At 42.4% G+C, this 72089-nt stretch overlaps 1 long non-coding RNA gene across 1 annotated transcript; it reads left to right on the plus strand.

Annotated features, from left to right (window-relative positions):
• Positions 1 to 3495: 3495 nt before the first annotated feature.
• On the plus strand, positions 3496 to 40166 carry LOC124231771 (uncharacterized). The gene is made up of 3 exons (XR_006886678.1): positions 3496 to 3580; positions 13412 to 13535; positions 39360 to 40166. It is a non-coding gene; the product is annotated as an uncharacterized LOC124231771 (long non-coding RNA).
• Positions 40167 to 72089: the final 31923 nt, after the last annotated feature.

Here is a 72089-nt window from a genome sequence, read left to right on the forward strand (position 1 = left end):
AGAGCTCCCTCTTCTGCAGCAATGTAGCTGAGACTGACTTTGCAAACCCAAAAACCTCTCCTGGATTTCTGAGATTGACGAGAGGAGGGAGGATGCCAGGGAGGGGAGAAAGACAGTGTTCTCTTCTGCTAAATGCGGTAGAGTCTGGGACTCATTTAACTCAGATATTGAAAGGATCGTTTCATTTTATACCCCAAGCTACTTGAGTGGGAATATCATCTACAGAAGAAGAGGAAACTGAGGCCTGGAGAGGGTAGAGAGAACAAGGATGTTTCAGATTGTTGAAACTAAATGGAACCATCCTCTCAACAAATGTGATCATTTTTCTGGCATATGGTAGTAACACATAAAGTGAGAAAGAACAGCTCTCTACTGAAACAATTCTTACACAGAAAAACATGACATCTTGCAGAATACTATCTCATCATTTCCTTTGGCCAAAGGCCTTTTCATCGCCTCACCTTCTTGTCCTTCCAAGTTCTCCAAATGGATGGGCCAAGTCAGGATCAAAACTCAATAAGCCCAACACATTTCATAAACCGTCTTCAGCTAGAAAAGTCTTTGAAGTGTCTTGTGTGAGCACTGATGCTGATAGATGTGACTTGTTGGCAACAGGTCTGTTCAAAAAGGAACTCTTGGGAATTTTGCTCGTGGTTGGGATTTGATATGATTTTTTTGTCTTGCACACAAAGACCCCTGGTGGTCCAACTTTGAAAACTTCTTTAAAATTTAAATGATGGTCCATTTTCTTCTCCTCCTTTTTTTCCCAGGAAGTTTGTACCTTTCGACCACCTTCACCCATTTCCTGCCACCCCCTCCTCTGACCTCTGGCAACCACCAATCTGTTGTTCAGTTTCTATGAGCTCAATTTTTTTATATCACACATATAAGTGAGATCATACAGTATTTATTTTTCTCTGTCTGACTTATTTCAGTCAGCATAATGCCCTAAAGGTCCATCCATGTTGTCACAAATGATAGGATGTCCTTCCTTTTTACGGCTGCATAATATTCCATTATATACATTTGTGTGTGTGTGTGTGTGTATATATACACACATTTTCTTTATCCATTTGTCTGTTGATGGACACTTAGGTTGTTTCTGGGCCTCGGCTTTTGTAAATTCTGCTGCAATGAACACGGTGGTACAGATATTTCTTTGAGACAGTGATTTCATTTCCTTTGTGTGTATACCCAGAAGTGGAATTGCTGAATCATATGGTGGTTCTATTTGTAATTTTTTGAGGAGCCTCCATACTATTTTCCACAGTGGCTGTAACAATTTACATTCCCCTCACCAGTGCACAAGCGTTCCCTTTTCTGCACATCCTTGTCCGCATTTGTTATCTATCTTCTTGATGATAGTTGTCTAACAGGTGTGAGGTGAGATCTCATTTGTGGTTTTGTTTTGCATTTCCTTGATGATTAGTGATGTTGAGCACCTTTTCATGTAACTGTTGGCCAAGAAGTAAAATTTCTTTCATTTATTTAAAGTTTAAGTGATGGCCCATTTTCAATGATGAACTGGTGTCAGGAAACTTATTTTCTAGCCAATATTATATAGATATAAATAATACCACACAGAATATTTTCTTAATTCTTTAGAACCTTACAAAACAAAGCTGCTGAAGATCAGCAGAGTGGCATTTTTGAACCATCTAAGAAAGAGACTTGTAAGGAGTCGATTAAACATAAGTTTTGGTTTACTGTGCTTCGGAGGTTGACCCTAAGCTCCAACTGCAGGTTATCTCTGGGAAGTCAGCTCATGGGAGGGATCACTACTTTAATTCAAGGAAATAATCTTTTTCTAGCGAAGTGCTGTAGATTACTTAAATCAATTCACATCTCTTTTATTTTACATCCCTCACTCCACTCATCAAGCGGGTTCTTCTGTCTTAACTCAGCTAATTCGATCCCATTTAATTAACAAAATGAACTAGATGCAGCAAAGTTACAGTTTTGAAAGGAGAACTAAACAGTTCTCTCTGATTTTGTGGTTCTCCCCTGATTGTCAAGGAAGCGTCCAAGTCACTCACTTGTCTTCCTTAGTCTAGTTTTGCTGCAAATGAGAGAGTAAGAGGAAGGCTAGAAGAAGGAATCAACATAGTAGGTTTTCTCTTCCTTAGGACACACATCTCCCTTGCTCCCTCTTTTTCCCTTCCTCTCCTTCTCTTGTCTTACCCTAGGGAGAATAAGCATGCACATGGTTCGATGTTTTGGTTTTTGCATTTAACGACATGCCTTACAGGCTGTTCCACTTAGGTATGTTGAGGATCACCTCATTCTTTCTGGCAGTGGCCTGGAATTCTATTGCGTGGATGGACCGTCATTTATGAACCTGTCCTCCAAAGATGGACATTTAAGGAGTTTTCAATCTTTTGCCTTTGAAAATAGTGCTACAATGTGAACATCCTTATTCACATGCCTTTGAGCTCATACGAGGATAAATTACTGGAAATGTACATTATTGGGTCGAAGGGCATGTGAATTTTAAATTTTGGTGGATATTGCCACATTACTCTCCAAAGATTTGGCAGCAATTTGAGAGCCTAACTAGCTATGGAATGCTAACCACTGTTCCAAAGACACCTTGAGGCAAAACTTGACCAGGTGGAGCTTGTCTAGACAATAAAGAGAAAGAGAGAAACACTGGACAAGAGGCTGCAGGAGGAGGAAGGCCAGGGGAGGCTGAAGGTCTGTCTGTGAGGTAGAGGAGGGAGGGGTTTGACTTGTCCTGGAGGACCCAAGGGCTCTGAACTGACAAGTAGATGAGACATATTAAGGCTCCGTATAAAAAAATACTTTCTAAAGGTGTTTGCTGAATGTGGGACTGAGTGTCTCAAAGGAAGTGAGATTGCTGGTACTAAATGTGTTCAGGTCAAGGCTGGTTGTCTTTGGCTGTGTGTGTATGTCTGTATGTGTGTGTTGGTGGGTGTGTATGTGTTTGTGTGTGAATGTGTGCATGTGTATGTGTGTGTGTCTGTGTGTGTTTATGTGTGTGTGTGTGTGTGTGCATGCACACGTACCAGGCAGTTGTGTAAAGGGGACGTACGCATCAGATGAGAAGTTGCTGTAGATGTCTTTAAAGCCCTGTCAGTGTCTGAAACACTGATTTAATGAACAAGTCAAAGTATAGGAAATTATAATTTGGTTAAGATACACAATTTTGTTTGACTGAGTTGCCCAAATATAAATACCCCCAGGGAATACCTTGAGTGTAAGAATTATGCTGTTTGTTGATTATTTCAGTAAGCAAGTATTGAATGCCTTACTGCAAGGCAGACAGGGGATAGAGTGGACAGACAGACAAGGTCCCTACCCACATGGAGCATCCATACGGCTCAAAGGCAACACAGCATCAAGGCAAAGGATGGTAAGAAGCACATGCCTTAGCAGAGCACAGGCCACACCCTGTACAGGAGACTGGGTTAGACTGGAATCTGGAGGTTGAGTGAGAGCTCGCTCAGTACAGTGAGCTCCTTGGTGGACGTGCGCAGAGGATTTCAACCAGAGAGCTGAAAGTTCAAGGAACTGAAAGAATCTGGGTGTGGACGCTTAAAGTGTGGAGCCTAAAGGGAAGGTGAGCAAGAATGATTACAGATGAGGCTGAGAAGACAGGCTGGGGACCGAGGGTGAAGGACCTTGGGGGCTTTGTGCTAGCAGCAATGATATTTGAAGGGTTTTGAGCAAACGAGTTACAGGTTAAGGTTTGTGTTTCACAGAGCTCACCCTGGCACCTCGGCAGGGAGATGGTTTAAGGCAGGGTTTCTCAATCTCGGCCCTACTGACATTTTGGACTCAGGATTCTTTGCTGGGGGGCTGTCCTGTGCATTGTAGGATGTTTAGCAGCATCCCTGGCCTCCACCCACTAGCTGTCAGTAACACCATCCCATTCACCACTTGTGCCAACCCAAAACATCTCTGGACATTGCTAAATGGCTCCTGGTGTGTATGCCCATGTGTGAGGGATGTGAAATCACTCCTGGTTGAGAACCCCTGTGTCAGGGAACAAGATAACATGATGACCTGAACTGGATGGAAGATAATGGCAGAAATATGGGTCAGAAAGTAACAGGTAGAATTGGCAGGTCTTGGGTGTAGGTTGACTGTGGAGAGGGAGGGAGCACTGAAAGATGAAGCTCAGGTTTTGGGGTTTGGTGGGCGGTATGATTCCTGAGTTGTGGGACACAAGGGTGGTTTTCCAGAAAACAGGATAAATTCTATTTTGGAAAGTTTATGTTTAAAGTGCCTGGGGGTCTTCCATGTGGACACCCAATGGGAAGGAGTCTAGGATTCAGGTGAGTCTTGGAAAGATTCTGAGTTGGGGGATGGAATTTGAGAGCTGCTGTCCTGTGTAGCTGGCAGTTGAAATAATGCTCCTTGTGGCCCCGTTAATAACATTGTGGAATTGTGCGTGTTGCATGCCCAAGTGTTGTGGCACTTGCTAGCACTATATATAGGAATGTGTGGCCATTTCCAGATGCTCAAAGTTCCTGGGCTATTCACCAGGCCCAGCCCACCAGAAAAAGATCCACATGGCTTCCCGACTAAGGATGCTCAGCCCCTGCAAGGTTGACCTTTCCTGCTCCAGGCAGTTGAAGTGCTTCTTAAGTGATGGCTGAATGGTCGAAGCTATTACTCTAAGTGTAATTTGTAATGGCTCTCTAACGCTTTAGAGACAGCTGAGGTTCCTTGGGATGAAAGGTGACTTTTAAAAGTCAGTAATTATATTTCCAGTGAAAGTGTGTCTTTGGTACGGTGTTTAACTCACATACAGGGCACCCAAGAATTCACTCCTGGACAGGGTGTATATTAATCATGGTTTCAATGCTCAGAGAACATGTTCTCAGTAGTTAACCATCCTCTTCCCTCCTCCTTAAAATGGGGGCCTTGTAATCAAAAGAAAGACACACCCTTAACTATAGCAGGGCTGCCGTACTAAATAAAAAATTATAGTTATTATACACGAACTTCATACTGAGCAGGGTCAAGTAATAACACATCTGCTAACCTCCATTAAAGAACTGAGTTATGTTCAGCTTGTGTTTTAATTAGCCTGTGATAAACAAAGAATCAAAGGCCATTCTGCTCTGGTACTTTTTATATTTATGACTGCCTTCACCTGCGCTTAGATGCAGGTTTATGAAGTGTAAAAAAGCTAAGCGTTCTAGTCGCGCTGTCTAGACCATTTACTGTCATAGATCGGAACCAGCCAGATGTTTACAACAGCCTGCAGAGATGGTCGGCTGCTTGGTTTCCAGAAATGTTTGGGGCAAACAGTGTACCCTCCCAAAAAAGGATTGGCACCCACACTTCCAGATCGCTCAGGTTTTCCTCATAGTTTGTGAACCGCGTTGGAATAGCGGGGTTTAGAAGAAGAATTTATCTTCTGACTTGAGACCTAAGTCTTCTTGAATGGTGAGAAAGGTCACAGGATCCTGTGAAAAACCATTTACATGAGGGAGGAAGTTGAGCCAAGAAAGCTGTGCTGCCCCAGCCCAGCTTGCCAGCCTCCCAGCTGACGTAACACTGAGCCACTTGATGGGAAAGGCTCTAAGAAACTCTGCTCTAAAATCTTCCTAACTTTAATGATCTCCCAGGTATGTTCCAGCTCTATGATTCTCAAGTAAACGATTCATTTAGGTATTGTGCTTTTAAGGTTAGTTGATCCTTTCACTGGTTAGGCCTGTGAAATTGGCCTGGAATAAGCATTCCGGAGTGACCTGTTCCTTTCTGGCTCCTTGGAAAGCTCCACCATCTTCCTGTATGTTCTTGAAGGAGATTCTGTGTCATCTCCTGGGACAGGGCCTTGACGCACAAATTTAGCTCCACGTCTGTTTCGTTCCTTTCAACCACTTTTTTAAAAAGAAACCTTATATTTCGAAGTATAATATACTTGCAGAAAAATGCAAAAATACCAAAGTGAGTGTACTTTGTATCCCCACCTAGGTCAAGAAGTAGATATCAGCAGCACCCCAGAACTTCGCCTGTGGTCCCCCTCAATTACTTCCCTTCCTTTTTCTCCCAAAAGTAGCTATTCTGACTTCCAAGAGAGACTAGTTTTGCCTCTCTTTGCAGTTTGTATAGACTTAAACAGAATGCGCTCTTTTGTGTCTGACTTCTTCCACTCCACACCTGTGAGATTCATCGATGTGGCTGCATACAGCTCTAGTTCCTTTTTTTTCAATTGCTGTGTAGCATTCCTTTGTATTAATATATACCCCAATTTATGTATTCATTTTCCTGTTGATGGAAATGTGCCCAGTTTGGCCCATTATGAATAAAGAAACGGATACTTTTGCACGTGTCATTTGATGCTCGTGTGCAAGCACTTCTCTTGTACCTGTCCAGCCGACTTAGGATTTGACCTCTGACAAATCATTCAGCTTCTTAGGACCTGTTTCCTTCTCTTTGAAAGTCGTTGATGAGGTAGTCCTTGATATACTCTCTCTTTACTGTTGCCACCGCACTGTGGACTATTTTAAGTCGGCTTATCATCCATAATCTTACCATTCTTTCTCCTTGCTTCCTCTGTGTAAGCCTGTGCTCACAGTCCGCTCCCAGACATCAAGGGAGCGATGCCAAATTCTTCCTTCAGACCCGTAGTTCTCCAGCGTGGTCCCTGGATCTGCAGCATCCGCATCACCTGGGAACGTGTTAGGAATGCCCATTCTCAGGCCTTTCCCAGACCTACAGAATCAGAGACAGAGCTTGGAGCCCAGCACTCTGTGTCTTCACAAGCCCTCTGGGGAATTCTGATGCCCACTCAAGTTTGAGAACCGCTGTTTAGTCTCCTCTCCCATCCCCTTTCTCAGCTTCTACACAGTGGGAGGCACTTGACAGGAAATTTATTCATTTATTTACTATCTATTCACCCAACCATACTTGTTGGGCACCTGCTAAGTCCTGGGTGACGCGGTGCTAAGCATCGGGGATAAGAAGATGCATTAGAGATGGTCCTCGCCCTTAGGGAGCTCAAGGTCAGCAAATGGGTATAATACAGTATGACAGACACACCGAGACATGAGAAAGGGAGTGATCAACTCTCCCGAGGAGGTCAGGGAATGTTCCACCTGGGAGCTGAGTCTTGGACTCAAGTAAGTGTTGAACTAAGTGATTAAATGGCGTTCCTCCTAAGTGAGAACTAATTAATGCCGGCAAATTGCTAGCAGCCCCTTGGATGGGGAAGTGCTGTGTTATCACTTCTGAAACCCAAGTGATTGGAACATAGCAGACAGCCTTTAAATATGCACTGCATTTCTGAATAAAAAGCTAGCTTTTTCTATGCATTTTTTGGTCCTGTATTTCATTCATTCAACACGCATTTCTTGGGCACCTGCTATAGGATGGGAACTCCACTGTGTGCTGAGTTAATGAGGTGAGTGGAAATAGACCTAATGAGGGCAGCAGAAATAGATACAATTTCTACATTTCTCAAGACTAGTAGTCGAGGCCCCGAATGTGAAGTGTTTGAATGGCGGAGGTGTATAATGATGTTTACTTAGCAATGTTAGCTAGTTTCCAGCTAGCAATTTCAATGCTTCTAATTGGTCAGGAGAATCAAAATGATCACTAAAAAACACACAGGAATAGGCCTGTGTGTTTGATTTTTTTGTGTAAATAAATGGATCTATTCAGTTCTTCAGGGTGTTTTATAAGATTTAAAGGGTTTTGCTTTTTTTTGATGGCAGGGCAAAGCATAGTGACACTCACATGGATGGAAGGGGCAGCTCTGTTACTTACAGCCCAGAGCGACAGAAGGCTGCCAGGCAGGGCTGCCGGGAACTTGCACTCGGGGCCAGGGTGACAGCAAGCTGGAGCTGTTGGGGCAGTTTATGAATGGCGAGTGAGTTGGGGTTAGCTTGGTTTTGTGTGGATTAACTAATTTGAATAATCTCGTAGGCTCTGGGGTGTTGACGCTGTTGCTAGTTATCTGGACCTGTCCCTGGGGCCAGGAGGGCAGGTGCACAGTGGCCCCAGTCTGGGAAGTGGTTGGTGAGTGGACTTAATCAGCTTCTCAAGAAGGGGAATTGACTGGCCTCTATCTATCCAGGCCTGGAAACCGAGTCAAGACAGCATTTCAAGAAAAAATTATATTTACATGGGGAAGGTTTGAGAAATGAGAAAATCCTCTTTTGCCGCAGTGAAGCACTTGCGCAGCTTTGGGGCGGCTGTCCCCTTCTCTCTGACTCCAACATTTCCATCTACATAGTGGACAGTTTTTTGGTTTTCATGTGGGAGTGGATTTAAGAACTCCGCAACAGCACAGGCGAGCACGTGTTTTCAAACACATTATAGGTAGTATTTCTAGCCTGGTGACAGGGATGATATTTAGACCTCATTTAGAGCTTCAGGTTGAAGTTATCTGTGCTGGAAGATAGTCCCTAAAATAGGGGGCGCCAAACCCTCCTCACTTATGTGGTCAGAAATCAGCCAAACACATCAAGGGTGCTTGTGGTTATAAAAGGCAGCTCCTACACAGAGCCTTCAAGCCCCTTCTCGAGAATGGTTATTGATGGTGAGGAACCACTTAAACTGTCTAAAAGATTCCAATTAATGCTATTGTGGCCTGTCAAGTGGTACATTTTTTTCTGGAGGGAACCAGAATAAAATCTAGTGAGGCATAAGAAAGGAGGAACGTCAGAAGCGAGCTGCCGCTCTTTTGGAGCCCAGTTTTTACTGGAGTTGTATGCATGGGCTAAAGAAGGGGGAGCTGGTCTCTCTGAGAAGCCCCTCTTGTGAGCTCTGTCATCCGGATGCAACTTCTTCACTTGAACTCTTCCGATGCCACAAGGATCTCTGCGTCTGCTGCCCTCGTGGCGGGCTGTGCAAGTGAATGCACACAAACGAAGCTAGATTGTTGGCGAGACACTTGGGAAGAGCAGTTAGGTCCGTCGAAGCCTCCAGACAACTTTCTTCCCCAGTAAAGCTTATGCTCGGCTGGAACTGCCCCAAGATGCAGATGCAAAGTTCATTAAGAGAGACTCAACTGCATCTCTATTTAAAGCATCGTTTGTCCCAGGATACAAAGGTAGAGTGGTGGGATGTTATTCTTGGTGGATTTGCTGTCTGAAAGCTCATGCATTTCCACCTCTTTCATACAATCCTGAGGCTGTAACTCATTGTTTGTTTTTTAAAAAAATTCAAGCTTCTTCTACATTAAAAAAATACCATCACCACGGTGCTTATTTTAGCAAGTTTCTTTTTTAAAAAGATAAAAATCAATATTCTCCCTTGCACAGCTGATGTCCTGGGGGACGAACTACAGGAATCATTGTTAAATTGCTGCTAGTCTGTCTGTTTGATAGCAAAGGTCAATATTTTTCTAGAAAGAAAGCCCTCTGCTTTCCTCTTGGGAGACGAGAGAATGCAGCAGTGGTAAATTACTGGATTTTGTGCCCAAGTGATTGTCAGGCATAACTCTACTCCTTGGAAGGAAATACCACGTCTTGCTACATTTGTTTCTTCTCACTTCTCCCGCTCTGCACTTAGAAAGGGTTTCCTCTGGTTGCTTGCTTATCCCTGCAGAACTGCCCAGCAACGACTGCCTCACCCTCCAAACTCAATAATGTCGGAGGTCAGTTCCAGAGGTTGGCTCTGAAAAGTTCACATCTGAAATGCCACCATATCCGTCAGGATAGGCTGGGTTACACTGAGGTAACAAAAAACCCCCAATCTCTGTTACTGAAAACCACCAGCGTTTAATTCCTGCTCACCCTACATGTCCACTGCAGGTCAGCAGGGGCCTCTGCTCATTGGAATTATTCAAAAACCCAAGCTGAAGGAGACCCCATCCCAACATTTGCCTTGATGACCACTAAAGTGGTGGAGATGCAGCAAGGTGAGCTGTGTCTCACTTTTAAGCCTTTGCCTTAAGACACACTCATCACATCTGTTTACATTTCACTGACTAAAACAAGGCATTTGACACCTTCTGGTCAAATGGGTGCCCAGGAGGAGGAAAGTACTGGAATGTTTGTGTACAGCCTTAATGACCGTGGTGGCCATTAATCCAACATTTTGGAAAGTTGGAAAGGATCTAAGAGATCATCTTCTCCAGACTTCTTCCTAAGGGGGCATCTTTTCTTCAATTTGTTGACCCCCTTCCCCTGCTCGGCCTCTGCTGAAGCATTCCTGCTTCAGGAGGACCCTAGCACTTCCCAAGATGGCCATGCTTTGGGGCAGCCTTTGTATAGTTAAGGCCTATCAGAGCTGAGCATCTAGAGCTTGTTCTCGTCTTCCATCCTCTGGCTATGTGACCCTGACTATGTAGCTCACCTTGCTGAGTCTGTTTCCCATTCTGTAAAATGGGAATATTATTACCCTTATTTAAAGTTGAATTGAGGATTAAAGAAATAAGGTCTATAAAGCCCGTATATGTTTGGCACATAATCAAAAACAAACAAAGGCTTGTTCCCTTCCTCTTGCTCCTACATAGCTGCTGTGGATTGAATGTGAAAATGTATATAAGAGGGCTCTGCTCATTGTAGATGGTAAAAAAAGAAAGTTTTAAGTCACTATAAGGATAATTTAAAAATATACCAATATTTGTTTTTGTTTTTTTTTTAAAGATTGGCACCTGAGCTAACAACTGTTGCCAATCTTTCTTTTTTTTTTTTTCTTTTCTGCTTTATCTCCCCAAACTCCCCTGTACATAGCTGTATATCTTAGTTGTGGGTCCTTCTAGTTGTGGTATGTGGGACGCTGCCTCAATGTGACCTGACGAGCAGTGCCATGTCGGCGCCCAGGATCTGAACCCTGGGCCACCACAGCGGAGCGTGCGAACTTAATCACTCGGCCACAGGGCCGGCCTCTATACAAATATTTGAGCCGAAGTGACCATGGAAAGTCTTGGAAGTCCAGTGGCATAGATGAATATTTATAAATTGCTCAATCATATCAGATATTTACTTGTTTAAAAATAGATGGATTTGGGGGCCAGCCACATGGTCTAGTGGTTAAAGTTCTGCGTGCTCCACTTTGGCAGCCTGGGTTCATGAGTTCAGATCCTGGGCACAGACCTACACCACTTGCCAGCCGTGATGTGGCAGCAGCCCACATACAAAATAGAGGAAGATTGGCACAGATGTTAGCTTAGGGCTAATCTTCCTTAGCAAAAAAAACCCAAAAAACAAAAAAGGATGAATTTTTATTTTTCTCTTTTCTCTACTTCCAATGTGTTGCCTGGGATGCATCCTTCTCCTATCTTTTACTCTGAATTATTCTTTAAGTCTCAGTTTCTCTCCAGTGTTTACTGACAAAAATGGCCTGTATTTACCCAGATTGTAACATTTATCTCATGACATTGCTTATAACTTTAAGTACCTGGGGACTATTTTTGAATGCTATTGTGTCCACCCTTGCCTTTTGCATGAATGAATGGATAACATATACTCAGCATCTGTCACAGTCTTTAACACTTAGTAAGTTCCCAACACATGGTCATTCTTCTCCCTTCCCGTTGGGTAATCTTGGAGGGCAAATGGACCTCCAGTTCTCACTGTTTAAGCTCAATATGCTAAATGAAATTCAGAAACATGTTGCTTGCCAATGCCCTTCTTAAAATATTACCATCATTTCGGACAAATGGCTCAGAGGACATCTGGCTATTCCCTGTGAGTTATGATGATCTAGCAAAGAGTGGCTCTTTGAAGAATGGCTAAAGGCATTCAAGAACAGTGGGTAAGCAGAAACTACAGTGGGGTCAAGAGAATGCCACAAGGCAGGGGGCAAATATCTTTTTAATTTTTTAAAAATATGTAAGTTGATTTAACTCCTGCTTCCCATCAGAAATGCTTTGTTGAATGAATGCAAAATTTTACAACTTTACTAGTTAATTGGAGGACGAATTGGGAGAGCTACTCTGAATTACCACTTTGAAAAAGACAGGAGATACAAACTGAGTTCAATGAATTACCTTACAGTCTATTGTCAGCGCTGGGCGATACCTTATGGTTTCAACCCTCGCATTTTCAGACGAGAGGACTGGATTCCGGAGAAGTCACAAAAATTCAAACTTGGGAATAATGATTTAGGCATCAATTCAGATTCTCTCAATCCTTAGCGTTTCCTCTGAGGCTGGGTGAAGACCCTGGGGCCAGTTAGGAGGACACTGAAGAGTGACTTCCACAGGGCCTGACACTGGGCGAGTCAGGCTTCCTTCTACCAAGTTGTTGGATCAGGAAGCGGGGCTCCAGAAATCCTCTCTGGGAGAGATGGTAGTACTTGGGAGACAATGCCCTCCTGAGATTACCTCTAAACATGCTAGTTCATCTTTGTAATCTGCTTTAGCTCCAGACTGCCTTGTTCCATTCAGACTTAAAAACATCTTAGATCTGGGATTTTGATTAAGAGACACAAGTACAACGAATGGTCTTAACTCTTGGGCCAGTTGGTTTCAGGAGGAAGGAAAAATTCATGCTGAGTGTTCTTGTGTGAAACTGATGCCATGAAAATTGAATACGTTTGATGTAGAAATTATCACAATCTAGACTGATGTTCTCCTCGTCAGAGGGGGAGAACAAAGGTCACTCGTTTGTTCCTCTGTGGTCCATTTGCTTCTCCATCTTCCCCCATTTTTTGTAATTGCATTATGAAAGGACACCTTCTTCCCAATGGCTTCAAGTGAGAGCCTTCTCCGATTTCTCTTGCCCATCAAGTGGAAGGAATCTCTTACTCCCAGAACTCATGGGACATCTTATCAGTGTTCCCCTGTGGGAGTCTGTCGGTTTTTATTTTGCACAGTAGGTGACTGTGTCCATGCTGCCTTTCCCGTGGTAGAGTATGGACCTCTCGAGGGTGAGCCTTTGAATGATTTAGCCTTGAATCCCCCACAGTAAAGTACAGTGTATCCTCTGAGCAGTGGCTTAAAAAAAATTATTTGAAAAGCACTTAGCCATATGGTATTGTTAGGTTGCCCAAAATAAATGAGTGGGCTGCGCTGAAGCCCGTGCAAATCTCAGTACACAGCCTTCACCCCAGGGAGACTAGGGTGACACGCACATTGGAGACACTTTGAGTTCTTTCCTGGGACATCAGATCTTTCTATGGTGGTTATCATTATGATGGCTGCGGCTTAATTGAACAGCATCTGGTGCATGGTAAGGCATATATAGTAAGCGCTCGGCACACAGGTTGAGTGACTAACTTGCCAGAGAAAATGTATAGGAAACCAGTGTCTCAAGGTGAATCTGAATGAGGCACAGCAAACACAGGTTTCGTGAGGCAACATTAAAAATTGCCAGGACTACGGATTCGAACCAGTGGTATGATGGTAAGTGCTTAACAATAAGCTTTCTGTGGGTACCAAGATGCTCACTGCACGGTGTATAAGTGGTAAAGCTAGGATTCCTCACTCACTGCTTTTTCTGCTGCCCCTCTTTATGCCCGGGACTGACCTGTGCTGCCCCAGAAGGTGGAGATTGTCACAGAGCAGAGACCGCTTGGACCAAACTCTTCTTGGAACCAAAGCAACAAGTCTTCAAAGAAGACACTACACTCTTCAGCCTCGGATTGTCATCTGGGGATGTTTGGAGGTAGAATATATACAAGTTGCTCAGAGGGTCAATTAATAGTTACCAGTGGTGGTTGAGAATTAGTTAATGTTACTTTTTCTTTGAATTATACTTTTCTTCCAATTGTCCCACATTGCTCACAATATACACTCATGGGTTGTCTCTTTACAGCTCCAATACCTAATTTGATCACTGTGTTATTTAATCCTATTTGGAAAGTTTGTATTCACATCTACTATCCTACAGGAAAAATCAAATTAACCAAAAGCCTAATTAAAAGGCAACTCAAGCTTCACATAGTGGCTTCCCTCCAGAGTACGAAAAGGAATAAACACAACTTTGCAGTGTAGAAATCCGACCCACACTCCTTCACAGTCAACATCATCAGTGATAACACTCATGTTGATAGTGTGTACCCTTGACATGACATGATGGGCACGGCACTTTACCTCTGTGGTCTTCCTCCCCCCAAACATATAACTGTAGTCTAATCAGGAGGAAAACGGCAGACAAACCACAAGTCAGGAACATTCTACAAAATACCTGGCCAGTACTGTCAAAACTGTCAAGGTCATCAAAAACAAGGAAAGTCTGAGAAATTGTCACAACCATAGGAGCCTAAGGAGACACGAGGACTAAATGCAGTGCAGGATCCTGGGTGAGATCCTGGAACAGAAAATGTCCATTAGTTAGAAACTAAGAGAACTGGAATAAAGTACGGGTTTCAGTTAATATCAATGTATCAATTTGTTAATTGTGACAAATGTGCCATACATTAACACGGAAGATGTTCACAATACGAGAAACTAGGTGTGGGGTATACAGGAAATCTCTATATAGTCTGCAATTTTTCTATAAATCAAGAGTTATTCTAAATATTAAAAATCATTAAAGGTAGGCAACTCAGCCTAGAGGCTTGCTTTACTCATTTATTCATTTATTCTTGAGAATAAAATTAAAAGTTATAATTGGGGATATAAAACTACTCAAGGAATAAAGAGTTTAAAATATCTCCTCATTAGATACTATTGACAATCCAGGGGAAGAGATGCAAACATGGAGAAAGCAGGAAAATGAAGAAACAACTAGAGAGATGGCTGGAGTAGGAGACAGACCAATTCAGGGGCACAGAGGAGCAGAGTAGAGAGAAAGACCTGGTACAGACTGAAAATCCAGCCAGGCACAGAACAGAGGCTCAGACACCAATTCCCACATGAAGAAGAGAAACATAAAAAGCTATCGGGAAAATGAGACTTAGTGACAGCCACGTTTCCATCTCATGCCTACTCTGTTCTTGCTGCTCATACCTGTTGCCTTTTTGCAACTGTAGTCAAAGCTTTATTGGCCGTGAGGCTGAGGGGTGTGTCCCCCAGGAGTCATGAGTTCTACTTTACGGCATCACGTAAGCCCTTTCAAAATAATGCTTGATCAAAATAATAATTAAAAAATGAATTTGAATAAACGTGACTTGCAACAACTTTAAAATGAAAATAATAATACACTGGAATCTGAGCCGTTGCCTGACAAAATTTACGGGAAATAAGAAATGAGCATTCTAGTGCTGTAAAAATAGCCTACTCAAAACCCAAGCTTATGTACATAGCATTTTAAAGTTGGAAGGGACTTTAGCTATAATATTTAGCTTACAGTCTCAGTGATGTCAGGAACATACGCTAAAATTGAGCGCCACATGGCCGAGTTTTGCAATGCCTCTGAGCTACTTTCAGCTTTCATTTGGGAACAAAATACCACACTGTTCACTGCCTGCTAGGGCCTCAGCATGACTGCCAGAGCTAGTGGACGGACAAAAATACCAGCACAACTGCATTTGAATCTGTATTCCTGGGCAATGGTTTCAAATATTAATCATCAAACATGACTCTTGCTTATCTATGATACGTGCTCTCTTGAAATATTTTGTATTTGAGCTGTTCCTTTCATGTATTGTTTTTAGTTTACTGGAGTTTCTTTCTTTTTCTTTACTGAGAAAATAAACATATGCCCCTTCCAGCACATTTCTATTAACTTTCAGCTACTGAACCATATTGTTTAGTGGAATCACTTCACATTATTCTTACATTTTTCCAAGCGTGATATGACTTCCTTTCTCTTTGGATCAATTTCCAGCTTGTCACATGGCATGGATGCCAGGGGTTCATTTTATTTTAGCTTTAGTTTAGCTATTTTTTGGATCTTACATTTTCTTTCACTCTGTTTTTTCTTTTTCATTTTCCTGGAGTATATTTTCAAGTAATTTTTAAAGTTTTCATGGTTTTTACATGTCTAAAAAAGTCTTCGTTTTACCCATTCCTGATTATAGTTTTGGTGAATACTGAATTCAAGGTTTAAAATAAACTCCTAAGGCGGGTTTCCATTATCTCCTGGCAGCTAATTTTTCTGATGATAAGTCTGATGCCAATCAGATTCTTGTTTCATTGTAAATTATTTTCTTTATCTCTCTAGTAGCTTTTAAGACAATTTCCTTATTGTGGCATTCTGAGATTTCTTTACAATCTTCCATTTATCCTGCTTAACATTCAATGGAATGTTTCATTCACAAGGTTCATGTTTCTTTGGCAATTTTTAATTGTTTTGATTAATTTTCTCTTCTCCATTTTAAAAAGGAGTGTCTATCGAACTTCGTGGATTGATCTCCTATGTTGCTTATTTTCTCTCTAATATATTTCTTTATCTTTTTCAGTGATTTTAAAGAGATTTCTTTGACAATATTCCAGTGCTTTTTTGTTTTGTTAACTTCAGCCATGATATTTTTAATTTCTAAGAAATCACTTAATCTCTGAATGTTCTTACTTTTGTTTTATGGATTCAGTACGTTAGGACTTTTTTCCTTGGGATACAGACAGCTCTCTCCTATTTCCTGACATCTTCTTTCCTGGGGGTTTAAAAGTTATAATTGTTCACCTTGGTTTTCTCTTTCATGCTACTTGTTTTGTTCAAATATCCGCTGATTCTAGGCTGTTGGTTCATATTTGCAAATGAAAAAATATGTTGGTAAATATAGTCAGCTGGTGTGGCTTTCCTGGGATACTGGTCACTTCTGTGTCTCGACACAGGCCAGTGTAACTAAAGACCGGCTTCTCCTGGGGGTCTGTGGGCTGGAAGCAGACTGTTGCCCAGCTGACACCCTCTCCTCCATGTACCCTCCATGCTGCAATACAGGGGGCTTTACAGTGCAGACACATCACCCTCCTTAGGAGCCCTCGTTCCCTCCCGGCCAAGTATTCCTTTGCTATTAGACTACAGTGCCCGGGTTTAGCCTGGAGCTAAGAAGCATTGCTTCCAGTGGCCTAGAAATTGGGCAGGAAGGTCACAGTGTTTGAGGAAGGGCACTGATCCACCAACCCCTTCCTCCCCACTTCCTTTTCCTCCGGCTCCTAGAGTTTCTCCATCTCCGGAAAACCTCTCCTCTGGTCGTATTTTGTGCTTATTATGGCAAACAGCACCTAATGCTGTTTTTTTTTTTTTTATCCATATCTAGTTTAACCAACCTAATTTCTGTCTCTCAGAATCTTTTTTAAAGTTTATATTTTGCCAATTGCCTTACCATTCTACCCTTATTTTCTCAACATAGTCTTGGATTTATTTCCTTTCATACATTGATATTGTACTTTCAGTGGAAGTTTCTGAGGAAGCGATTATAAATGGATACATTCAGTCTGCCCTATGGAGCCAGAAACCCTGTAATTCATGCTTAATAGTACAGGTGGGACGAAAGCGTATGACTCTCCTTGGCCTATGACTAAGAAAATGGAAAGATGAGTTCATTGAACACTTTAATCAAGAGAAAATTCTTATTGTACAGTGGTTGAAAGAGTAGGTTTAATTCCAGGCCCACCCCTCCGTAAGCTGAGGGGCCTAGGGCACACTTCATAAAGGCTCTCTGCCTCTCTTTCCTCTTCCATATCATTGGGGACAACAACAGAACCTCACTCAAGGGGTGGTGTGAGGGTTGAAAGAAGGCCCCGTGCCTGATAAAGAGTAAATCCTCAACAAATACTCATTCTATGATAAGTGTCCTCTCCAATGGGAGTCTGCAATATTTTTGTTGAAAATATGCAGGGTTAAGTCTGATGTAAATGTCATTTATAATTTGATTTCAACAAAGAATCATACACTCTTGATCTGAAAAATGGTATAATAGGTGACAAAGCATAGAGTGAGCAAGGAAAGGGCTGGAAGGCACCTTTGAACTTGTCATATGCAACTAGCTCATTTCACAAATGAATAAACCATGGCCCAAAGGGTAGGAGTTGGTGACCAAGTGTCAGAGCCTTGATCCTCATCCAGGTCTCCAGATTGTCCATGAAAAAGGGGTGAAACGCACCTCGTATTTGCTGGGCATTATTCAAGTCCTCTCATTTAGTCCTCTCAAGAGAAAGGCACTTCTACTAACTTTGCCTTATGGAAAGAAAATTGGGGCTTAGAGACTTGAACGTAATGGAGAAGCAGCTTAGGTGGGGCTGGGTCCCAAAGTCAACATGAAAAGTGACAACTCCATCCAGTCGAGACACCCTGAAATTCTTCCAGGCCATTGCTACATTGGAGACCCACATATTAGACTGTGCGTAAATCTACAAAACACGTTTTCCTTCCTGCCTTGCATTAAGCCACTATTTCTTCAACTGAACATCAGACAAAGAAGTTGGCCAGCAATTAGCAGTGCGTGATGTATGAAAAAAGTGAAGAATTTTATCACAGGAATCTCCTGGGTGTGAAGAAGAACCCGAGATGGCAGAGTTCTGTGGTCTATCTCCCGCTTTCTCTGGGACAAGCACTTACGGAGTGAGACAGTAGGTAGAATCTCATTCCATCTTTAAATTCCCTCTTTCTTTTTCACAAATTCCTGGAGGTGAACTTGTAAAGTTCAGCTGGCATAGGACATAACCTTAGTGTTATTTGAACAAGTCACAGAGCCACCGGGTGGGAGAGCTGGGTATACATACCCCACCTCTATGGCCCAAGCTCTTTTCATGGGCTCCTCCCTGCGGTCCCAAGAGGGCCCACTGTTCTCCAGTTTATCGCGCCGGGCTAATTTAGTTCAGCTTGACATTCAACACACACGACTTCTGTTTTCTGCTATAAATCTCCAGACGTTTTATGGACCAATAATGTCCAACGTGTACATGGACTGTTCTCCTGCTTGGTAATTACCACTGACCTCTTTCCAGGACCCTTCTCCATAAAGAGGCCACCTCTTTGGGGCAGCTCTGCCATCCCTTTCTCTCCAAGGCTGTAGGTAGAACAACCAAGTCCTTAATTAGCCAGCCTGCACAGGGAAGCTTGCTGTCAGATTTCCAGCATTTGATGGAGGGGTAATCAGCGGAGGTGGTGCATCGACTTGATTAAAGAGCTGTGATGAATCAAGATAAAATTGACATTTAATTTCTTTTAGATGAAACTAATGCTGTAGACCAAATTTAAAGGTGAATTGTCTTTCTTCTCTCTTGGTTTGTGGGGCAGAGGGAGTTACCCATCATGGAAATGATAACCCTAAAAAACATGTACTATAATTTCTTTCTCAAATTTCTGATATTTAGTCAAACATGGGCTCATGGAATGATTTAGTGGAGTTACAATTCCCCCCCCACTTTTTTGTCCTAACAATATCCAGAAAATCCTCCCAGGACTCGAGAACACTCTAAGTCCATACACCACTGCTCCCATCCATGGAACCCGGCCCACGGTGGATCCTGAGCACCTCTTAAGCTCCTCATTTACTGCCATGCCCACCTCACTCCTTAAAACAGTGGGAACATGATCCTTTGTGGTTCAAAAAACAAAGACAAAAAACAAAAACCCCAAAACCAAATCAAAATGAAACAAAAATCCTAGAGTATAGTCATACATGTAGAGTAACAATGTGCTTTGAAAACTACCACAAAATGTGTGATTTTTTTCCTAATTAAATTGACATCTCTCAAAAAAAAAAAAAGAGGAAACAGTTTCAGGTGGTAATTGTCTTTTCTTTGAGTGTCAAAAGTGAAATAAATAATGGGAAAACAGTAACTCACCAGTCAGTAAACTAGAATACTGTTAATTATTCCCAGAACACACGCACACACACACAAACACATCCCGACGGGAAAATCCCTGAGGTGAAGTGACTTACAATAGCAGTGGGTCCTCATGCTCTAGACTCCTGGACGTTGGAGAGGGCGGACAAGGAGCGTTCCTGGAGAAGTAGCAGCCTCTTAGCAGTAGATGGGAGTAGAGCAACACAGATGAATCCGGCCGGGCAGCCAAGCCTGAAACTTCCCCAAACCCGTGCTCACTGCTTCTTCTGCCTTTACTGCAGGGAAGAAGGGAAGACATACAGAAGCTGTGAATCAGATAAGACGGACTTTCAAATCCATGTCACACTTAGGACACGTGAACTCATGGGAGTAACGCAGGCAAATTTGGGAAACTGTATTTCCTGCCTAGCTGGAACTTTCATTTTGCACTTCTTTAATTTGGTTATGAAATGATAAAATTCCCATTTTTAGTTTCATTTCTCACTATCCTATCGTGTATTCTCTCTTTCTCCATTCCCTCTCTTCTCGGCTTGTTCTTTTCTTCTTTTCTGTATATGTACAGTTCCTTTTGTAGCCATCACATCCTTTTAGGAGTGGGGTGAAGTATAATGAAGGTTTTAGAAACAGCTGTAAATATGCCAGTGGAGTGTGTGATTATGATACTTTTTCTCTAAAGTATGGAGGGAAATGAAGTTATAAACTTTCAAGTGCAAATTGTCTATTTTCTTTGGAAGGAAATAAGGTGCAACTTAAATTACTGGTTTGGTATTAGTTAAAACATATCCCAGCATATACATTATGTAATAGAAGCAGGAAGAAAATATATAATAAATTCAGTTAAAACCCTTGATTGTGTGCCTCATCTCCTGGCATATTTGTCAACATCAGTAGTAAAAAGGTTCTTTTTAATTAATTAATTATTCATGTTTCCCCTTATCTCCATTCCTCACTTTCACGCCCTCCTACCACCCTTCCCTCATGAACAATCGTGCTAAGGCATTTTATGAATATCTGCTTGCTAGCATGTGTTCTTGGAAAATATGTATTGCTTATGGTAAGCATGTTTTCTAATTTACACAAATGGTGTTAAGTTATTGACCTCATTCTGTGCCTTTTTTTTTCCACTCAGTGCTGTGCTTTCAAGATCTATTCACGTTGCTACGTGTCCTGTCAGTCTCTTGCTTCCAGTTGCTGCAGAGGATTCTGTCCATCGCAGTATGCTTTTCTATTCCCCCATAACTGGACACCTATATTGCCTCTAACTCTCTCTGTCCCAAACAATGCTATGAGGAGCATTCTGACACATGTCTGCTTGTGGACTTGGGTGAGGTCCACAAGGAGCGACATAGCTTAAGTGCAACATTGCAGTGTCATAGGATGTAGCTACAGTTCATTTGATGGCTCTCCACACTGACCACACCATTTTATTCCTACCAACGGTGCCTGATCCGATATTTCTATATCTCTGATGTGGAGTTGTCTAGAGAGCAAAGAAGTTCTCTCCATTAATCAGATTTTCTTTTATACTCCTTTTTAGAGCTTAAAAATGTTCTTCACAGAAGTTTTGTATATTTCCTTAAGGAAGTTCCTAGATGTTTCATAGTTTTTGCAGTTATTGTGACTTTTTCTTAAAGTTGTATTTTCTAGTTGTTTATGAGTAGTGTAGAAAAATGCTATTAATTTTTTTGTAATTTTTTTTAACAATCTTCCTGAACGACTTAGTGATTCTAATAGCTTATCTGTTGGTTCTATAGTTTTTTTTGGTAAGGAACATTTGCCTGCAAATAATGACAGTTTGTCTCTTTATCCTTACACCTATTACTTATATATCATTTCTTAGACACAGGGTGGGCCCTCCAGTACTATGCTGAGCAGTAGTATTACTACTAATAATTCTTGTGTTATTTCCAATCTCAAAGAAATGTCTGTAGTTTTTCCGCCAATCATAACGTTTGCTATAGGATTTTGGTATATACTTTTTTATCAGTTTAAGGAAGTTCCTTTCAGTTTCCAGTGTGCTAAGATAATTTTCTGTATCTATCGAGATGATCATATGATTTTTCCCCTTTAGTCTATTAACATGGTATATTACATTGATAGATTTCTCAGGTGTGGAAACATCCGTACGTTCTTGGGAGGGATGTTGTTTTGGTGAGGGTGAAGCAGAAAGACTCTGAGTCAGAGGCTCAGTCGGGAGCTGTTTGGGATATAAAGCAAGTGGCATGGGAAATAGGAGCTGAATGAACCACTGTGCATATCAGTTGGGCTTCCACCCAGTTTTATGACCAATAGTGTATGGACCATGTGCTTGATTCATTAAGCCTTAAAAATTCCTGTGATCTACTTGTTTATTGCCAGTTACTTCAGTCATATCAACACAATTATAAACCAATTAGAATGATAAGCAAGCACTTGGCAAAATAAGTGTTTTAAAATCCCACCTGAAAATTATTGAAACAATGAAAATATAACTCATTCTCAGCCAATTACTTTTTCTGAGAAAAAATATCTAAACTTAATACATATTATGCATTTGAGGGGAGAAAGCATACATCCTGAAAAAAATTCCAACTTTGAATCTGAGTAATGAGCTGCACATGCAAACTGCACAGTAACCAAATGCACACACGGAAGTATTGGGTTGCATTGGTCAAGGGGGTCTCCATCCTGAAAATAGGTTTGGGAGGAAGTAACAACTTGGATACCTGTGATGAAGTAATTCGATTTTCTGATTTCCCCTCTCACCTAATTGGATGTGCAAATGATCTGTCTGCACAATGAGCTCATGCTCGTGGCTCTTCTCTCCTGCATTTGTATGCAGTGAGTGTGCGCACGTGTATGCATTTACACCAAATCATACAGGCTCTGTTTTCCTGCAGTGAGATCTCTGTACCCTCAGAACAAAAAGAAAAATGGTTTCTTAATCGTGATGATCTTTGTAACATTGCCTTGCAGTTTTCTGGTAGTTTTATTTGACCTGTCATAAAAGTGGGGAACATGGATGAGGTGGTGCCTATTAAAGGGGGTTGTTAAAGGAGCTTTTGCTGTGCATCAGTGTATGAGTTACACTCAGCAGGGGCCACTTTATTATGTATAACTGTTATGCTTTGCCTGTGTGTGTCTCCTACACCCAGCATTTCAGACACTGATTTCATCTCAGCCACTCCCCCATGGTAAGGCCACTAAGTATGGGCTAGACTCTGATCCAATGAAAACATCTCTCTGTGGTCCAAAATCCTTTTAGGGATTAGCATCTCAACCAACACCATTCCACCTTTCCATATGAGATAAGCTAAACTACTGGATAAATTTGCCTTAATGATCTGTGTTTATTCTTTCCTTTTCCTGTTTACTATGGCTGAAGCTTTGGGAATACCTAATGTGCCCTGGAGGGCAGAGGTGGGGGGAGTCAGGAGAAGTTTCTGAAGAAGTAGCTTCAGAACTGAGTCTTGAAGGAGGAACCTAGTGAAGAAGGGGTAAGGGGGCTGCAGGCAGAGGAGAGGAAGGGCAAAGTCTTCAAGGGGTGAGGGCAGGTGGTCTTCGGGGAGGTGAGAGTAACAGAGACTGGTAGGAGGATGGGAAGCAGGAGAGTGTGGGGAAAATGGGGCAGGGTCACCATGAATTTAATCTCAGCTTTTATCCTCATTGCCTTGGGAGGCCATGGCTGTCCTGTAAGTCCTACCTCTTTGTATGCTCTTTTGCCCTGTGGCTTTCTTGTCCTGTGACTCTGTCTAGTTGACTCCTTTCTTTATGGCAGGTTAGCATAAGGTCAATTTCTCCAGAGTAAAAAATAAAGAAATGCATCTAAACTTGGGGCATTTTTCATGCTTTAGGTTGGAATCTTTCCTCCCTCATCTCATCTTTCTTAGGCACTCTCTTGCAATAGTAGACTTAATTGAAACTAATACAGAAATAAATGCCTAGGCTACAAATCTGTCAAGGGCACAGGACTCTAACATCCTCAGGCTGCTGATTTTCAGTTGCATTCCTGAAACCAGCAGTCAAGAGTCATGGTGATGACATCCATGTGAGGGTCAGGAAAAGAGTTAACCCTGGGGAAAACTCTGCTTCTGGCCAAGGTGGAATAACATGGCTTGGATTTACCCTCTCACTTAAAACAATTGGTTTTACCTTTGAACTCCATGCTAACTTAATTATTCTATCCCAGCACTCAGAGTATATATGACTTAGACTCACAGTGATGAGCCCAATCATGAATTTTGGCCTGTATGACTGTTTATGGTTTATAGAGGGAGGTAATACCATAGAAAGAGCATTGGCTCACAAAGAGCGTTGGGTTCCTGGGAAAGAGGTAGTAGGGACAAGTAAACCAATATGTATTGAACGCCTACTACAGGCACACCTTGTTTTATTGCACTTTGTAGATACTGCACTTTTTATGAGACCCTCCACCAGCAAAAAGATTATCACTCGCTGAAGACTCAGATGATGGTTAGCATTTTTTAGCAATAAAGTATTTTTTAATTGAGGTATGTACATTTTTTTAGACATAATTCTATAGCACAAAATAGCCTGCAGTATAGTGTAAACATAACTTTTACAGGCACTGGAAACCAAAAAAAATATGTGTGACTCACTTTTTTGCAGTATCTACTTTATTGTGGTGGTCTGGAACCAAAGTGGCAATATCTCCGAGGTATGCCTGTGTGTGCCTAGCACTGTGAGGAGCGCTTTCCATACATTATCTCAGTCAGTCCTTACTGCAATCTTATGAGGAATAAATGATCATTTCTGACTAAGAAAACTGAGAGTCAAAGGACTTGTTTAAAGTCAAACAATCATAAAGGGTCACATAATCTTATTCCAAAGTATACACTTGTTTTTATTGCACTAAGATGAATGGTAGTGGTGGTTTTCTTTCTGATTTGTTCCAGACCAGTTTTAAAAAAGACACACGTAAAATAAAACATTAAATGCTCATTGAGGGTTAGGATCTTGTCTTATTCATCTTTGACTCCCTAGAGACTAGGTTGGAACTTGTCATCTAGTGGCTAGGAATGTTTGCTGGATGTTTGAGAAGATCGAGGAGAGAGGAAAAGAAAAGGAGGAAAAAAAGAGAGGGAGGAAGGAACAGAGAGAGAAAAGGAGAAAAGTAGGAAAGGAGAGGAGTGAAAAAGAATAAAAGGGCAAGACCCAAGCAAGAGAGGGGTACACAATTAACTAAAAAGCACAAACTATAAGAAGACCACTGTAACTGAGCACAAAGCTTAGGGAGGCACTTGTTGTTGGCTGGTGGAACTGAAATCAGATGTCTGACTTCATCCCTGAGTTCAATCCAGGATATCAAGATCTCTGGCCAAGATTGGGTAACCTGGATTGGATTTACCCTCTCACTTGAGACAACTGAAAAAAATAGACAAAATATATGAAATAATGGTTTTCAAGATATAAGACATCAGGCAATGAATGGTGGTCCCTGAGAGAAGAGAAACAAACCAGGTACAGTTGCCCCCAGCTTACTGCCTGGAGAGTTTCCAGGCCGTGGTGCAGAGAGGAGAAATCCAGGTACTGCCTAGAAGTCTTCCTGAGTTGAGGAGGTGGAGATGGGGATCCAGAGAGGCCAAGGCATCTAGAGTTTACAGGGTTGCGTACTAGGCAGGAGAGAGCTTCATGGACAGGGAGAGAGACATATCTGCATATCTCTAGTGAGCCCTCCATGAGTCTTCAGTTGTGATTGATCAGCATGTGTGGCTGAGGAAATTACCTGAGGATTTGAAAAGAGAAACTTGGGGCCGGCTCCATGGCTGAGTGGTTAAGTTCACGCGCTCCTCTGTGGCGGCCCAGGGTTTGGATCCTGGGCGCGGACATGGCACTGCTTGTCAGGCTATGTTGAGGCGGCGTCTCACATCCCACAACTAGAAGGACATGCAACTAAGATATACAACTGTGTACAGGAGCAGGGTTGGGGAGATAAAGCAGAAAAAAAAAAATGATTGGCAACAGTTGTTAGCCCAGGTGCCAATCTTTTAAAAAAAAAAAAAAGAAAAGAGAAACTCAAAAGAATTAGTACAAATAATCCCCAAGACTCATACAGGGCCCAGAACTGTTCCTTTTACCACCAGCCAGAGTGGAAAACCTCATAATTCACCGGGCATAATATATAGTATTCAGAGTATTTTGTCTTGTTTAATATGTCAGAACTAAGTGGGGAAAAATTAGCCCTAAACTAAAAGCTTTTTTGAACTAACAAGGCTGAAAATCAAGACATGAAAGGATTAAACTATCTTTAAGTAACTTAACTGCATACCAGAACAGAATTCAAGAATATTTATAAAAAAACAAAAATATCCAGCACTCCATATAGTAAAACTCATAATATCTGGCATCCACTCAACAATTACCAGCCATACAAAGAGACAGGAAAATATGAACATAATGAGAAGAGAAAAAGTCAGTCAATCAGAAATAGCAGGTGCAGAAATAGCACAGATGATAGAATTACTAGACAAGGGTATTTAAACAGTTATAACTGTATTCCACATGTTCAAAAAGCTAAGAGAAAGACTGAACATATTAAGTAAAGATATAGAATATATAAAAAGACCTACAATGTATGAGATGAAGAAATACACTAGATGGGATAACCAACAGATTGGACATCAAACTAAAAATTCCATGAACTTGAGGACAAAGCAATAGTAACTATTTAAAATGAAACAGAAAGAAAAAAGACTGAAAGAAAATAAACGTCAATTAACTTTGGGACAACTTCAAGTGGTAAAATATAAATGCAGTTGGGGGGGGTGAGGCAAGAGATATAGGAAGAGAAAATGGCTTCCAACTTTCTAAATTTGATAAAAATTCTAAACCCACAGATCCAAGACTCAGCAAACCCCAAGCAAAAGAAACATGAAGAAAATTACACCAAAGCACACCATAATCAAATTGCTCAAAACCAGTGATAAAGAGAAAATTCCAAAGCAGTCAGAACAAAAAGACACATTGTGTCCAAGGAAACAAAGATAAGGCTGACAGCTGATTTCTTGTCAGAAACAATGTAAGTCAGAAGACAATGGAGCAGGTGGAAATCTATCTACACAAAGGAACGAAGATGCTTGGAAGTAGCAACTACATGGATAAATATAAAAGATTTTCTTTTGCTTCTTATGGAAATATCTTTAAAAGATAGTTGACTGTTTAAGTTTTACTGGCTAGGACACTAGGTAAAGAATCATCTGCACTCGCAAGTTGGCCTCATTCAAAAGCCATGTTTTCATTACCACTTTTAAGATCAAAGATGGTTTGTATTTCTGTTGCTGAAAGTGTTCCAAAGTCTGAGGGCACAGATTGAGACAAAAAGTGATAGGCTCAGATGGAAGAAAATGAAAAGTTTGTATAAGACCAAAGAAATCTTCCCGCTGAGAGTATTTATTAACTTTACAGTTCTTCCTCTTAATAATTGAGTTTACACTGAAAGTGTCTATTTAAGAAAAATTATTTCAGTGACGATAAATTCAAATTTTCAAAAAATAATACACTAAAGTCAAAAGTATGCTTCCAGTAGCATTATTAGTCTATAAAGCTTGTATGCACTCAAATGACAACTTTGATGGCACAAAATGGAAGTGTCTCATAGAGTTTCTATGTTTTCCCGTAATCTGTATAAAATTGCAACATTCAAAAACTAACTGCAATGTTCTTTAAAATAAATGCTTTGCATTTAAAAAAAAGAGTATTAATAATTTTGCTTTACAACAGCATTCAAGTTTAGAAGACTTTATACCCTCACATCAATAAAGGGTTAAATTTTCAAAAAAAAAAGATAACTGAATATTTAAATTAAAAAATAATATATTGCGGGATTTAACATGTATAGAAGTAAAATGTAGGATAACAACAGTACAAGTGGAGAAAAGGAAGTATTCTGTTGTAAAGTCCTTGTACTTTAGTGAAGCAAAAGGATGGGGAAAGATATACTGTGATAACACTGATTTAAAACGAAGAGGTGGAGTGGCTGTGATAATAACAGATAAAGTAGATTTCAGAGGAAAAAGATATATTATCAGGGATAAAGAGTCATTTCATAATGATAAAATGGTTAATTCATCAAAAGAACAACATTTCCAAATATTTACCTAATAACAGAGTTTTAAAATACATGAAGATCAGACGATCAGAGGACTGTTTCCAGGGGCCATGGGTGGAATTGCCCCTGAACTGCACTGTGGCGTAGCACTCCTTCCCCTTCTCGGAGGCCACCATGAGAGACAACTCCTTGAACCTCACTGCTCAATTTCCTGTAAGGATGATGTTGAGAACTTTGTGCATTAACCAATATGTGATTGATCTTTTTGGAAAGGACCTAAAGAGTAAGTTCTCTCTGGCTCAGTGTCAGGAAATCCATGTGTTTTAAAACAACAGTAGCCAGCATTTCTTAAATACATACTTAAAGGAACCATCTTTAGTGCTGTATGTGTGTTATTTCATTTAATTCTCCCAAGTCCTGAGAAGTAGATGCCATCATTTCCCACATTTGATAGATGGGGTAGTTTTTCTCCTCCTTGGCGTGAGTCTTCTGATTTTGAGACTCCCTCATTACAAGAGCATAGAACTTCCTTGCCTATATTTTGCAAACTATACTCACTCTTGGCCCCAATTTTTCTTATTTTACCTTTACTTCATTGTTTTTATTCATATAAAGTTATTTTTATCTAGCTATACTGTATGCATCATCATAAGCTTCCCTAAATTCTTTTCAAATATTGAGTCAATATATAATATGAGTCAATACATAATAAGCAATGCTTTATTAGTCTGTTAAAAGAAGACACCAATTGAAAGACTAACTTTTTCTCCCATGAGTAGTTTTTATATTTACTAATGACTAAGGTTTGCAACAGCAGTTTGAAAGACATTTTTCTGACTTTACTCCTATGTCCTTGATAACTGCTGAGGACATAGGGCTAAAGTGGGCTTTTGGAAGGTGTGTCTGTCCCCTTGAAAGAGGCTGACATTTGATGGAAGTCCTGCCAGCCAGGGCCCAGGGGGCAGGGCACATTCACTGGCGGGGGGGGGGGGGGCGGTTCACTCAGATTGCCTGAATGGCAACTTCATCCAGAATCTGAGCGGTGCATGCAGATCATCAAACTATCACAACTATGATAAATCAAGGGCCATGTGAAAGGATCCAGGGTTCAAAGCTCCAGGGGAAGGATCTAAGTCCTGAGATGTAGGAAATGGTGGAATTTTTGGAAGACAAAGTCAGGCACAAGTCAGGAAAAATAACTTAAGGTGGGATAGGGGGAAAAAAGAGTCTAGGGCATGGGCTACGGTCCAAGCAAAGGTGCTAGAGCTTGTTTTTCATGACAAGTAGAGCTGCGTGATGGCTGGGGGTGTAGGGTTGGGGTGGTGTGTGGGGAATGTTTACTTCTTTAAAGTGCAGAGGTAGGCATAGAGCAAGGTGACCCTGACACACAGCTTCCTGGGCTGTGTTCACCATATTCAAGCCAATTCAAAACCTATTGGCCCTACTTTGAAAATATACCCATAATCTGTCTTCTCTTCCCTACCTCCATCACTATCACCATCGTCAAGACTCATTGTCCGTTGTCCAAGGCAAATGTCCTTAGGGATGGGTCCCTCTGCCTTAAACTCCCTGGGTTATGCACACAGGATATTCTAGGTGCATAACACATGTTCACTCAAGGTGAACACCAAGTTGCAGACCTTGTGTCTGATAGCCAATGATGCACTAATGACCTTGGGAAATGCATGTCTAATAGGAAGGGTGGTAGTTAAATTAAGATAGTTAAGCTCCTAGTCTAAGAGCACTAAGTCTTGAGAGGAATGCAGCTGGGGTTGAGAGAGAGCAAGAAAAACTAACAATTATGCTTAGAGAACTGCATAGGAGCATCCAAACTTACAGACTCTAGAACTGTGTTGTCCAATTTGGTAATCACCAGCTACGTATGACTACTTAAATCAAATAAAATTAAATGCAATTATAAATTCAGTCCCTCAGTCACACTAGTCACATTTCAAGTCTTCTGTTGGCTAGTGGCTACCATATTGGACAGCACAGATATAGAGCGTTTCTATCATAGTAGAAAGAGCTCTTGGACATCGCAGATCTAGAATCAAGAGACAAGGTCAAAACTGTATTTCCTGGCAAGGGCTTGATCTATGGAATGGAAAATGCCAGTCGGCAGGGATGTCTAGGTAATGGTCATATAGGTTCCAGAATCAAGACTAAGAGGAGTATGAACTGACTCATATGGTGAGTAGCAGGCAAACCAGAATCAGTTCTGCCCTTGATAGGGGCATGCCACTGCTCTAATCACCAAGTCTAGGGCCTTGAAATGTGAGCCAGAAACCAGGGGAGCTAGTTGGTCACCTGAGGGGCTCCAATTTCACTCAGGCCTCTGGGAAAACAGATACCAGACTTAGGAGTAGGAGATTCCTTTTAAGAAATGGGGAAGACAGCATCACTGGTTTGGGCCCACTGGGAGCTGGTCATCTTTATGGGGCTAGAACAAGAGACACCAACATGGTGTTTCCCAATCTGTTAAGGTACTTCCCTCTTAATCTCTACAAGGCCTCTCATTATTTGGGGCTAGATATTTACTATCACCTCACACATTATTTCCCCACAGATCCAATATTGGGATTCTGCTAGGACACACAAGATCCCACGTGGTTTGTTGATGCTCTATTGAGTTCCTCTTCCAGCTCCTCTTCATGCATTAACAATGTCCTGGCCTCAGCGACACTGGGAGGTAGGCATCCTCACTTCGCCGATGGGGAACGTGAAATTCAAAAGTGTGAGTGACTGACCCGAGGCCACAGAGTAGGACATGGTTGGAGCTGGGATTCATACTCTGACTGTGATTCCAAGTCCAGTCTTCATTCCATTAGATGGTAATTTCCCTCTGCTATAGACTGAATGTTTGTATCCCCCCCCCCCAATTCATATATTGAAACCTAATCCCCAATGCATTGGTATTTGGAGGTAGGGCCTTTGGGTGGGAATTAGTGACCTTATAAAAGAGCCCCCAGAGAGCTCCACTCCACCATGTTAGGACACACAAGAAGACAGCCCTGTGAACCAGGAAGCGAGCTATCACCTGACACTAAATCTGCTGGTGCTTTGATCTTGGACTTCCAGCCTCCAGAACTGTGAGAAATAAATGTCTGCTGTTTATAAGCCACTCGGTCTGTGGTATCTTGTTAGAGCAGCCCCAACAGAGTAAGATACCCTCCGTGGTAAGTTCAAGGATCTGAGGGTTGATCAAGGAAGAGACAGGACCAGGAGATGCAGTAACACAACACGTTTTATTGGGTGGCACTTGGACAGGATTGCATGAGAGAGGAAGTTTCTCCCAGCAGGAGACCTTGCAGAGACTGATGGAGGTCACCACAGTGAAGAACAATAGAGCAAGGCACCTGCCAGGGGAGAGGAGAATGAGATAGGGGCCGTATGTGTCTAGCAGATGTTGCTCCCCAGCAAGGTGGGTAGTCTGTGGGTTAGAGAACTTGGAAACGCAGGAGTGGTTTGGGATCTTCAATGGCTACAAGGCTTATCTTACCTGTGGTTGGAATATGTTGGGTGCAGTTTTGTGGGATATGCAGAGTAGGTAGGCACTAAATGCCTAAAGATATGTTTATTTGGACTATATTTAAAGCAATTGGATGCGTAAGAACTTGAATTTGGTGCCTGTGAGCTTTGGGCTACCAGTTTTAGCCTGATTCAAAGAAGTAAACAGCATGAGGGCAATTTTAGGACAATATATGGGAGCTTTCTCTGGCCCATTTATATAACACCTTCCAAGACAGTATGATCACTATTTGTGGTTCAACTTCTGTATCTGTCATCTTTTAAACACAGGAGATTTCATTTTAGTTACTCTTCTTTCTTTTTATGAGCAATTCTCCTAGTGGGGATGGGCTTCCCTTTACCCCTTCAAGAACATTCTAATATAATAAAGAATAAGAATACACTAAAATATCTTCCTGGAACTTTGCCAGCAACTCCTATAGAGCATATCTCACTTTCTAGTTTGAATTACGAATAATTTTCCTACAGCTCTTATTTCTGCTTCTGGACTTAAGGACAGATACCATGTCTTTCTCATCTCTGATTTCCCACAGGGCCCGGCATCAATGTTATTTGAAGTAGTGGAAAGAGGGAAGCTGCTGACTGCCTGCTGGCATCCAAGACCTCCCTTGTATACCTGTGTAGGTGGGTGGGCAAGACCACCTATAAAGCCCTCATGTACTCATAGAGCTAAATGAAAAAGAACAATCCACTTCGTTCTTGTTCAGAGGGACTTGTTCAGAGGATGTTCTAAATGGAACATTCCTTGGTGCCTTTGTTGTTTCTGGCTGTCACAGTGGTTGAGGGTTGACTACTGGATACAGCTGAAGGATTCAGTGTGGTAATTCATGTGGTCTCAATAACCTGCCCATGAGCAAGTGGTAGGTCCACGTATTTCGATAATTTTCAGTACCCTCCCCCCATCCAGACTCACTTTGCAACCTTTCATGTATGAGTTGTGTGTCACTTAGACTTGCTTTCAATAGAAAGATCTATGGCTTTGTTGGCCATTCAACATCTGACATATGCTGGGCACGTAAAACACTGGGGCCCACGCTACCTCATTTTAACTCTGGGAGGTACATTATTATGCCCTTTGTTTTAAGGAGAGACTGATGCTGTTTGCAGATGACATGATTTTATATATAGAAAACTCCAAAGAATCCATCCAAAAACTAGTAGAAACAATGAACAACTACAGCAAAGTTGCAGGGTACAGAATCAACTTACAAAAATCAGTTGCATTTCTATACTCTAATAATGAACCAACAGAAAGAGAACTCAAGAATACAATCCCATTTACAACTGCAACAAAAAAGAAATAGAATAGCTAGGAATAGATTTAACCAAGGAGGTGAAAGACCCGCACAATGAAAACTATAAGACATTACTGAAAGAAATTGATGATGACATAAAGAAATGAAAATATATTCCATGCACAAGGATTGGAAGAATATATGTAGTTAAAATGTCCATACTACCCAAAGCAATCTACAGGTTCAGTGCAATCCCAATCAGAATCCCAATGACATTCTTCATGGAAATAGAACAAATAATCCTAAAATTCATATGGGGCAACAAAAGACCCTGAATAGCTAAAGAAATCCTGAGAAAAAAGAACAAAGCTGGAGGCATCACAATCCCTGACTTCAAAATATACTACAAAGCTACAGTAATCAAAACAGCATGGTACTGGCACAAACACACCCACACAGATCAATGGAACGGAATTGAAATCCCAGAAATAAAACCACACATCTACAGACAGCTAATCTTTGACAAAGGAGCTCAGAATATACAATGGAGAAAGGAAAGCCTCCTCAATAAATGGTGTTGGGAAAACTGGACAGCCACATGCAAAAGAATGAAAGTAGACCATTATCTTTCGCCATACACAAAAATTAAAGTGGATCAAAGACTTGACGGTAAGACATGAAACTGTAAAACTCCTAGAAGAAAATATAGGCAGTAGACTCTTTGACATTGGTCTTAGAAGGATCTTTTCAAATACCCTGTCTACTCGTGCAAGGGAAACAAAAGAAAAAATTAACAAGTGGGACCTTATCAGATTAAAGAGCTTCTGCAAGGCAAAGGAAACCAGGAACAAAATGAAAAAGCAACCCACTAACTGGGAGAAAATATTTGCAAGTCATATATCTCACAAGGGGTTAATCTCAAAAATATATAAAGAACTCACAGAACTCAACAAGAAAAATATAAATGACCCAATCAAAAAATGGGCAAAGAATATGAACAGACATTTTCCCAAAGAAGACATACAGATGGTCAATAGGCACATGAAAAGATGTTCAACATCACTAATCATCAGGGAAACACAAATCAAAATTACGCTAAGATATCAGCTTACACCCATTAGAATGGCTATAATCACCAAGACAAAAAATAACAAATGTTGGAGAGGATGTGGAAAAAAGGGAACCCTCATATACTGCTGGGGGGAATGCAAACTGGTACAGCCACTATGGAAAACAGTGTGGAGATTTCTCAAAAAATTAAAACCAAAAATACTGTATGACCTAGCAATCCCACTACTGGTATTTATCCAAAGAACTTGAAATCAATAATTCAAAGAGATGTATGCACCCCCATGTTCATTATAGCATTATTCGCTAAAGCCAAGAAGTGGAAGCAACCCAATTTCCCATTGACTGATGAATGGATAAAGAAGATGTGGTATATATATATGTATATATATATATACACCATGGAATACTACTCAGCCATAGAAAAATCATCCCATTCTCAACAACGTGGGTAGACCTTAAGGGTATCATGTTAAGTGAAATAAGCCAGATAGAGAAAGACAAACACCATGTGATTTCACTCATATGTGGAAGATAAACAAACACAAGGATAAAGAGAACAGGTTAATGGTTACTGGGGGGAAGAGGGTTGCGGGGGTGGTCATAAGGGGTAAAGGGGCCCATTTATATGGTGAATGACAAATAATAATGTACAACCAAAATTGCACAATGTTATAAACTATTATGACCTCAATAAAATAAAAAACAATAAAATTTAAAAAAAGAAGAGGAGATTGAGTTCAGATGGCTACTGAGTGGTAGAACAGGGACACAGATCCAGAGTTCTTGACTTTAAATTTCATATTCTAGTTGTGGCTATTTCGTTTTTAAAGTGCTCTATGTCCAGGGAATGAAGTCTGCTTGCATTTGTCCCAAGAGCAGATAAGGAATTATTACCTCTGTTCTACAGGTGAGCATCCTGAGGCTGAGCGAGGCAGGCCCAGTGATGTGCCCAAGGTCAAGAAGTAGAATGTAGCACATCCAAGATGAGAACTTCTGTCTTTCTGAACCCAATTCCTATTCTTGCTCCACTCCACCACTTAAGTGTGAATAAACCCTTTAACAAAAGATGGTCTTTCGAAGAAAGCATTTTAAGAAATCAGGGGCCTCTTGGAAGAAGCCAACACTGTTCAATGGTGACTTTCAGTTTTACGCACTGCTCCATGATATGTTGCTCCCCTGGCCCAGCCTTCAGTGACTTCCTCAGAGACACCTCACTTCTGCTCCATCGGTGGCCCCAAAGGCAATGCATTGGCTCTAGAATGTCACCCCTGGGGCTCTGGGGTAGGGGTTGCCAGGATCCTGGTGTCCCCTGGTTGGTGCCCTGGGGAATATAGTTCTGTTTCTGCCTCCAAGGAACAGAGAGACCTGGAGAACTCTTTTTACCTGGTTGCTGTCATTTTTCTTGCCCGTAAATCCAGGGGCCTGGCCAGATGATCTTGAAGCTTTTCTCCTGCTTGGAGACAATCTGTAATAGTATTTACCAGCACCTCCGCCAGCACAGTATAACCACTCTTTGCATATCAAACTGCCATTTGCCTTTATTATCTGACTTCTTTCTGTGATCTCAATATCAGCTATTTCTTTAAGAGCAGCAGTAAAATCTCTGTGCGTGGCACTGTGTCAGTGAGCCCCGATGATGAGAGACTTATATTTTAAGCCAATTGCCCATCCCATTAAAAGAAAATGGTGTTGGGTATCCCCACATAAAATACTGATGAATCGGATTAACTGTCCAAAAGTGCTTCACAAACTCACTCCAGTGTAATCACCAAGCCGAGAGTGGAACTGCTGTAGCATTTACAAAGCGGGAGCTGACACCAGGCGTGTTTGAACACCACGAGATATGGTATCACCGGGGACAGAGTGAGTTTCGTTAATAATGAATGGCATATCCCATAAAATACCATTACACAGTGTTCAGGGCCCAAGAATGATGACATAATTATTAGGAGACTGGGAGATTAAGATATAATTTAAAAAAACATGACAGGGGAGGGTGTAATTGGGGAGACAAAATACACAGGAAGTTTGTAATTTACATGTCAAAATACCTTTTTCATGTTTTGATTGGATTAGACGCTGCCTTTCCACTCCATTTATCCTGGCTTCAATTAGACGCAGCCAAAATGACATCTCACGTTCATATTCTTGACACACGCTGCTCATGGGCACTTTCTAATTCTAACCGACAGGAGGGGGAAAGGGAAACTCGGTTTTGCCTCCGTCATGCACTTTTTACTTAACCTCTAATTTGTTTCTGAATGAGCCTGTCACTGTGGTTCAAGGGCTCCCTGCGTGGGCTGCCGTCACCCCGCCGCGCCGCCTGGGTCTGGTGGAAGCTCCCGTCATAAGTTGAAGTGCTCCCACCCTCGCAGGCTTGTGGGGTGACCCTAAAACTGAGCAGGGGTGGAAGAAAAAGGAGAACTGTGGATTCCTTGGGTGAAGACACACGTTGAGGAGCCGTGGTGACATTATCAGCCTCATTTTTTTCCACCGCATCAAGCACAATCTCTCCACCCAGAGGACATGGGGTGGCAAACACCTCCTCATTGTCCTTTGTTCCTTTCTTACCTGGCTTTTACCTGGAGCCATCCTGCATGCGTTCAGTGGGGGTACATCCTAAGGTTTTGTTTTGTCTTAGCTCTCTGCTACCTCCTCTCAGAGACCCGACAGTCCAGGGCCCACCTGAAAACCATCAGTGAAATGTTTAGGTTCACTGTTTCACTTCTGAGAGTCACACATCTATCATTCTGAGGGCATGAGGTACCCAGCTGGCAATTATAATTACCCGCGAGATGAAAGCTGTTATTATATCCCCATCTATTTGATGGAAGGGCCTATGCTCTGCTTTTATTATCTTGATGTTTTCTTTACGTTGGATGCAAGGATGCTACTGCGTCCCGATACAATTCAGTATACACTGGCAAAAAGTGGCCTATTGAGACTTGGTCTATCGTGGGTGATTGGTGAACACAGCCTACTGACACTCCCCATCAAGTGTTTGGCTGCAGCTTTTAAGAGTGAGACTTGGCTAAAATAAACGACAGGCCACATAAATGCCATGTGGGAGAAGGGAGCTGTCCTTCCTCACCAGCTGCTCCCTCGGTTCCTATTACCTCTCCGGCTTACTGAGCCTCCATCACCAGTTTTAAATTGGACATTATTTATTTGGTTCATTGAGTAGTTGATTTGAGAAAACTCTTAAGATGATCAAAATAAACAGACCTTATAATGGGGAGGTGGTGCGGTATGCTGGCAAGGCAGCAGAGTGCAGAGGTTCAGACAGCCCTGTTTCTCTCCTCTACTGCCATTTGTGCTACACTGGACTAGATACATCCACCCCACGCCTCAGTTTCCTCATCTGTAAGCTGGAGATAATAGAGTACCTACCTCACACTGTTTAGATGAGGACTAATTGAAATAAAGCATGTTAAATGCCTCTCAGGGAGCTTGATAGAAATTAGCTGTTACTTATTATTTGGTTTTCAGCCACATTCTCCGCCTGTTCCTGGTTGGCTGTTGCTCTGAACCTCCCATGGTTTCAATATTTTGTTTTTTTGGACTGGCACCTGAGCTAACATCTGTTGCCAATCCGCTTTTTTTTTTCTTGTTCTCCCCAAAGCCCCTGGGTACATAGTTGTATAGTCTAGTGGTAGGTCCTTCTGGTTGTGCTATGTGGGATGCCACCTCAGCATGGCCTGATAAACAGTGCCACATCTGCGCCCAGGATCCAAGCCAGTGAAACCCAGGGCTGCCAAAGCAGAGTGCGTGAACTTAACCTCTCGGCCACGGGGCTGGCCCCTGGTTTCAACCTTTTTACGGCTTCTGGTCCTGCCAGGAGAGCAAGTCAGTAACTACGTCAACGTGATAGTATAAGTAGATTCCCAGGAAATATGGCATCTATTGAGAAAATTGTAGCAATATTGCATTAAACCAGGCTTGGGAAACTTCTGGAATTCCTGTGCCTGGTTGAGGAGGAGCAGGGTTTGCAATACTTGGGATGTATTTATACCCAGGTGCCCCCAGAGAGTTCACACAACTCCTATGGCTGGTAGGAGAAAAGAGAGGTAACCTGAAAACGTGGTCCTGAAGGCCAGCCTTCTACCCCTCAGACTGTGAGCCAGTCCTGAGCCCCCCTACCACTCTGGCTCCCTGCCCTAGAGCCTATGGAAAAGGGCCCAGTGCTTCAGCTTGATGAGATCTCTGAGATGGTATAATACTCTTGGTGGGTCCTTGTGTACAAAGATGAAAGAGCCAGTCTGAACCACCAGGCAGGGTACGAACAGAACGGGCTTTGCCTTTTCTGGAAGTCTGTATATTGTTTAATTAGTCAAGAGCAAGGAATCTGTTTCTGGAATTTTTGCTGAAATTAAACTACTAACCATTCTGTGCCAGGTCATCAACATAGTAGCTCGTATTAGTAAAATCCAGTACAAAGCACCTGAATACACTTATCCCATTGGATTCCCACAACAAAGCTGTCAGGAAGGTGACATGGAGATTGTTATCCCTTCTTAGAGGTGGGGGGATCGAGGCTCAGGAGGGATGGTTGTCTTTTTGAAGCCATATGACTAAGAAGTGGAGAGGCAGCCTAAGATTCCTGATTCCAAATTCAGTAGTCTTTCCGTGAAATCACTTGCCTGGCCACCTAAGTCACCAGGCTTTTTCTGCTTCCCCAATGTCCCTCCTAGGCACCAGAGATTTCCTTAAAACTGGGCCATCAAGCTCCAAATTTGGCCCAAAGTAAAAAGTCCACTGAAGCCTGAATGCGTGCTTTGAGTGGGGTGTGATTCTCTTTGAAAACTGAACACAGGTTTAAGACCAACCAATGGGTTGTCTAATTGTGTGGGTATTTACTTTTTTTTTTTTAACAAAATAGGTCATCCTACTGTTATCTATTGTTTACTTTAATAGAGTTCAAAATCTTCACCTAGGTGGGGAGTGTGTTAATTTTGAAAAAATTTGAATATAGTGAGCACTGAGAGCCATTTGGTTTATTGTATCAGAAATTGAATGACAGAAAGAAGTCAGTTAAGGAAATACTGCCTCAGAATTGAGGAACCATCCTCTCATTCTCTCTTAGACTCTCATTTCTTCAGAGTGACTTACTTAAATCTACTCACCTGATATTATAGATGGCATTGGAGACAAAGCTCTCGGCTGCTTGTAGAAGCATTCTCATCCTGGGTTTGAAAACCACTCCAGGCTCAGAAGTGGAATCCACATGCTGCTCCTACTAGTCCCTTCACTGAGGCTCTGGGTTTGTGCCACTAGTTTGCATGATTCTGAAGTGCTGTAGTCAGAACTGGAACTCAGATACTAAGCCCCAGAGTCAGAGCCTGTCTCCTCTATTCTTCGGCCTCCAGTATAAAATTTTCTACAATGGCTGCATGGTAAGTCACTTGAGCAGATGTGGTAAAAGGGGCTGGAGAAAGACAGGAAGAAGGGAAGGTTATTAGTCCTGGTTCCCCAAAGAAACAGAAGCAACAGGAGATCTTTCTATTTACCTACCTATCTACCCATCCTTCCATCCAGCCATCTCTCTCTCTCCCTCTCTTTTGGGAAGAGTTGATGTTGCAGTCTTGACTCTGAAATCTGCAGGCTGGAAACTCAGGCAGGGTTTCCCTGTTGCAGTCTTGAGGCAGAATTGCTTCTTACTCAGGAAACCTCAGTCTTTGCTCTTAAGGCCTTTGACTGTTTGGATGAGGCCCACCCACATTATGGAGGATAATCTGATTTAAATGCTAATCATATCTAAAAAATAACGTCACAGCAACATTTAGACTGGCCTTTGATCAAACAACTGGGCCACAGCCTAGCCAACTTGACACGTGAAATTAACCATCGCAGGGCAATTCCCAAATTGGTCTGTGAAGGACCTCGGCAATTCTTCTACCACCCAACTAATTCTTTTCTCCCTTTGGCACAGGAGAAAACAGAAAGAAAACACAAACTAAGAAGAATGGAGGTTAGACTGGATTAAAGTTGTTCACGGAAGAGCTGCAGCCCTTTCCACCTCTCTTCCTTCAGTTTGAAGCCCAATCACTGGAAAAATACATCAACAACTGCTGGCAGCTGCCGACTCACGCCCTGCCCAAATTGCAATTCATGTCTTCAAACTGTCTTTGTTTACACCACAGAAATTCAATTAGAGCAGGTAATACACATGAGCAGCATTCCCAATGGACCCACAGTCATCAATGATTTCCTGTCTGTTCCATGTTAAGTTTGGCTCAAAATTTTGGACCAAATATCACACAACTACAATGACTTGGGGTGGCTCGTCAATGATGGCAGAGGTGTGTGGCAAGGCTTGTTTTCTAGAATCAGGATGACTGCCGGCTGCCAGTCTGGTAGAATGCACTGCAGGGATATTTGCTTAGATTATTTTGTTTTAAAATTATTAACATAAATACATTTCAGAGAGCCACGAACCAAACATTAAACTCACTTCTATCACTTTAAATTCTATTTCTGACTTTATTCAATTTACTAAAACCTGGGGTGCCCGACTGCTTGGTCCCCAATCCTGTCTCTTTTTTATCTACATTCTCTCCCTACAGGATCTTATTCAATCCCATTGTTTAAATATCATCTCTGTGCTGATGACTCATGCCTTCATGTCTCCAGGTGTGCCATCTCCTGGGAGCTCCAAACTCTCATCTGCCTGCTTGACATCTCCGTTGGGTCTACATTTATAGTCATCTTAGAAAAAATGGCCCAAACAGATCTCTCTCTTTTTTTAAGCTTTGTTGATGTATAATTGACAAATAAAATTGTAAGATATTTAAAATGTACAATGTGACGATTTGATATATGAATACATAGAGAAAGAATTCCCTCGTCAAGTTAATTAACAGATCCATCACCTTAAATATTTACCTTTTTGTGTCTGTTTGTCTGTGTGAAAACATTCAAGTTCTACTCTCTCAGCAAATTTCAATTATACAATACAGGGTTGTCGCCTATAGTCACCATGTTATACATTAGGTCCTCAGACCTTATTCATCTTATAACTGAAAGTTTGTACCCTTTTACCAACTTCTCCCTATTTCCCCTCCTCCCCAGCCCCTGGGAACCACCATTCTGCTCTGTTTCTATGAGTTTGACATTTTATGTTAGATTGCACATGTAAGTGATACCCTGCAGTATTTATCTTCATTTCTTTGGCTTATTTCATTTGGCACAGTGCCCTCTACTTTCATCCATGTTGTTGTGTACATGACAGGATTTCCTTCTTTTTGTAAGGCTGAATAATATTCCATTGTGTATAATTGTGTGTGTGTTTTATATATATATATATATATATATATATACCATATTTTCTCGATCCATTCATCTGTTGACAGACACTTTTGTTGTTTCATACCTTGAGTACCAAACAGAACTGTTTTCTCCTCCCCTCCACCTGTTTCTCCTCTGTCAGGTTGTACTGTGGGAGAAGGTCAAGGCCGACTCACTTTTCACTCTCACATTTCTGTGTTAGCTGAGTTTTATTAAATGAGTAAATATTCCTGAAGTACTTTTGTATTGGGAAAAATATTCTGACATGCAATATTAGCCAGGTTGCAGATCTCTTATATATGTATTCTCAGGGACTTGAAATTCCCCCAATTTGGGAAAATTTGCATTATAAATATTGTCTTGAGTTGATCTCATTTGTCAGTTACTGCTACCTTTTACTTTTAGTTGTAATTTGCTGTTAATTGTTTGGCTCTATCAGTTTAGTTTATTGTGTATTCTGTTTAACCCCATGATGTACAGTGATGTGTCTTCGTAACAATCACATTTTGCAAATAAAATTTTCTAATAACTAGCCTTTAAGACTCGCATTGCAGTTTGACTGTTGGAATAAGCTGTATCCCAATCGGTCAGATGTTGATATGGTATGATAATTAGTGACACTCTAGTGCATTTCCCACCGGCAAGTTGGGTTGGTAATGTCAGGAGGTAGATAGGTTATCAATGTTCTGCCAACTTAAGTTGACCTCAGACATCTTTAGAGACAGCTCAGTGATCTTCCACATGTTGAGGAGTCGTCCTTGGCAGGGTCAATACCCTTTATGTTGGCTTTGAGGTTCTTAATTTTGAGTCTACTTTTACCTATAGATATAGAATTGGAATCCTAGGCAGAATATCAGGGCACTGTATCACTGCAGCCTTTAAATCATTTGAGGAGCTTTCTTTTTTTTAGGTTAAAATTATTGGCCTAATTTGATCACTGTTACATGTTTAATGAAATGTGAATGTTTACAAATGCCTAATTCTGTTTAAAGTTGTCCTCTTAGCTTTGTTCATAAATTTTATGCGCACACACACACAAAATTATCTCCAAATAAAAGTTTAGGACACAGTGCATCTCAAGAGGCTCACTGGGTGCCGACCCTCCCTTCTTCACTCTCTGGTCTCTGAGAAGTCTCACAATTACTCCTTTTCCTTTCTGTCCAGAATTATGCTCGCTCCTTCCCTTTCTTTAAATATTAAGTAATTCAAACATCTTTTTTGTATATTCATTGGCCATTTGGATTTCTTTTTTTGTGACATATGTCCATATTTGTTTTTCTATTTGGTTGTTTTTCTCATTTATAGTAGGTAAAAGTTATTTTTCTATTACTGTCAGAAGCCCTTTGTCTATCATCCATATTAAACATATAATTTCCCGTTTTATTTGAGGAAAATTTTTTAAATTTCTCTTATGTCAAATTTCAACAAATATAAAAGCAGAGAGAATAACGTAGCAAATGCTGTGCACCCATCACCAGCTTCCACATTTGTTGGCTGACGGCCAGTCTTGTTCCGTCTGATACCCACATCCTCCCACTTCTACCTCCCTGTTATTATGGAGCCAGTCCTAGACATCAGCTCATTTCACCTGTAGTGTTTGGGCATCTAGCTCTAAAAGGTAAAGCTTCTTTTTCATATACATAACTGCCCTACCATTATCTCACCTGCAACCTAGCAATGTGATTCATATCCACTCAGCGTTCAGATGTTCCAGGTGGCCTCATCAATTTTTTATAGTGTCTTCGTTTGAATTAGGATTGGAATTATACCCTCATTACAATTGATTTTATGCCTTTCATTTTCTTTTACAGTATAGACTCTCTCTTTCCTTGCAGTTATTTAATGAAGAAACCGGGTCGTCGTCCTGTTGAATTTTTCACAGTCTGGATTTTTCTGGTTGCATCCTCCAAGTATTCTTCAGATGTCGTCCTGGCTCTATTTCCCGTAAGCTCATAGTTAGAGCTACAGAATTGATTAGATTCAGGTTTGATTTGTTTGCTTTTTTTGCAAGGCTAGTTCGTAGGTCATGTTGGTGCCTCTGTCACGAGGCCCCTTGTGTCTGGCAGCCCTTTCTGTAATGTCAGCAGCCGCATGGCCAATCATTGTCTTGATCCTTTATTGCTTTGGGTTGTAAAATGCTGATATTTTCATCCTGTCATTCTTCTTCATTTATTAGCTGCAATACTTCTGGAAGGAGAAATTTCCTCTTATTAGTTATCTGTGTACCCAGTGGTATAGTTTTACAGGAAAGGCTAGAGAAGTGTTTGATTCTCTCTCTTTACTTGCCTGTTTTCAAAATAATAAGTTAGCGTCCTACCATGCTCAAAGGTGACTGAGTTTTTTAAAACTTGCTATCCTTATGAACTCATGAATTTAAATGTTTTTGAGGTGTTTGAATTCATTGAGATTATTATTCTTATTGGTACACGAACAGGAAAATTCACCTGAGGATGATGGTCCGATCTAGAAACGGAGGCCATTCATAGCATTTACTACACGTGCCTGCAATGTGGTATTAGAAAAGTGATCAAAACAGCAGCTTAAGTTCTCTCCTATCTCTTCACTTAAAATCAAAACTCAAAAATAATAGGGAAAAATAGTTGATATTTTTAAAGTGCAAAATGAAAGAACCCCATATATCAGGTTGTAAAAGCAGTTTCTGTTTTTTAAAATCTATGTTCATGCTAAAACATAAATTTATATGCTGCTATTCATCTGGTTCCCAAACCAAACAATATATAATTTGGCAATTTAAAAACATTTTTATGTTGACAAACAATGCTTTAAAAATGCATCCTTCTGCTCTTCCCCATTTCTCAGATTCTTTTCAATGAATCTTTTATCCTATTTCACGTTCTTAAAACGGTATTACTGTGAAAAGTATATAGAGAAGTGCAGCGATGTATACGTATGGTTGAAAGAGTAATAATAAAATAAACACCGATGAGTACACCATTAAGGTAAAGAGCTAGAACTTTACCATCACCCACGCAGCCCCTTGGTACCTCCTTTCCCAGGCAAGTCACTCTATTGTCCCCACCCCCGACTTTGGTGTCAATTATTCCTTTATATTTCTTTATTTTAACCACCTGGGTTTGTATCCCAAAACAATATACTGTTTGGTTTTGAGCACCTATGTAGCCAGCACAAGTCAAGTTATGTGAGGAGAAGGAAACGCTGCTGTTGTGAGAAAATGGAAGATGATAAGATGAATGAGTTATGGTTCACAATCTGGATTCTCTTTCTCTAGGGGTTTTACAGGAGCTTCTTCAGGGGAAGTCAGCAGGCAGGGCCGTGGGAATCCTGGGAACTAGCGCTCGCTGGTCTGGGCATCTGGCAGAGCAGGGGTGTGTGTCATACACTGAGTGTCCCGTGGGGGTGGAGGTGGGGGCAGTGGGCTGCCCTAGGCTCTTCTGTGGGGTAAAAGGGATGTCTTTAGTAGCTCCAGGCAGCAGGCATGGAGTGCAGAGTAGGTATGATGGTTGAGAACCGAACCAGGCTCTTCTGGGTCTTTTTTCTGGGGTTACAAGGCACATAGGCGTCAGCAGCTATTTTACTAATGACAGCCTTCACCTTGTCTATCTTTCGAGTTACACAGCTCCAAGCGGGACTCCGTGTCCTTCACCACTCCTCTGGCTTCTCTTTGCTCCTCTCTCATGGGGTCTTCTTTTTACTGCGTCCTATGTGTTCCTCTTTCGTAATTTACTCTGACCACGTGGAGCACGTTGTCCGTTAGCATCTTGAGGGGATACGTTTTATGAGACTTTGCATTCTTGAAATTCCTTATTCTCTGCTCATATTGATAGTTTGGCTTTGAATGGATTTTAGGTTGGAAATAATTTTCCTTCATAATTTTATCTTGTTTCTTCCAGAGTTTCTTTTGAGAAGTCTAAAGACATTCTGCTTCCTGGTTCTCGATCTTTTCTGTCCCTCCCTGTCTCTGAGCACATGTGGTAAGGGGGCAATTTTATATCACGGACACCTGGTGGCCCCTTCAATCTGGCAGCTCATGTGCCTCCATTCTAGGAAGATTCTTGACTTATTGACGATTTTGCCCTGCCCCCATTTTTTTTTAACTCCTACTTTTTGGGATATTGGATCTTCTGGACTGTTCCTCTAATATTCTTATCTGGCATCTTCTAATTTTAATCTCTGGGTCTTTTTGCTCTACTTTTTTGGAAACCTTCTCAACTTTATCTTTCAACTCTTTTCTTGGGTTTCATTTCTGCTAAAATGTTTAATTTTCAAGAATGTGTTTTAAATCCCTGTATTTTCTTTATTCTTATCTTTCTCCTATATCTTTCTCTCTTCCACTTCTTCAAGATTCAGGTAGAATCTTATCCTAGTTTCAAGCAATATCTTCTTTCATATGTCTGAGGATATTAATGATAGCTTCCTTTCCTTGCATATGTTTTATCCAAAGTGGTCTTCTTTTCTCTCTCCTCCTTCTACACACTCTGTTTGCTTTTGGTCTCTACCTTCAGTTGAGTAGGCCATATTCAGTTATCAATAATACTTGGCCATGTGGTCAGGATTTAGAATTGAGGATTAAAAAGATACTCAGAAGCTCTGATCATGTGAGTAGGACTTGTTGACTCTGAACTCAGATTTGGGTGAGCTGATTGATGGGGAATCCCTGATTTCAGCATCTCTAGATCTTCCTTCCAGGAATAGCCATATTTTTCACATAAGAATCTTCCTATAGTCGGTCTAGCTGCAGATACTCTGGGATTGTGGGGCAGCAGGGCTGGAGAGTTTCTGCATTCATCATTCAGAAAGCACAGTCACTTAACCCCAATTATGCATGGCCTTCCCTAGGCCAGCCCCTCTGTGTTACCCTCTTAGAAAATGCATGCACAGTTTTCACCTGGGGTGGAGGACAGGGGTTAGGGAATTAACTACTTCTCAAACATCTTTTGCCCAATGTTCCTTATTTTGGTATCTGCCCTGCTTCTTTGCAATTGCAAAGGTGTGTGGTATACACATCAGTGAGCATGTTTTCTGGAAGATGCTGTGTTGTAATTGGGTTAGCCTTCCTTTCCTCCACTGCCCATGGCCTTTGACTTTCTCAGATTGCCATGCCTGTTGTCACTCATCCATCTGGTTTTATTACCAGATTTGGTGGCTGCTCTCCTTGCAGGTTTAAGTGTTTAAAAAAAATTAGTGGAGTTTTGAGAAGGAAAATGATTAAGATTTATATGTTTAATCTGCCATTTTACCCTCCTAATATCATAGGGTTTTAATGTTCATTTGAAACTCCTACTCTGCAAATGCATTATGAAGGATCAAAATCTGAAACAGAGAATAAGGACCTGAATAGTTGATTCCTTTGACTAACCATAATTCTCAACTGAACAGGGCCATCCACGCAAAATAACAAGGCAGTCAATTTATTCAAACAATCCAGAATAACCCTGGCAAAACGTGTTTGCTGTCAGATGGAGAAAATGGAAAATAGCCAAATGATGGAGTTTCACACCTGACCATTTTTGAAGCCAGGATATGCTGAACCGGTATCCTCAGTTTTCATTTTTGTTTTGTCTTTCCAAGAGGCAATTCTAAGAACTCACAAGCATGCTGGATCTCACTGTTTGGTGGCCTGATGTTTAGGGAAATGGATTAAGGATTAAGGCCCACGTCAACCACAAATCAGCTTTCCCCCAGGATCAATCCCAAAGCAGAGAAGCATGAACTCACAGCTCAGAGGGCTTGGAGCGTAATTCAAGCAACTACTGCCTGGTGGTGAGAAACTCAGGCGTGTTCTGCATTGTACTCCATAGCATATCCGTGTTTGTTTAAATATAAAATCAATTACTGGCCCCCGAGTGTAATGACTGCTCCAGGAAACAAGTTGTGTTTCTTCTGGGAATTTCCGTATTTTCGGTATATCACTGCACATCTTTTTCAGAAGGACATCACAAATGCCTTATCTAAACTTGTCAATGGGAGAATTGCCATTATATTTTAAGTCCGAAAATAGAAAATCTTTGGGCCTCTCTCCATCAGCAAAAATAGGTTAATGGAGATTTAACTCCACATCATTTGATTTCTCTTCATTTTTAGAAAGAATTCCAACCCGTGCTCTCTGACCTCTTTCATTTGTTATTATTGCCAACACCAAATGATAGGTGCCTGGTTGTCTATTGTTACTTCCCTAAAAAGAAATCTCAGCTACTTTGATAATGTACTGGCCACAGCCTTTCCCCTTAGATGCACAGGCTGAATTTGTAAGAAGGAACAAAGGAAGGGGGTTTTGTTTGGGGCTTTTTCTTTTTTTGCACAAGAAACCCAAGGATACAATGTGGATTCGAGTTTTAAACCTTTGAATTTTGCATAGTATTTAAAAATAGAGAAAGTGTCTCTTTGAAAGGATGTTTGAAACTATCTTACGGGCTTTTGCTCCTTCACTGGCATGGATCACAGATCCCAGGGTGGAGCAAAGTCAGTTCCGCCCTCTTGCTGCTTTCCAGATTGCTGATCCCAAAACCCTGCTTGTCAAGAACCAGCATCCAGCAGAAGGTGGCTATTATCAAGAAAAGTATTAAAATAAGATTGTTGTTAATCTTCCTTCTGAATATCAGTCACTGCCCAGAAAATAAGAAACCTTGAATTGAGTTCATGTATCGATTTGGGGGATCTCTGTAACTTGTATAGTCTCCAAATCACATTGCTTTTTCAGTAGTTGTTGGGGGCCTGTGGGTAGAGCAAGGCTTTTAGGAATACAGACCTGAGTTCAAATCCATGCTGTATCCCTTGCTAGCATGTAACTGAAGTTAGTTCATCTCTCTGAGTCTCATTACTATGAAATCTAGAACTTTCCTATTAGGTTACTGTACTATACCCAGACACAGAACAGGGCTTGTCACATGGCAGAGGGAGGGGGCAAAAGTGTTTAAGAAATGATAAACAAGTGAAATGATGAGCTAATTAATTAAATATAGCATTCCTAGCCCAATTCAGAGCAGTCGATAGAAGCTCCATAAAAGCTTCTTGCTTTCCCCCTCTTTGAGGATGAATGCTGCTTACAGCAATATTAATTATCCTTACTATATGCAACATTTGTTGTGTGCTAGGTGGTGTTTTAAGGGACTTCTTGGAATTCATACAGGAAGGCGTGTCACTATGTATAGCTTCAAAGGCCATAGCGGTGTGTTGCTGGCGCCTCATTTGGAGTGGAAGAGGGCACCCCAAAAGGGCCCAGTCACTGCCTGAAGTGTGTAAAGTGCATGTAAAGCTGCATGAAAAGGTGGGTCATCTTCCCTGTGTGCTGCTGCTGGCACTGCCATCCTCCCCCAACCCATCTTATGGCCTCATGGAGATTTCCATGGCGAGTGGGAGCAAAAAAGATCTTATTCCTAGTTTGCTGATGTCCCAGCACAGTATGCTGATGCCACCTGAGATGGAGGGCTATAGCCTAATAGTACCTCTTAAAGGGAGCCCTGAATGACAGAGAGGATAGGACATTTTTCCGGTGACAGAACTTTGAGTGGTATATCAATGTCCACCGACCTGGAAGGAGAGAGAGCTTGGATTAAAAATCTTCATCAGTTCATGGTCAGTGGCTGGTGGTTTGGCTGGATTCTCAAAGTCTGAAAAGGACCGTGACTGGAGGATTGGTGACACAAAGAGTTGAGGGGGAGGGATGTGAGTGGTTCTCTTAGAATGGGCCCACAATATAATATTTGCATCCCAAATGCATTCACTAAAAGGCCTACACTGCAGAGAAGACCTTCAGCAATGAGGGAACCCCCCTGTAGGTGTCAGTCAGCTTCTCCTTAACCAGTCTAATGTTTGCCCAATGATCTCTTGAAGTCAATACAACGGGAAGGGATAGAGGTTAGGCCTGAGGTCAGCAACATGGACTTCCCTTCCTGAAGGGTGGCTTGGTTAATGTTACCACTGCTGAGTGCCCAACCAGCAAGCAACAATAATTAATCCAAAACCTTGACCTGGTGCCACACCATGGAGGGACCAGTCAGCCATTTGGTGAGAGGCTGACTACATTAGACCCAATTTATCCCTAGGAATCAAGGATTGGAAGTGGAAGTGGCATCTCTCACTAGGAAACTCACTTGTAAAATTGTTGCTTCTTGTTTTCCAGGCTCATGCCTCTGCTGGCTTCAAGGCTTAGCACCTAAGGGAGAAATGCTTCCACTAGAAAGCACAGTAATGGTTCCATTTAACTGGAAGCTGACCTCAGGCCCTTCTCATCACTGGAGAACCAGGCAAAAGATGGAGTTGGAGTGTTCGTTGGGCAATTGACCTCTGGGTGCCTCTAATTGTTGCTGCAGTGTCTTTTTTCTATTGCCACTTCTAACAGCAAATGTGGTATGTGGTTTTTCCACACTAATTCTCCAATTCTCTGACATCAGCTGGGTGTCCAACAATTCAATTCAATTCTGGCACCACCTGGAGTTAGCACAGACCCCACAGGTTAAGGGCTCAGTCCCACAAGACTGACTCCAGCAGTTGCAAGTCGGGGCCAGCAGTACCTCCAACCAATAGGCTATAAATTCAGGGGGAACCCTCTCTCAGGTTCTATACTTTGCTAGAATAACTCATAGAACTTAGGAAAACATGTTACTGTTGTTTACGGGTTTATTATCAAGGATAAAACTCAGGAACAGCCAAACGGAAAAGATGCATAGGGCAAGGTATGGGGGTGGTGGTAATGCATAGCTTCCATGCCCTCTCCAAGTGTGTCACCCTCCTAGCACTTCAATGTGTCCACCAATCCAAAAACCCTCTGAATCCTATCATTCGGGTGTTTTAATGGAAGATTCATTAGATAGGCACGATTGATTCAGTCATCGGCCATTGGTGAATGAACCCAATCTCCAGCCCATATCCGCTCCCTGGAGGTCTGGGGGTGGGGCTGAAAGTTCCAACCCTCTAATCCTGGTTTGGTCTTTCTGGTGGGCGGCCCCCATCCTGAAGCTATCTAGCATCTCCTTCTCCTCCCCTGAGCCAGGAGTCATCTCCTTAGCATACAGAAGACCCTCACCACTCAGGAGACTCCAAGGGTTTTAGGAACTCTGTGCCAGGAATTGGGGACAAAGACCAAATACTTATTTTTTTTTATTATTCCAGAGTTGCCATATCCAGTGGTGGAAATTAAGGGCAGACTACAGTAACTCCAAATGGACTATGAAAGGATCAAGTTTGTCAGAAATTTTTTCCAACCAGGTAAAAACTTGCATGTAGAGTGGAAGAATGAAGTCATTATTTCAACTAGGGCCACGTGCTCAGTTGTAGAAACAGGGAATGTAGGATCGACTCAGATTTTCTCTTTTGGTGTAGCACACACTTTAACTATTTGTCTCCCTATTCCTTTTTCTCCATTTCTTCCACAATTTTAAATAGGGTATATCATTGGTGGTTAACTTTACAATTATCGAATACTGAGACTAGATCATGAAGGAATTAGAGGACGTTACCTAGAGATGCTGGTCTTGGAGATGGATGCCATGACTGACAATCCTTTGGATTGTCCAACTTTTGGGGTGAATGTGACTTTGGTTGTGTGATGGAGAGTTGCACCATGTTCAGCAGGAAATGTTTGGGAATATTAAGTTTGATGAGAAGAGCACATATTGTTGTAGGGAAGCCGGAGCTGGATTCCAGGGAATATTTGTCTACCCAACATCTCTATGTTCTTTCTATGTCTGGGAGATTCTCCACTTTATATGTCAAGACAGGAGGCAGCGACCCACCCCAGCTATAGAAACTAAAGTGCCAGACTTGCTTTCCAGGCCTCTCTTTCTGAGAGGATGGTATTCTGGTGTGTGACCTTGGCTTTGCCAATCAGACACACCCATGCCAGACAGGGACTCAGGAATTAGTGATGAAGGGAGCAGCGACTTCTTGGGATTTATTTTGGTGAGAATGGCGGCTGCTGCCATAATTAAATCAGCTTCTGGAAGCAGCAGCAGTGGCTGTTTCATCAGGGGGACACTGAGCTCACTCTGAAGTGTCATCAGTGCAGGTGATGTGGTCCCATTCTCAGTGACGCCTGTTCTGTAGGCAGAGTTTGGACATTGCTCCTGGCCATGTACCCTCCGAAAACGGCTCTCTGGGCCACCAAAAATCTTTTGATAGATTTATTTATTTTTTGTTTGCAGTAGGTGGAATTGGCTTGTCTTGCTTGCAACTAAGCAGCTGGTTGATAGATGCCACGGGGAAGCATTTGATAGCCCCCTGCTGTATTATAGGAGACTAGTATCGCTGCTAGAGAATTAATTTCCATGTTGATTAATGGTCGTGTGCTTTTCACCATGTAAGTCAGCAAACATTCTCATGAAAAGATGCAGAACTTCCTTATTAGATTGGAAGTTAGAAATCCAGACCCCATCTCACATTTAGCATTGGCTTTATTTTTAATGTCAATGCTTTCAAAGTAGAAGAGAATGTTTGCAACTTGAGCAACTGTGAGTACTGGGCTCAGGTTGTACCAGAAACAGCATCCCTGTGGCCTCTGGGTAGTGCACGGACGACCAGTCTGCAGATGTCTCTCAAGGCTAAATCTAGGCCATGCTCTCCGGGAGGCCAGACACAGTTCGATGGGCCACCATTACAGGGCTTTCACACATCTTCCTGTGTTGGGGGAGGAGAGAGGAGCAGGCCACCTTGTCTGAATGCATTTGGGGTACAAGATTGTCAGATGCAAAGCCAACTGGGATTTTAGAATAATAATTGGGATTTGAAAAATAATTCAATTATTTTTTCAATATTCAATTGAGATCTTACAGCTTTTGCAATCTAGATTCCATAAGTATTTGAGGTTCCGAAATGAGGGAAATTGGTCAAGCTAGCAAGAGGATGGAAAAGGGGCACTGGGAGGAGGTGCCCTCACTGCTGTGGAACTTAAAGAGAGCCCGTCTGAAGCATCCTGGCCTGGGGACTTGGTCTGGGTGTGGCCAGCAGCCCATGACCCTGCAGGCAGAGTGTGGGTGTTTGTGTGTGTGTGTGCATGCGTGTGTGTGTGTGTGTGTGTATGTGTGAGAGAGAGAGAGAGCACGAGCGAGCGTACCCAGTGCTTGGGCTCCATAACTTTGTCCCACTCCCACCCGCTTACTTAATCCTAACTGAGTTGAACCTCGGCATTAGGACTTCCTGTTAGACCTTTTCAAATTTCTCTCTGAAGTTCCCATATTCCTACTTCAGAAGAATGAACTTCATCCTCAAGTTGTTTGATTCCTAACTCATATTCTAATAAGAAAGTGTGGGCGGACTCGTTTATAAGGTATTTAGCTTTCTTGGGTGGAAGAGAAATTAAAAAGCCATCTTGTCCATCCGCCATATTTAACCCAAAGACTCTTAGGTAGGAGTGAAAGGTCAGTATGTGCGGGTTTCTTTGCCCTTCTGTGAAGAGGTGTGTGACATAATGACTGACGCAGGTGAGTAAGAGACGATCAGATTCTGCCTCCTGCAGGCTTAACCAGGCTGAAGCTGGATAATCACAGTAACCGCCCAGGTGTTGTCACTAAATCCAGTCTATGCTTCCTAAGAAGGCTCTGTTTCTTCAGGCATGATGAGTTAACTCTCCAGTGCTCAACGAATAAAGCAAGCATACAGGGTGCCCCGAGATCTTGCACCGGCTTATTCTTAGGGAGCTATCTCCCATCACTGGCCCACTCACAGATTTTACTCAAGGGAGCCACATCACTTGAAAATTCCCTCATATACCTCTGTTTCCAAGTCCCCTCCCTGGTGCCATTTTTGGGGAATCTTACCATGATCATGGCCTTGAACAAAACCTGCACTTTCTCCTGTGTCTGCTTGAGTTTCCCCCTTTGCCACCGGCACGTAGGCACTATAGCTGGAAACCCTGCCCCAAAGCAGCTGAGAAGTCATCGCTCCGGCTCCAGCTCAGACCCTGCAGCTGGCACTACACGTATGTCCACGCTGGAACCACAATGCTGTTGTCTGGAAACTGGAAACTGGATATGGCTGCTCCCACTGTGACCACCTTGACGGCCTTGGCTAGGCCAGACCTAGGTCCTGGGCCTGCACCCTTGTGCAAGGGAGGCTGGGAAAGTGAGTATCGGCCCCTCTGGGCTTCTTTGGTAGGACACAGGCTCTGCCTGATGAGGGAGGTGATTGGCCACACACAGGAAGTGTGTTCAGTGTCTGGTCAGCTAAAGACACTGCCAAAGGTGGATGCCAGTGCTCCAAATAATGACAATGGCACTTAGAGAGATGTGATTTGCAAGTGACATCCTGATAAGCTCATATTACATATGGTTTATCATTTAATCTTCACAACAATCCTGTAAGCTTGGCCTAAGTAACCTCTAATTTGTGTAAAATAGAGATATTATATGTAAGAAACTGAACAATTCTACTGAAAACTTGGTGGTACCTTTTTCTGTCTACATCGTAATTTAAAACTTCTTATGAGTGTCTGTTCCATGTAGCATTATGGCATAGCATAAGGGATGCTGGGCAAGGAATTCAAGCCCTGGGTTTGAGCTCAGATTCTCTTATACGGTTGAAAAAGTTACTTCTTCTTTCTACTCAGTTTTCTTGCTTGTGAAATGGGGCGATGATAACCATGCATGAGCATCAGAGGAGACAAGAGAAGGAGAGGAATTTTATAGGCCTTCCAGGCACGCCAGCCCCTGCTCCACCCATACATTTTTTTAAGGAGAAAAGTCTCTTCATTTGGGGAAGTTTTCTCAATTCCCCTGCACTAAATTAGTTGTTTCTTAACTGCTACAACAGAGGCAGATATTAAAGGTCCAAGAACGCTGAGTAAGAAATGACAGATTTGGTGTGAAAGGTTGGAGGGCAAAGGTGGGGAGGTGGGAGAGTCAGAGAAGACTTCACTGGGGGGTTCACACTTGAACTTCTCTCTTCTCTACCATCCGTCCAGGATGCTATGCGGTGATTCCCTATTACCGGACCCATTAGATGTTACCAGAAGGGATTCTGGAACACCCTCCTATGTGATCCAGAGATCATAACTCTAGCTGAAGAAGCGCCTAATGCAGAATCCACATCCATGCAGCTCACTCTCCTGTCCACACTCTGACCTCGCAAGCTCTCGCTGGATTTGCCATCACTGAGTTACCTCATCCTTTGAGATTCAGGTCAGGGGACCCTTCTCCAGGAAGTGTTCATGCACTGAATCCCCACAACTCAGCTCTTGGCTGGATTTAATGCCTGTATCAGCCAGTATACGCTAGGTTATGCTGTGATAACAAATATTTCCAACATCTCCATGGCTTCAAACAACAAGACCAATTTCTTGCTCGAGCTTATGGTACATGTTCATTGCTGGTGGGCTAGAGGTTCTGCTCTAAATCTTCCTGGCTCAGCCCAGCTGGCAGGGGCTCCACCTCTGTGCCTTCAGGATTCTGAGGCAGGTGCTGCTCTTACAGCTTCTGCTCTGAGCAACAGGTGGCACTTCTGCTCACATTTCATTGCAAAGCAAGTCATAAGGCCACCACAACCTCAAGAGACAAGGATGCAGAATCCTGCCATGGTCCCCTAAGGGGCATAACTGGAAATCTTTGGTGAGCTGTGGGATGACCCAGAATGGCCCTTTTTTGTGCTCTGAATGTCCTGTGCAGACAGCTGTCCCAGACCTTTGCACCTTGTCTCTGATTATCTTCTTGTATATCCATCACCTCCGTCAGCCCGTAAGCCCACTCAGGGCAGCTGTGTTGTTTTCCCCTCTGTATGACTAGTCCAGAGACTGGAGGAAATTTGCTCAGCCTGGTGGTCTTTTGCAACCATTCATCACTGCATTTAAGATTTGTTCCTTGGAGGCATCTCCAGACTTTTCCGGGGGCTTCCAAGTTACCTGGCTTCATTCTCTGTAGGCCCTGGGTGAGAACAGTTGAGTGATCTGAACTCTACAAGTCAAGAGCTGCTTGTCTCCCCTCTTGTGAGTGAGGCTGTGTTTTCATCTGGACCCTAGGAGCTTGCCCTCATTTTCCTTGGAGGATAGGAGGGCAACTGAGAACCCAAATCTTTTGTGCAATGCAGGCTCCATGGGTCAACATCCATGGGATGTGAAACCCATCACATGCAGGTCTCAGGATATTGGTATCTGCCTCCTACTCCCAAAGTTCTAGCCCACACCCCAGAGTCCCCAGCTGCCTGACTGAAAACAGCTTTATGCCTGTGGGGAGGGAACCGTCCCAGAGCTGTTTCCTCTCTTGCACAGGGAACACCTGGAAGCTGGCCCAGCTCAGTCAGAAGAGTGCCGCCTGATGGGACGACCTGTCAGCTTTTCCCTTCCAGACCCCAGAGGCAATAGACGGATGGGGCCAGCTGGAAGGCTCTGCGGAGCCCCTGAACTTGGCCTAGACACTGCTCCAGTAGATGTTTGGCCTGAGGCAGGGATGCTTCCTGAACGCCTCTCTCCTTTGTCTCTCAAGAACAAATGCCAGCAGAGTCTGGGTGGAGAGTCCCAGGCCCCTGACCACTGCCAGGAAGTGCTGACCCGGACGCTGGATCCTGCCTGTCACCCAGAGCCTCCGAAGAAGAAAATCAAAAGGAGAAAGGCCAATAGAAAGAAAATGAAACAGGCCAGAGGAATTTCATTAGGCGGATTGCTTAGCGATAAAGACAGTCCAGAGAAACTATCCCCAGGAGTTGGAGGACATAGCACGACATTTTTGATACCAATGATGGCGATTTGATTTCTCTTTATTTCTGTCTTCACATTACTGACAGCTCCACTCATTGTCTTAAATATGGGTTGCCAGACTCAATTAAATATGCAAGAGGAATAGTACACATTTTGGGGGAAAGTAATGATTGTTACACCTTAGAGCAGCTTAATGAATACATTAATAAACAATCCTTCGCCACAATTTTCTCCTAATAGCCATCAAAATCTCTGTAAACCTACAGCACAATGCATAACATCTTGTTCCAAGACTTGCTTAAAAAAAAAAAATCAATGCATACCTAAGTTATTTGTGTCAAAACTCATTTATTTTCACAATAACACGGACTGTCAAACCTGACATCCTGCTAATAACATCCAGTGCATTTCCATATTATTCAAATATTTCCTTTTATGAAGTGGGGACTTGAGCTCACACCGCCCTGCTCACAGTGCATTTACACATTAGCTCAGTTCACACAGCCAGAGAGGGGTTACCTGTGGCAACTAATTATGCCACCCTTTATGCATATTAATGAGCCTGTGAGCAGCCATTCTGTTCTGCAGAGAGGAAAAACAATTCCAGTCTAAATGGGAAACTGATTATAGGCAGCATACCAGAGAGTCAGAGAGTGATTTTTGATAATTTCCCATTTTTGATGTCCCTGGGTATATTTGTTTTCTATGGCTGCTGTAACAAATTACCACAAACGTTATGGCTTAAAACCCAAATTTACTATCATACAGTTCTGAAGGTTAGAAGCCCTGCATAGGTCTCGCTGGGCTAAAATTAAGGCATCTGCAGAGCTCCGTTCTTTTCTGGAGCATCCAGGGGTAAATCTATTTCCTTTCCTTTTCCAGCTTCTAGAGGGCTCTCTCTGGTCCTTGCATAGCCCCGCATTTCAGATTCAGAAAGGGGTGCTGATCCTTCTCGTGCTGCCATCTCTCTCTGACCACAGCTGAGAAAAAGATTCTCCATTTTGAAGGACTCGTGTGACTAGATATGGCCCTCCTGGGTAATACTGGATCCTCTCATCTCAAGGTCCTTCATTTTCATCACATCTGCGAAGTCTCCTTTGCCATGTAAGGTATTATATTGCAAATTGATAAGTTCTGCGATGAGGACGTGGACATCTTTGGGAGCGGCTTCAAGGGGGGACATCAAGGGGGAGGCTTATTCTGCCTCTCACCCCACATCTCCCACATCCAGCTGTGCTTGAGGAGGCCAAATAAAATGTTGAGTAGGATCACAAATTTCTTCTCGGGTTAACTACTCATTTCTCTCTTTCTACTTCCCCTCATTGATCTTTCATTCGCTTTCTACTCTTTTCTCTCCAGATCCTTTCCTTTATCTTTTCCGCCCCTGTCTACCTCCTCTGTCAGGTTTGCCTTTTTAGTTTCCCTTATTATCCAAAAGAAGCCGCAAGACCCCGCTTGAGTCAGCTGCCGTTGCTGAGCATCCACTTGGTCCTTGGGTCTGTGCTTCGTGTTATCTGCATCTTCTCCTTTTAAATTTAACTTGGAAGCATCAGTGGCCGCACTTCATTTCAACCTGAACATATTGATCACTCCTGTGTGCCAGGCTCCCCACAAAGCAGGGACACTACAGAGACCTGGAATCCAACAGACACCTCATGTCCTTCCTGCATGCCCTTGAAACGCCCCTGGTCACTGCAGACACTTTTCCTGCGGGCCAACCGTGGCTGTCTGCATCTATTTGCCTGAGAGCTTTCTGCAGGCTTGATGGAGAAGAGTGCTGAGAACTAATGGCCCAGGAGTCACCCTTAGTCAGCGAGGGATAGCAGTTGGTGAATGAACATTCAGCTTTCTTAGCCCTCAGTGAGACAATTCAGGGGCCTGTCTACACTGGCTCTCAGTGGTCAAGAGTGGGTTGAGCCCCAGTTGCCTGCAGTGGCAATCCAGTCTTCTCCCTTCCTTGTCTAGCTCCCCCTACCCTCACAGAGCTTCCTGTGGGATCATCTCCCAAGTAAACCATTCGCCTGAATTCTCATCTCAGGGTCTGATTTTGGGAGAACCCCAAATGCAACAGAAGACCTGATTCCTGTCCTGGAGAGGATCAGGGAGAGACACACTAACAAGGAGGGTGGTATGAACAGTGTTGCGGACCCAGAAAAATGAGGTCCTGTACAAATGTGCCCTCTCCTTGGCCCCCTACCCCTTTCTTCCTCAAAAAGGATACAGTACCTTTCTGCTGGCTATCTGCAAAATTTCCCGTTTTAGAACTAATGGCGTGGAGCTGGCTACCCCACATGGCAAAGGCAGGAGGCCCCGCTCCTCACATCCAGGGGACAGAAAATAAGGGAGGAAGGGGGTGGGTCTCGTCAGTGACTGCCCCTTCGTCACTCCAGGAAGCAAAGGTTGGTCAGCGTCTTGCTCGGGGGGGAGGTTCAGGTGGGGCAGCCGAGAGGAGCCCATGTTTTCAGGAGGAGATGTAAAATCAACCTATTTTAGTGCACATCACATCTCTTTGGACCACTGCTATCTGAATTCTTTTTCAGTCTTTCTAGGGTTAGAAAAAGACCTAAATAAGTGGTTGCTCAAAATGACCACAGGTAGGAAGGTTAGAGCAGGAATTGTCCATGGGGTCAGTGGGGGTGGTGGTGCTGGGGGCGGAGAGGGGATATGCCTTCTCAAGGAGAATTGGTGAGGGGCAAGGACACACACACAGTTTGGAAAAAATATATATGCAAATTATATGTTATTCAAAATATCAGTGCAAATTTAAGCTTCTTGATTGGTGGGCTAGAAGGGCATTTGAGAATCTTAGGGGCAAGGATTGAGTTGTTATGATTATATAAAAGGGCAAGGGTTTTTAAGAGTGATTGTCAACACCTTTGATGGTGGGCTATGAGCGAAGCCCGATAACTTTTATGATGATTTCCAAAGTTAGGAACAAGAAATGAGCAGAAGAGAGACACTGCGAGAATGAGGAGACAAGAGAATGAGCTGACAATAGAATGAGCGTAGGTGAGCTGAGAAAAAGTTCTTGAAGACTCAGGAGGGGAAAGAGCCCTCCCTCACCCTATCTGCACTCTGGAGCAACCAAAGGTGTCTATGAGGGGAGGGCTTTTGCTTACGGTGGAGGCACGGGTTGGGTGGAGAGGCGAATTTTGGCCACAAATACTTTTGTGAATTCATTACTCATTCAACAAAGGTTACTGAGGACCTCCCATGCCAAGACAATGTGCCTGGCACTGGGAATATGGTGATTTCAAGGCAGTTCCATGTCTGGAGGGAAAGATGGGTACTCGTCAACTATTACACAGCAACCTTGGAAGCATGGGGGCTGGGGTAAAAAAATCCAGAGAAAGTCACAAGTCAGCTGAGGCCTGGAGGATGGAAAGAGGTTGCCTGGTAAAGTAGGTGGGGGATGTTCCAGGCAAAGTAAGGAACTGGTGCAAAGGTACAGATAAGAAGGATGTTCAGAGAATGAAAATCCATGTAGCTGTGGCTCAGACAGCAGGAGGGAGAGTGGCAAGAGGCGGGCTAGGGAGATTAGCAGGGCCTGCTTCATGAGGGACCTTGCAGGCCGTGCTAGCAGCTTAGATTTGATTCTCAGGGCAGTTGGAGCCCACCCGGCAGGGAAGTGATGTGTTAACAATAGTTAACATCTGCTGAGTGCTTGCAACCGGCCAAACTCTCTTGGGTTCTTCTACTGTTGTTATCCCTCTTGTCCTCAAAATACTATGTGATTGGAACAGTGACTCTGGTTTGGAGGATAAATTGTCTGGTTCCCCTAGGTTGGGACAATGATTATTCCCATTTTACAGATAACAAAACTAAGGCTCAAGGATGGTATGTGATTTGCCCAAGTTCACTCGACGACCAGGTGGTGGAGAAAGGATTTAGTTGCAGGTCTCTGTGCTGTGGAAACCTGGTAGTTAAAACACTTCTCTCTCTGTCCCCCTGGCTTAGAGTCTTCTTTAAAGTGACTGCTCTGCAGAGGCGCAGGGCAAAGCCGAAAGCAGAGAGAGCAGCTGAGGGCTTGTGCAACAGTCTGTAGAGAGCTGCAGATGCTGGGCCCGATTAGTGGGCATGGAGAAAAGGGGGGACTGAGGGGCCGGCCTGGTGGCGCAGTAGTTAAGTGCGCACGTTCCTCTTCTCAGCGGCCCCGGGTTCGCCAGTTTGGATCCTGGCTGCAGACATGGCACTGCTTGGCATACCATGCTGTGGTAGGCGTCCCACATATAAAGTAGAGGAAAATGGGCACGGATGTTAGCTCAGGACCAGTCTTCCTCAGCAAAAAGAGGAGGATTGGCAGCAGATGTTAGCTCAGGGCTAATCTTCCTCAAAGAAAAAAAGAAAAGGGGGGACTGAGACACATTTAGGAAGCAGAAAGAACAGGATGGGGAGGGTATTGGAGAGGGAGATGCTTTCCTTCCACAATATATTTTTGAGGTTAATTTATCGCTTTTAATTATATTACATTAAACAAATATACCAAAAGGTACATCCATTATTTTGCTGGCATTCAGGTTGTTTTGCTATTATGAAAAATGCTCCTGGCATGCTAGAAACAGATCCAAAATTGCACATTCTTTCTTTGGTTCCTACCGTGGAACTATGCACAGTTCCATATATTTTAACATTTGCATATGACTAAAGGCAATTAGGTAGTAATCGTATGAGTAGATTATTGAGTTTTGAAATGTGATTTCCTTCTCTGAGTATTTTTTCTCACTAAATTATTTTTCTATTATTATAATTGGGTATTTGCCCATTGGAATTACTACTGGTAATGATGGGAATGGAAGGGCCACAGAATCCATGGTCAAAAAATGTTCAAATAACTTTTCTAAGAAATTAGAACAATTGGAGATGGTAAAAATGCAAATAAAAGAAACATGGGCGAAATATGACTAGCACATTCTTCATCTGTGAAATGGATATAATAATGCCTGCCACAAGGATTGGTATAATCCTTACATGGAGTAGTATAGATGAAAGTTTCTCTAAAGTTACAAAGTACTATATAAATGCTGTGTGTTTAGTATTTATGCCTTCTGGAACTCCAACAAATTTAAGTAGATTATTGTATCATATGAAAAGTTAATGCTAGCATGCAAAAATATTTTACTGAAAGGAAAACACAGAGACAGAAAACCACATGACACCAATGCATGGCTTTGTGAATTATCACACGGTGAATGTCCTGTAACCACTACCCCAGGCAAGACATAGAATATTGCCGTCTACGAAATCCCTTCCCCCTCCGTTTGTCCCATCCATGTCATAGACCCCACTCTCCCCACTATCCTGACTTTTACAAAATTATTGCCTTGTGTTTCCGTTTATTTTATTTTTACCCGAATGTGCATCCCTAAACTTTATGATATAGTCTTGCCTTTAAACAGTTATGATATGTCTTTCAAGGCTCTTTTAATCTACCTTTTTTCTCCCTTGCAATTTAAGGCCAGGTTCACTTGACCGGCAGTTTCCCACAGTCAAGACTTTGTTGACTGCACACGCATGGTGCAACTCAACAGCCTCCTCTCTTGTCTGCATTTCCTGCACACCGGCAGCTGGATCCAGAACCTTACTCAGACTCAGGTTAGACTCTTTGGCCAGACAAGCGAGCGGTGCCAAGTTCTTTTGCAGGAGGCCCATGATTTTCTGATTTCTGATGTGAGGAGCTATTGAGGTGCAGTGCCTAAGTCCATACATAATAGGAGGCTGCAAAATAGTCATATTCTGACACTATCATTTCTTTGCCATTCATTCATTGGACCTTTTTTATAAAGAGATACTTCTCATCTACGATTTGGTTACTCAGTTGTCTAGTTCATGTAAAAAAGGCAGGGAAAAATACTTGACTCTTTCCCTTTATTTAACAATTTTCAAGATAAAGGATTGCTTTCCTTTCAGCCTCCTAAGGTGATTTATTTTTCCCATAAAGTCATTATGAACTCATGGATTTAAAGGTATTTGATGGGTTAAGTCCTTTGCTATTGGGCCAGTTCTCTCCAGTTAACTTTCAAAGTCAAAAGTTCTTGTTATTAAACCTTCCTCCACTTTCCCACTGCCTCTGCTTTACCATTTTTTGTCTAGATAATAGAAACTTCTTTCTGATTCCAATCTCACCTCTCCTCCAGTTCTTCTTCTTTTTTATACATTTAATTTTATTTTGACGTTTAGCATGTACAAAAAAGGGCACAAAGCATAATGTGCAGCTCTAGGAGTTATCACCAAGCAAACACTCAGTCCTAAAATAGAGCTTGCCAGCACCCCCGAAGCCCTGTCCACATCTGCCCTCCCAGACATCATGCCCTCCCTCCCTTCCCACTTTTCTGAATTCTGACACCGCGGTTGGGTTTTGACTTTCTATTAACATCATGTAAATGGAATTATATGATATGCTTTTGTGTTTGGCTCCTTTTGCTTAAGGTCACATTCATCAGCTTTTTTCCATGTTTTGCATGCATTGTGGTTTAGCACCCCACTGTACAAATATACCACAATTTTATTTACCCATTCTTCTGTAGATGGACATGTAGGTTGTTTCCGGTTTGGGACCGTTGTGCATAATGCTGCTATGAACAGTTTTGTACACATCTCTTGGTGTACACGTGCACATATTTTGTTGGGTCTATTTCTCAGATGGGAATGTATGATTCATAGAGTGTGCATATCTTCAAACTTAGTAGTTAATTCCAGTTTTCCTAATTTCTTGTACCAATTTAAAATCCTACCAGTAGCAAGAAGGAGCTCCCATTGTGCCATATCTTTGTCAGCCTTGGTACTATCAGTCATTCAATTTTAGTCATTTTAGTTATGTGATATTTTATTGTAGTTTTAATTTGCAGTTCTGGTTACTAATGAGATTGTAGACTTTTTTTGTGTGAGGAAGATTCACCCTGAGCTAACATTTATTACCTATATTCCTTCTTTTTGTGTGTGAGTCACCACCACAGCATGACCAACGAGTGGTGTAGGTCCACACCCTGGATCTGAACCCACGAACCGCAGGCTACCAATGTGGACCATGGGAACTCAACCACTACGCCATGGGGCTGGCCCAAGATTGAGCACATTTTCATTTGTTTATTGTCCATTTGGATATCCTTTCTTTTGAAGATCCTGTTATATATATTTTTCTATTGGTTTGACTATCTTTTTTTGAAGATTGATTTGTATAAGTTCTTTACATATTCTGAATACAAGCCCTCTGTCAGCTATATGTGTTGCAAATATCTTTTCACAGTCTTCCCTTCTCACTCTCTTAATAACCTCTTGATGAACAGAAGTTCTTGATTATAATGCAGTCAAATAACAACCCAAACTTCTTAATGGCTAGTGCCTTTTATGTCTTTTTAAGAAACATTTCCCTACCCTGCCGTCATTACGATTAATTACTGTGTTGCTTTTCACACTTAGATCTATAATTCACTTGGAATTTTGAATACACTGTAAAGTAGGAGTCAAGTTTCTTTTCTTCCCACATGAATAGCCACTTTTCAGCCTATCAGTCTCATGTGACATCAGTAGATATCTCCTTGGTCACCTCCCCCAGCTCCAGGAAAAATGCTTCAAAATGCTGACCCCATCACTCTGGATTTCCATCTTGGCCCATAATTCTTCACTACCTTGTTAGCTCTCTGATATCTTCAAGGAGATGTTTTGTTTTTGTTATTTTATTTTGTGCTGCTTTTTCTATTTATCCTCAGAGAGAGGGTTGATCCAGATTATGTAGTCCGCCATTATCCAAAAGAGAGAGCCCTCCAATTCATCCTTCTCTGTTGTTGCCAATTATGACTTCTAAAATATAAATTTTGAAAAACCATCTCACTCCTTTGCTTAAAACATTTCAATCACTCCTGAATACTTTTGGGGAGCATTTTCCAATGTGTATTCTGGGTTCCTCTATAAGGGTTATAGGGAAAATATAAAGTTTCTGTGGTCAGATACTTCTTCCTAAGAGTTTGGAATATGCTTGTATAAACAGCATTATGCAGGGGTCTGTACCACAGGCATCCTCAGGACCTGTGGTGTACAATGTGCATCGTGGGAAGAGTATTACAAAAGTGTTTCCCAAATCTACTTGACCACAGAGCCCTTTCCTTCCTAAGAATCTCAGAAAACTACTCTCCCACAGAATGCATTGGAAAGTGCTGCTTTAGGTGCAAAACGACTTCCTGTGTAGGATGCATGATCTGCCGTCTATGTTTCTAGCCTCACCTCTCCATTTCCCACACTCTGCTCCAGCCCGTTGGAGCCACTTACATTTTTCTGTACTTTCTGTGATCTAGTTTGTCCTTTGGTTGCTGCCTGGAATGTCTTCTTTGCTTCTTGGCCTGATTAGCTGAGACTTACCCTCCACAGTGTGACCTCATCTTCTCTAGGGAACTTCTTTGACCTCCTGGGTCTTTGGAGTCTCTCCTCTGTTCTTTCAAAGCTACCCCCTGGGATTCCTTCTCTTCACAGTTCTGATATGACAGCAGTAGCATTGTCTGCTTCCCTTCAAGCTCCCATCCTCAACTGGGTGCTCCAGGAGAATAGAGCTGGGCCTGTCTTTCATCTCACTCCCTGGTGCTTCAGTATGTCAGACATTCAATGATGGTCCCAATCATTCATTCACTTATTCCAATATTCACTGAGTGTCCCTCATGGGTCAGGCCCCATGCTAGGAGCAGAGAAGTAAACAAGATGGTGAAGTCAGCCTGGATTTCCCATTCCCATAGATATGAATGTTCCTCAGACAAGTCAGCACTGAAAATGCCTGAAAAGACTCTGTTGGCTTATGCTAGTTCCACCTCAACCTCCAGGCAGTGCAGGGCTGCCTCTAGATGCTGTCAAATAAATCGTCTTCATCCAGTGAGCCTGTGGCTTGTCTGCAGCCAAGGAGAGGCTGGAAACCAGAGTCTCTAGGGGCCTATAATGTGCTGTAGTCTGTAGATTCTTAACTAAAGCTAAGATCTACAAGAGTGTTCACTCGCATATGCATGTGGTCCTGTAACTGCAGGATAAACACTTGCTGTTTTGCTTCTAAAAAGCAATATCATGTATCTCAGCATGAGAGGAGATGTTCCAACAGGGCTCAGCCCTCAGTCAGCTGTTTGGGTTAAGATCATCTTTCCTCTTAGACTTTATGGGTGGAAAATGAGTTTTCATTAAGTTCTGGTGCAAGTAAAATGTTGAGTACCTTGCATTGCTATGACGGGTAATAAAATAGTAATTATTATTATATGGAAACAGCAGCAATAACAATGGTGGCTATCATTTATTGAATGTCCACCATGTTCTAACCAATGGTCAGTAAATGCCCTGTTTTGAATGGAGTGCTGTCCCAAATACTAACCAACTTGTTTGGAAGACAACATGGTTCAGTGGAAATCATGTGCTTTCCGACAGACCTGAGTTTGGCTTTCAGCATTGGTAGTTATTAGCTGTGTGACTTAGGCAACTTCTTTACTTCTCTGAACTTCAGGGTCCTCTCCTGTAAAATGACAAACTCGGGCTCATAAAGTGGTTAAGCAGAATGAAAAATAACGTGTGGTTTGCCCTTCACCTAGTACCTGGTACGTAGTCAGTGCTCAAAGCTTATTTGCTTTTCTTTGTGGCACACTGGACACCTCTCTCTAAGCGTTTTGGACTTGTGGGCAAGGGCAGGGATGGGTCCTGGACCTCATATCTGAAGTCCCTGCTTGGGGCTTCTCTTTGCCCAGGACCATGAGCACTGTGGGGTTGTCCAACTTTGGTTTGTGAGAATTTCTGCTGCCTGGAATCTCTTCCTTCTGAGTTCCCTGTACCCCACATTGGGTGCCTTTATTATGGACTTGGACCTCAAGCAACCCTGAGCTCATGAAATGTTGAGATCCTCTTCTTCGTCCAAACGAGTTGCAGAGAAACATGGATTTTAGTGAAATGTGCTGAAGGCCCCATGGAAGTGCAGCCTGGGAGAAAACGGCCAGTGATGGCTCTGTGGGGCAGTTGTGTGGGCCAGTCCAATTCTGCTTACAACTCTCCATGGGGGAGTTTGGGTCTCAGGCCTGCATGGCTCAGTCCAGTTCTGGGGAGGGCTGGTGAGGGGCTGGGAACATGGCTTGTTCACTTATTGATGTCCTTTCTGAATTATAACAGACTAATACCCACTACCTGCCAGATTTGCACAGTTCATTATCTCTAGTCCTCACACAAACATCCTCTGAGGGATGAGTAGGCTTGAAGGCCTGTGAGGATTAAAAAGCTTGTGTGGGGGGCCAGTCCAGTGGCCTAGTGGTTAAGTTTGGCATGTCCTACTTTGGCCGTCCAGGTTTGGTTCCCAGGCACAGACCTATGCCACTCATCAGCAGCCATGCTGTGGCAGTGACCCACATACAAAATAGAGGAAGATTGGCACAGATGTTAGCTCAGGGCAAATCTTCCTCAGTAAAAAATTAATTGATTAATAAAAAGCTAGTATTCAAAGACCCTGGCATTATTTCTGGTGCATTTTTGGCCCCCAATATGTAGGAGCTATTATTCAGATGCTCAGGCTTAGAGAGGTTAAGTAACTTAACCAACAGCTGGACTTGATCCCACATCTTAAATGACTCCAAATCCATCTGTTTCATTTCTCCACCAAGACTTTTCTACAAATAGAAAGGGCAGAGATATTCTAGGGGGAATTAAATATGTAAATATTATATTGACTACTTATTGAATAAAGGAGATATAAATATTTATTGAATAAGCACATGAATGAGTGAATGAATGAATGGATGCCTGAATAAAATATGACTGTTTTTCTTCTGTAGGAAACATGTTTTATGGAGCCTTCCAGAAAGACTGGTCTTAAATTCCTTCCTCCATTCCCACCAACCCACTTCACTCCTACCTCTGAACACTCTATAGCTCAGTCATGAGGTACATTGTGGTAGTAATTGAATCCTGAGGCTCTTGCAAGTATCAACAAAGTTTCCTAAATGAAACAAATTTTTGTCTCATTTTCCTGGGTTAAGCCAATATCTTCATATATTTTTAGATTTGTATGCATATTTGTTCAATGTGTATTTAGAGATTAACTATATGCCAGATACTCATCTATGTGCTGGCAATAGAAAGATAATTAAGAAGGAGCAGGGAAGGCTCTGGAAGAGTTCATAATCTAGTCACCAATCAGATACCATAGTTCTGTGGGAACACAGAAATATTGTCTTAATGGATCAATAAAAGTTTGCCAGACAGAGGGAATAGCGTATGCAAAGGTGCAGAGGCCTGGGAGACCATTGCTCTTGTGGGAGCTTCAAGTTCAGTTACAGCTGGAGGGGCCATGCAGCAGACAAGTTAGAGAATGGGTATTGATTCCTGTTCTGACACCTCCCAGCTTTGTGATCTTGGGCAAATTATTTAATTCTCTATGTATCAGTTTCCTTTTTTTAAGCCTGAGATACTGATGATGATGGCAATGATGATGATAAAAAAAGAAAAAAGGTAGTTTATAGCCATTATGTGCCTGGTGTCGTTCTAAGTGATTTACACTTACTGACTCATTTTATCTTCAAAATACCCTCATGAGATAGGAACTACTATTTTCCCCATTTTAGAGACAAAGAACCTGAGGTAAGCACCTCAATGAGTTATTGAGATGATTCGACGAACAGAAATATGCATGTGTGTGCACACCATATGTGTGAAAAATCTACTATCAGGACTCTTTGTTCAGAAACTATGGTTCTTTGGATTGTGAGGTAACAAAAAGAAATGAGATTTGACTGATTACAAAGTCTTAGAGTATTTTTGTTGGTATTATGGTCTGCTACATTCTGAGAGCAAGGCGTAGATCCTTCCTACTATGTTTTTAAAGAAATGATAGGGAAAAACCCTCACTCATTGAAGCATTTTACAACTCTCTCCCAAGGTCAGATTCCTCCTGCTACTCTGACTTCCTTAGACGTTATCAGGGGTGAATCTTGACAGCCTGCTGCTGTGAACTTTGCTCCCTGTTGAGAAATGCTTATCTCATGATATCCTTTCTGATATTCTCGTGGGCACTCTCAGCATCTTGCATCATGAAGTCAGCCGGACATTTTGGAGCTGAATCCTTCTCTAGTTTTAGCACCAAAAGATCAAACAAATGCTCAACATTCCACAAAACCTACATGACCACTAGGAGAAAGACAAAGCCATCTAAAACGATGTAGGAAGACAGCATGTTCCCAGCTGGCTCTTAATGGATGAGGACCAGTGGGATCATGAAGAAGCATCAATAGGGGAAAAATAAAGAGTTCGGCGGAGGAGCTCTGATTCCAAAACTCTGTGCATAGGAATATGATGGGCTAAATAAGGAGAATGTGACCAGATCGAGGAGGATCTTACGGGTTAGATTACGGAGTCTGAAAGTCTTCTTGTAGTCACTGGGAAAATTGTGAAGGATTAAACCAGTGAAATGACAAGATTTGAAGTTTACAGAGATGATTCTGCAAGAGTGGAGTAGATAAATGGGAAGGTGCCATAGAATAGGAGAGGAAGATGAGTTAAGGGGCTATTGCTCTGTCACACTGCAAAAGGATGAGGCTTTGAACTCAGACAGAAATAGTGTATTGGTAGAGAAGGTGGCATATCTGTGAGATAATTAGGAAGCAAAGATTGCAGGACTGAGAATGATCTAAAGTCAATGAGAAATTTTTCGTAGCCTTACTATGGGCTTCCCTAGAAGACCTTGAGAAAGGATTTGGATGTAAGTTGTTGATTTAGGAAGAGCTTTCAGGAAGTGCAGGTATTTCACTGGGGCAAGAACTCAAGTCCTCCTAACAGTAAGTAAGGAAGGGAAGGGAAGGAAGCCAATACGGGATAGCTTAATAAGCAAATTGCCACTGTGGGCAACTGGGGTGCATCCTACTGTGGTCCTCTGGGAGACTGTGTAGAACACGCCTCAAAGTTGTCCCACCCAAGGGGCAGGAGCCGGGGTATTTATCCTCCAACTGCTATCCATCATTGTTGAGAGCTGCTCACGGGGACAGACATTAACTCTGATGTTCCCATTCTTCCCTAGAGCTGGACACGTTTCTCCCCACGAAACAGGTTCTATTAGTGAGAATAAGATTGACAGCAATCAGGCACAAAGCTCCTGCAGACAGAGAAAGCCCAAAGGACTGAAGGTGCTCACAGTAAGAATCCCTTGGCATCTACTAGAGGGTGAGTGCTACAGGGATATATATGATGCTAATAGGATATGCTACAGCTCCCTTGAGTTTTTCTTCTGAGAGGAGGTAATGGAGAAAGTTTGGTAGTAAGCCTGCATCTCAGGACAATAAGGTCACCTGGGATGGCAGATGAATATAGCCTCCATTTGGGGCTCATCCACGACAGGTTGGATGCCCTGCTGGAGATGAGCCTGGACCACTCTGATCAGCCTAGAACCTGTCCTGCCCACATCTGCACTGGACCTAGAACCTCAGCCTTATGGGTTTGCCAATGCTCACTGACTTAAAGGAACATGAGGGCTCTGTCAGCAGAAGGGTTTTATTGCTACTGGCAGAACTTTTGTGAAATGATAAAAATGAGCTAACCGTATCTCACAAAAAACTACTCAACAAAGATGTATACAGGCTGATGTGATTAGATTACCCATTAATAAATAAAAGCACAATCTTGTTGGTTGTGATGAATGCCAGAGAGGTGACCCAGATGATGGAACCCCTTTCTCCATTCTGTCGGTGCACTCATCGGTTATGCAGCCATGAATGCCACTTGCCTCTTGCATCTTCAGGCTGAGAAATGGGTGGTTTCATAGAGATGTCTAACTCAGTAGAATGGTAATTATTTTAGGAAAACTGGAAACTGATTTAATTCACCCAAAGATAGGATTTTCTTTCTTCTTTCAGAGGCAACATATTTTATTCAGACTAAGCTGCAGAAATGGCTAAATGTCTCTGTGCTTTGGGCACAAACACAGGCCATGACTCCTTGAAAGGGTACACCACAAATCAGGTCATGATTGATGTCTTTGCTCTGTGAAGGTCACCTCATTTCATCTTCCAGTGTCATTGATTCTAAGTCTAGGTAGCTGTGGAATCTGTCTCTTCTGTCCATGCCCATCACCACTGCCCCAGTTCAAACCCCATTACCTCTTACCTGGTGTCTCAATAGCCCCCTTCTTCATCCACTTCTTTGTACCTTTAACCCCACGCTATTCTGTCTCCATCCTAGAAACCCCTGCCAGGGTGGTCTTCCCCAAGCCCCAACTGATCGTGTGATTTGATTGTTTAAAACTCTCCCAGCACTTCCCATTGCCTAAACTGGTGGTCTGCAGATGGAATCTGATTGGTAGAGGTCTTTTATTTCACCAGGTCAATATCCACTTGTAATAGTAGTTTTGGAAGTCTTTTCACTGGAACAAGAGCTTTAAGGAGATTTTAGCCCTCACCACTCTTCTATTTTCTGCACGTCTGTGTTGCTTGCCTGACATTTATTAGCATTTGGGATTGTGACCCCTACCTGCTGTAAATGGGCTCATAGTAGCTGCCTTCTGCCTGCTTTTCCTGCATTGTCGTTGGCATTCTCATGTGCCTATTAAATTAGAGAACATTCTAGAATATCCTGTGCTTTCTTATGCCTCCAAGGCTTTCCAAATGCTATTATTGGTGCCTGAAGTGCTTTTTCCACGTATGATTTCAGACTCATTCAAATGTCAGGTACTTGGCAAAGTTTTTTCTGACCTCCTCAGATTGAATTGGCTACTCTTGCCTTTGGGTCCTCAGTATATGATTCATTCATTCCTTCACTCATCCAGTCTACAATGTATTACACAACTATGGGATATGAGGTGCTGAGAGAGATATTGTGAATATAAAGATATCCAAGGCGTAGACTTTACCTAAAGGGCCATCATTGTCGGGAAGACTGAAATAGGTCGGCTTGGCTAGAATGAAGGGTGTGAATGGATCGGAGAGGAGATAAAGTTGGAAAAGGCAGTTCTGCAAATCCCAGAGCACCTTGTCAGCTATGCCAAGTATGGAATTTATCATGAACATTGCATGAAGGATTTTCACAAGAGAGTGAAATGATCAGACTTGTGCTTTCTAAATGTTTCTTTTCTGGAAAAGGGAGGCTGGATCAGAGGGAAGTTAGACAGTTAAGATTTTGCGGCCATGAACTTGGTGGCAGATGCTGAGGGGCGGAACCACGGTAGCCACAGTAGGAAAGGACAGGAGGGAATGGATGCGGCGGGAGGAGGAATTATCACTCAGTGAATAACTGATTGGTTGTGGGAGGTGAGGGAAAGGGTGACAAAAAGGACAAATATCAGTTTTCTCAGTGGGCGACTGCTGATGGTGGAGCCACTGAAATGAGAAATACAAGAGAGAAGGTGGAATAGCTTTCAGGCAAAGACCAGAAGTTTAGTTTTGAATTTGTCAGTTTGGTTTCTTAAAATTTGTGTGTGTGTGTGTATGAGGAAGATTGGCCCTGAGCTAACATCTCTTGCCAATCTTCTTTTTGTTTGAGGAAGATTGTCACTGAGCTAACATCCATGGCAATCTTACGCTTTTTTATTCAGGATGCTGCCACAGCATGGCTTGACAAGTGGTGCTAGGTCCATGCCTGGGATCTGAACTGGCAAACCTCGGGCTACTGAAGCAGAGTGGGCGAACTGAATCACTACACCAATGGGCTGGCCCCTTAGAAACTTTTTAAATAAAAATTGTGTATATTTAAGAAGTACAACAGGTTGATTTGATATATGTATTCATAGTGAAATGATTACCATCATCAAGCTGATTAACACATCCATCTCTTACACAGTTGCCATCATTTTTTTCTTTTTTTGAGGTGAGAGTGCCTGAAATCTACTGCCTTAGCAACTTTCCATTATTCAATACTTGTCAGTTTGTTGAGTTGCTGATTTTGATCTGCCCATGGAACAGCCAAGTGCATTAGGGAGCTGGAGCTCTGGGATGGGTGTACCCTAGAGTGTGGGCACCATCCCCAGCTGGGAGTAGCTGAAGCCATGTTGAGCGAGCATGGGAGAGAGAAGGAGCATTGGGCCTGGCCGAACTTTGAAGAAGGCAACAAAGGCAAAGAAAAAAGAGCCGTCCCCTGACTATCAGAGAGGTAAAATGAAACCCAGAAGGCAGTATGATTCCACAGGACTCAAGTCCCCAAAGAGAATGTTCCTCTATCAATGAATCCCAATGTGATGATAATTTTGGTGGCCACATCCCACTATTAAGCTTATTTTTAACTATCCTATATATTATTGTGTACAGGCTGTTGTTAAGCCACCTGTCTCCCTTTTAATACTTCTGTGATTATTTTCTGGGGCAGGAGTCCTTCTGAGCAGGATTTATCCTTGCTAAATTTCGTCTGAAGAGACCTGCTCCATTGTTTTAGCCTGTCAACGCCTGTGAGGGATGTCAGTGGTTGTCCACACTCCACCCCCTGGTTCCTTCCAGCTTCAGTCGTCTACACATATGAAGAGCATATGTCAGAAGTGAAAAAATAAAATAAGTGAAGCAATATAAATAAGAGAAAAATTAAAATATTCTGGAAGTTCCACGTGGCCTATAAGAAAGCTCCTTTGAAATGGCATTGACTCTGTCATTCCTGGCTGGGTATAGCTGTGGGTCTAGTTATTTTATTTTATGTTTTTTAGAGTTTAACATTTGGTTGTGTTTTTTCTTTTGAGGTAAAATTTCTATACAATATAATGCAAATGGCTTGAGTGTACTATTCAATGAGTTTCCACAAATGTACAAATCTATGCAACCAGAATGCAGAATGTTAATATCACCCCATAAAGTTATCTCATGCCCCCTT

The sequence above is a fragment of the Equus quagga genome, chromosome 2 (assembly GCF_021613505.1).
Source record: "Equus quagga isolate Etosha38 chromosome 2, UCLA_HA_Equagga_1.0, whole genome shotgun sequence".
Taxonomy (NCBI): domain Eukaryota; kingdom Metazoa; phylum Chordata; class Mammalia; order Perissodactyla; family Equidae; genus Equus; species Equus quagga.